The 72,089-nt window shown below is 39.8% G+C and overlaps 1 protein-coding gene, 1 non-coding gene and 1 pseudogene across 2 annotated transcripts; 2 read left to right on the top strand and 1 right to left on the bottom strand.

Moving 5' to 3' along the window:
* The first annotated feature begins 12,931 nt into the window (after positions 1-12,931).
* TXLNB (taxilin beta) lies at positions 12,932-69,361 on the top strand. Its single transcript, XM_069598551.1, has 10 exons — positions 12,932-13,093; positions 15,713-16,165; positions 27,546-27,637; positions 33,199-33,369; positions 38,584-38,778; positions 40,602-40,721; positions 45,958-46,032; positions 60,475-60,567; positions 65,075-65,170; positions 66,397-69,361. The coding sequence occupies exons 2-10, from the start codon at positions 15,727-15,729 to the stop codon at positions 67,330-67,332; spliced, it is 2,217 nt and encodes a 738-aa protein (XP_069454652.1). The 5' UTR covers positions 12,932-13,093; positions 15,713-15,726; the 3' UTR covers positions 67,333-69,361.
* TRNAS-GGA (transfer RNA serine (anticodon GGA)) lies at positions 47,344-47,415 on the bottom strand. The gene has a single exon. It is a non-coding gene; the product is annotated as a tRNA-Ser (tRNA).
* LOC138931584 (RNA-binding motif protein, X chromosome-like) lies at positions 52,007-53,417 on the top strand (annotated as a pseudogene).
* Positions 69,362-72,089: the final 2,728 nt, after the last annotated feature.

Here is a 72,089-nt window from a genome sequence, read left to right as displayed (position 1 = left end):
CAGTGCTCAAGTGGTAAAACACCGTGGATCTATCACTTTTGGAGACTTGATTCCTTTATCTCCTCTTGCCAAGCAGTGCTATCTTATCAGGAAGGACTGATTGTTTTTCAATCAGTACCTCAAGTTTTTCAAGGAGTACATTCAAGTTTTTTTCAAGGAGTACCTCAAGGTCATATATCGTCACCCTGCTTATTTAATTTATATGCAGAGTACATCATGTTAAATGTTGGGCTGGATGAAGCACAAGCTGTAATCAAGATTTCCAGGAGAAATATCAGTAACCTCAGATATGCAGATAACACCACCCTTATGGCAGGAAGCGAAGAGGAACTGAAGAGCCTCTTGATGAAAGTGAAAGAGGACAGTGAAAAAGTTGGCTTAAAACTCAACATTCAGGACTCCCCTGGTGGTCCAGTGGCTAAGACTCTGAGCTCTCAGTGCTGGAGCCCTGGGTTTGATCCCTGGTTGGGGAACTAGATCCCACATGCCACAACTAAGACCATGTGCAGCCAAATAAATAAATGAGAATAATATTTTTGAGAAACCCTCAACATGCAAAAAACTAAGATCATGGTATCCAGTCCCATCACTTCATGGCAGATAGATGGGGAAACTAAGGAAACAGTGACAGACTTTATTTTCTTGGGCTCCAAAATCACTGGAGATGGTGACTGCAGCCATGAAATTAAAAGACACTTGCTCCTTGGAAGAAAAGCTATGACAAACCTAGAGAGCATATTAAAAAGCAGAGACATTACTTTGCCAACAAAGGTCAGTCTAGTCAAAGCTATGGTTTTTCCAGTAGTCATGTATGAATGTGAGAGTTGGACTATAAAGAAAGCCGAGCGCCAAAGAATTGATGCTTTTGAACTGTGGTGTTGGAGAAGACTCTTGACAGTCCCTTGGACTGCAAGGAGATCAAACCAGTCCATTCTAAAGGAGATCAGTCCTGAATATTCACTGGAAGGACTAATGCTGAAGCTGAAGCTCCAATACTTTGGCAACCTGATGTGAAGAACTGACTCACTGGAAAAGACCCTGATGCTTGCGAAGAACTGACTCACTGGAAAAGACCCTGATGCTTGTGAAGAACTGACTCACTGGAAAAGACCCTGATGCTGGGAAAGATCGAAGGCAGGGGGGGAAGAGGATGACAGAGGATGAGATGGTTGGATGGCATCACTGACTCAATGGACATGGGTTTGAGCAAGCTCCGGGAGTTGGCGATGGACAGGGAAGCCTGGCCTGCTGCAGTCCATGGGGTCACAAAGAGTTGGACACAACTGAGCAACTGAACTGAACTGAACTGATTGTTTTTCATCAAATGTCATCTACCTGAGGATGGGTCAGGGTGGCTCTGGACAGAACCTCTGAGTTCAAGGGAGGAGAGAAGATGATCTGTGAGATCTCTTCCCCTGCTAAGATTTGGCAGATGCTGCTATAGCCGTCAAACCCAGAACAAAGAGGAATGGGAAAAGGGGATGCAGGAAAGAAGTACACCTGACAGGAAGGGCCCAGTGTAAAACCACAGATGGCTTGGCAGCCTCAAAGTTGGGACCATCAGCAACTGACATTTCATTCACTCTACTTCATTACCTTCTTGTCATTAATTTGGGTATCTTGTGACTAGAGTTCTTTCAAAAGGGATATATTTCCCAACTCTCCTGTGGGGAACATGAGCCAGAGGAAGTGGGACACCATGAAGTGACTGTAACCCTGGAGTTCAGCAATTCTCCCCTCAGGGTTACGTTAGAGTATTCAAAGGCCAGCAGGCTTTTCCTGTTGATCTGCAGCAACAAGGAGACCACTATCCAAAACAGTATCCTAAACTGTGCTGAATAAAGTGCTGGTGAAACAGGCATCAGGAGGAGGAAGCAGAGAAACACTGCCATGCTTCAGCCGTACGGTCTTCCAGCCCGCTTGCCAACAGGTTAGAACAGTAAAGCCTGTTCCAGGGGAATGTCATTGCTGCAGCCCTTGGTGGCCATGAAAACTCAACCCTATCCTCAGTGGAGACATTTTGTATGAACAAGGCAGTACACAACTTCCAAGCTCCTGGTTCACTGGGACATTCAGCAGTGCAATAGGGAGGGACTTTGCAGAGATGAACTCAATATTATTGCAATATGCAGACTTTATTCTAAACTACCTTGACATGAGCTAAATCTCCCTTGTGGAATGCATGTGGCAAAATCTTTTTAATTGAGATTAAACAGAAAATCTGAGTAAAGGAGCATACCCTAAAATGTACCTGCATTATTCATAAGAAAAAAAATTCATGATTAAATTGTTATTCTGAAAATATATATAAGTAACTAAATAAGGCCACTTAAGAAGTAGAGCTCTTCTTTCTAAGTGTAGCACCCAGTTGTTCCATTAGTCACTCAGTCATGTTTGACTCTCAAGTCACCCCATGGACTGTAGCCCACCAGGCTCCTCTCTCCATGGCATTCTCCAGGCAAGAATACTGGAATGGGTAGCCATTCCCTTCTCCAGGGGAACTTTCCAACACAGGGACTGAATCCAAGCCTCCCTCATTGCAGGCAGATTCTTTACCATCTGAACCACCATGGAAGCCCAGCAACCAGTATTTATTTATGCAGATTTCAAATGTTTTATTTTATCAATGAAAGCTAGTTCTCATTGCCCTTTACTAAAGAAAATCCTTGTTTAACTAATTCTCACTTAAAAGGAATAAAACTAAAGTCGTTCCATAGGATATGAATCATACGTTTCACTTTTGGGAGACCATCTGAACACAACTAGTACAAATTGAAAAGGTATCACCATAGGAATCAAATATTGTAAATTTCTGCATGGTTTTGTATTTAGACTAGTTGAAAATAATCTCTGCTTGGCCATAAGTCCTATTCTAGAAACACAAAGATGACATCTGCTGAGTACAAAAAGAATATACAAAGACTTGCTTCTTCAGTTCAGTTCAGTCGCTCAGTAGGGTCCAACTCTTTACAATCCCATGAACTGCAGCACATCAGGCCTCCCTGTTCATCACCAACTCCCAGAGTTCATTCAAACTCATGTCCATCAAGTCAGTGATGCCATCCAGCAATCTCATCCTCTGTCATCCCCTTCTCCTCCTGCCCCCAATCCCTCCCAGCATCAGAGTTTTTCAATGAGTCAACTCTTCGCATGAGGTGGCCAAAGTACTGGAGTTTCAGCTTTAGCATCATTCCTTCCAAAGAACAGCCAGGACTGATCTCCTTTAGAATGGACTGGTTGAATCTCCTGGCAGTCCAAGGGACTTTCAAGAGTCTTCTCCAACACCACAGTTCAAAAGCATCAATTCTTCAGCACTCAGCTTTCTTCACAGTCCAATTCTCACATCCATACATGACTACTGGAAAAACCATAGCCTTGACTAGACGGACCTTTGTTGGCAAAGTAATGCCTCTGCTTTTTAATATGCTGTCTAGGTTGGTCATGACTTTCCTTCCAAGGAGTAAGTGTCTTTTAATTTCATGGCTTCTTATCCCAACGCAAATCTAACCCAGATTAAGTGTATACACACCATGACCAAGAAACGATACAACAGATTCTCACACTTAAACTTGGTTCTAAATAGCAATAACTGCAAAATGCTATTAGTTGAGAAAACATTAATTCCCATTTCACAGACTTTACTTAAACACATCATTATTGGAATTAGTTAACATATATTAGTGCTTATTATATAGATCATATTTACTGTGTTAGTCTCATACTAACCATACAAAATAGGTAGTCTCATTTTACAGAGTAGGAAATTAAAGCTGAAGAAATTAATATATGGCCTAAGTAAAAGACAGAACTGGAATTCATATTGAGGCAGCCTAATTTTCAGGCTTATAGTTATAATTATTATTTGATTTCTGCTTCCCTTAAGCCCATGGTAGAAAAATACAGAATTCATAAACTCTTAGGTTTGAAAGAGAATTTAAGTGAGTCATTTAATCTAATCCTTCTCCCCTCCCAAACCCACCATGCAGAAACTTCTTCAGTGCCTTTAAAAGAAAGACCCGGCTCTATTGGCTATTTCCAAAACTAGAGCTTCCTTCTTTCAAGATAGTTCATTTCACTGCTGGATCATCACAATGGTTAAATAGATCTTCCTGAATGACAGTACAAAGATTTTTTTCTGACCTCTTTCTCTAAAATTCACTAGCAAACAAGAACAACAAACAGAAACAAAAACTCTAACATCAATAAAATCAGAAAAGTCAAATCCATAAACCCCAAACCACAATGAATGAAGACTAGAATACAAAATATAATGGTAAATGACCCCACAGAAAAAATGTGCTTGACAGAAATGGGATTGGGTGGCCATGGGGAAGGCAGTGAGAAACTGAAAAGCAAGCTAATTGCCCTGGCAGACTCTGAAAAGACTAAAGAATTTCAAGTTGATACTGAGCAAGTGGTGAGGGCTTCCCTTGTGGCTCAGCTGGTAAAGAATCCACCTTTAATGTGGGAGACCTGGGTTCTATCTCTTGGTTGGGAAGATCCCCTTGAGAAGGGAATGGCTTACCCACTCCAGTATTCTAGAATTCCATGGACTGTATAGCCCATGGGGTCACAAAGAGTCAGACACAACTAAGCAACTTTCACTCACTCGCTAAAGTGGTGACACTATATCAAAAGTAGTAGTAAGGCATGGGACTATAATGGGATCATTTGATGGCTAGTTTTTTTTGTTTGGTTGGGTTTTGTATTCGGTTTTTAATTAGGAGAACATTTAAACCCAAGGGTCCCCAACTTCAAATCACTAAATCAAACAACCTCTCTCCACCTTTTTGAGATACCTGAGGACTGTTCTGTGAGAAACTTAACTAAAAGATTCTGGATTCAGGGATATGAGGCCCAGAGGAGAACAAGATGAGGAACAAATTACATATGGGGAAGGAGGTTAAAGACATGAGTCATCAGATTAAAAAACCCATTAAGTACCCATCACAATAAATGAAAAAGGGCTCACATCAAATTTTACTACTGTGAAACTTCAGAATATCAGAGTTAAAGAGAAGATCCTAAGAGGTTCCAGAGAGAAAAACAAAAGTAGATCTCACAAAGACCCAAGAATAAAAGTTTAAGAACAATTGTTGAGAATGAAAACACAAGGGAATAACACCTTAAATACTCTTACAGAGATGTTAAAAAAAAAGTTTTATCCAAATTTTTTTTTACGTTTTGTAAAAAGATTTATATCTAACCAAACTATTAAATACAAGAGTAGCAAAAAGACATTTGAGACATAAAAAATTTCCCATAAATGCCTTCTCAGGAAGCCAATAGACAATGTGCTTCACTAAATGAGGAAGTAAACCAAGAAAGAGGAAGAATGGAAATCAGGAAACATGAGAGAGGTAAAGGGAATTCCCAGGATGACAGCAAAGGAAGTGCTAGGACCACAGCTGTGCAGCAGACCAAGAAAGTCACCAAACCAGAACAGAGCAAGAAGTCAAGACTCTCAGGGTATTTGTATGTGGGAGTGATATCACTCAAGAAAATATTAGAATGTATTAATATAGATTACCTGATAGATTTGATCTTGGATGACATTGCAGACAGAGGTATTTTACAGAGTTCTTGTACAGGTTGGGAAGACTGAGTGTTCTTAATACTAAACAAATAAAAATAAAAGGTTATCATTAACTCCAAGAAAAACAGAAAGCTGCAAAAGAATGGAACTATAATCATAGTGTTCTATCTGATTTAGCAATGAGTTTTATTTCAATAATTAAAAAATAGAATATGAATTAAAAATTGATTTGTAATTTTCTCAAGAAATAGGGAAAAGGACAGCAGTGTAAATAATTTAATTCTTCATATATCATTATGGGAAAATAAGAGGTAATGTCAAAAACTGATGTATGGACATCAATATAGGCATATGACAGCAATATAGCCATCTTATTCACAAATGAGAAAGTAAATCACAGAAGCAATATCTGTAATAGTTCAATATTTTTACCTGGGGAGCTTTGAGAAGCATGGCAAAGTTAGAGGAAGGGGTAATGGGGAGAGCAAAAAAATATTGTTTCTTGTGATAAGCTTTCTAGTATCATTTGACTTTCAACTATTTTCTTGCTATACTTACAGAACAATGTTATTTTCAAAAAATTAATTTATTCCTTCTATTTAATTTTTATTCTTCAAAGGTTGATTTTATAATACAGCACTGAGCTTTATTAATTTGTCTTTTTAGTTACCTACTCCAGTTCTTTGGGCCTCTATCAGGTTACAGATATATTCTTGGGAGCCCTTGGTTAGCGTGTTTGTATTCGTTTTAATTGTAATTAATATATACAGGCATACTTCATTCTACTGACTTTTGCTTTATTGTGCTTCACAGATACTGCATTTTTTACAAATTAAAAGTCTGTGGCAACCCTACATCTAGCAAGTCTACTGGTGCTATTTTTTTCTAATAGCATCTGCTTACTTCATGTTTCTGTGTCACTTTATTTAGGTAATTCTCCAAAAATTTCAAAGTTTTTCATTATTATTATGTTTCTTACGGTGATCTATGATTAGTAATCTTTGGTGCTATTATTGTAGTTTGTTGGAACACCACAAACCATACCCATATACGATGGGAAACTTAATGGATTAAGTGTTGCTGGTGTTCTGACTGCTCCACCAACCAGCTGTTTCCCTGTCTCTCTCTTTATCCTCAGGCCTCCCTATTCCCTGACACATGATAATATTAAAATTAGGCCAAATAATAACCCTACAATGGCTTCTAAGTGAAAGGAAGAGTCATATATTTTTCACTTTAAATCAAAAGCTAGAAATGTCTACACTTAGTGAGGAAGGCCTGTTGAAAGTCAAAACAGGGCAAAAGCTAAGTATTATGCAACAAAAAGTTATGAATGTAAATGTTCCTGAAGGAACTTAAAAGTGCTATTCCAATGAACATATGAGTGATAAGCAAAACAGCCTTCTGGCCAATAAGGAGAAAGTTTTAGTGGTCTGGATAGAAGATCAAACCAGCCACAATATCCCCTTAAGCCAAAGTCTAATCCAGAACAAAGCCCCAAGCCTATTCAATTCTATGAAGGCTGAGTGAGGTGAGGAAGCTGAAGAAGAAAAGCATGAATCTAGCACAGATTGGTTCATGAGGTTTAAGGAAAAAAGCCATCTCCATTGTATAAAAGTACAAGGTGAAGAAGCAAGTGCTTGATGTAGAAGTTACAGCAAGTTATCCAGAACACTTACCAAATGTAATTCATGAAGGTGGCAACGCTAAACAATTTTTCAGTGTAGACAAAAAACAGTCTTAGTTTGGAAGAAGATGCCATCTAAGATTTTCATAGCTAAGGAGTCAATGCTTGGCTTCAAAGCTTCAAAGGACAGGCCGACTCTCTTGTTAGAAAGAGAAGTTGAAACCAGTGTTCATTCAGCATTTCAAAAGTCCGAGGGTCCTTAAAAATTATGTTAAATCTACTCTGCCTATGCTCTACCAGTAAAGCAACAAATATTAGATGACAGCACATTTACTTACAACATCTGTTCAGTTCAGTCGCTCAGTCATGTCAGACTCTTTGCGACCCCATGAATCGCAGCATGCCAGGCCTCCCTGTCCATCACCAACTCCTGGAGTTCACCCAAACTCATGTGCATCGAGTCGGTAATGCCATCTAGCCAGCTCATCCTCTGTCGTCCCCTTCTCCTCCTGCCCCCGATCCCTCCCACCATCAGAGTCTTTTCCAATGAGTCAACTCTTCGCATGAGGTGGCCAAAGTACTGGAGTTTCAGCTTCAGCATCATTCACTCCAAAGAAATCCCAGGGCTGATCTCCTTCAGAATGGACTGGTTGGATCTCCTTGCAGTCCAAGGGACTCTCAAGAGTCTTCTCCAACACCACAGTTCAAAAGCATCAATTCTTCGGCACTCAGCTTTCTTCATAGTCCAACTCTCAAATCCATACATGACCACCAGAAAAACCATAGCCTTCACTAGATGGACCTTTGTTGGCAAAGTAATATCTCTGCTTTTGAATATGCTATCTAGGTTGGTCATGACTTTCCTTCCAAGGAGTAAGCGTCTTTTAATTTCATGGCTGTAATCACCATCTGTAGTGATTTTGGAGCCCCCTAAAATAAAGTCTGACACTGTTTCCACTGTTTCCCCATGTATTTCCCATGAAGTGATGGGACCAGATGCCATGATCTTCGTTTTCTGAATGTTGAGTTTTAAGCCAACTTTTTCACTCTCCTCTTTCACCTTCATCAAGAGGCTTTTTAGTTCCTCTTCATTTTCTGCCATAAGGGTGGTGTCATCTGCATATCTGAGATTATTGATATTTCTCCCGGCACTCTTGATTCCAGCTTGCGCTTCTTCCAGACCAGCATTTACTAAATATTTTAAGCCAACTGTTGAGACCTACTGCCCAGAAAAACAGATTCCTTTTAGAAGACTGTTGTTTATTAACAAAGCACCTGGTCATCCAAGTGTTCTGATGGACATGCACTGTGAGATTAGTGTTGTTATCATGCCAGCTAACACAATTTCATTCTTTAGCCTACAGATCAAGGAATAATTTCAACTTTTAAGTCTTATCACTCAAGAAATACATTTTTAAGGCCACAGTTGCTATAGATGGTGATTCCTCTGATGGATCTGGGCAAAGTAAATTGAAAACTTTCTGGAAAGGATTCACCATTCTAGATGCCTTTAAGAACATGAAGTGAAGTGAAGAAGTGAAGTGAAGTCGCTTGGTCGTGTCCGACTCTTTGCAACCCCATGGACTGTAGCCTACCAGGCTCCTCTGTCCATGGGATTTTCCAGGCAATAGTACTGGAGTGGATTGCCATTTCCTTCTCCAGGGGATCTTCCCAACCCAGGGATCAAACCTGGGTCTCCCGCATTGTAGATAGATGCTTTACCATCTGAGCCACCAGGGAAGTCCTAAGAACATGAGAAGAGGTCAAAATATTAACATTCATGGGAGTTTGGAAGAAACTGATTCCAGCCCTCATGGATAACTTTGAGGGATTCAAGACTTCCATGGAGCAAGTAGCTGCAGAGGTGAGACAGAATTAAAAATGAAGCCTCCATGTCCTGGCTATTATAAATAGTGCTGCGATGAACATTGGGGTACATGTGTCTCTTTCAATTCTGGTTTCCTCGGTGTGTATGCCCAGCAGTGGGATTGCTGGGTCATAAGGTAGTTCTATTTGCAATTTTTTAAGGAATCTCCACACTGTTCTCCATAGTGGCTGTACTAGTTTGCATTCCCACCAACAGTGTAGGAGGGTTCCCTTTTCTCCACACCCTCTCCAGCATTTATTGCTTGCAGATTTTTGGATCACAGACATTCTGACTGGTGTGAAGTGGTACCTCATTGTGGTTTTGATTTGCATTTCTCTAATAATGAGTGATGTTGAGCATCTTTTCATGTGTTTGTTGGCCATCCGTATGTCTTCTTTGGAGAAATGTCTATTTAGTTCTTTGGCCCATTTTTTGATTGGGTTGTTTATTTTTCTGGAATTGAGCTGCATTAGTTGCTTGTATATTTTTGAGATTAGTTGTTTGTCAGTTGCTTCATTTGCTATTATTTTCTCCCATTCAGAAGGCTGTCTTTTCACCAATAAGAAAGCTGTGGTACATATACACAATGGAGTACTCAGCCGTAAAAAAGAATTCATTTGAATCAGTTCTGATGAGATGGATGAAACTGGAGCCGATTATACAGAGTGAAGTAAGCCAGAAAGAAAAACACCAATACAGTATACTAACACATATATATGGAATTTAGGAAGATGGCAATGACGACCCTGTATGCAAGACAGGAAAAAAGACACAGATGTGTATAACGGACTTTTGGACTCAGAGGGAGAGGGAGAGGGTGGGATGATTTAGGAGAATGGCATTCTAACATGTATACTATCTTGTAAGAATTGAATCGCCAGTCTATGTCTGACGCAGGATACAGCATGCTTGGGGCTAGTGCATGGGGATGACCCAGAGAGATGTTATGGGGAGGGAGGTGGGAGGGGGGTTCATGTTTGGGAATGCATGTAAGAATTAAAGATTTTAAAATTAAAAAACTAAAAAAAAAACTAAAAAAAGAAAAGAAAAGAAAAAAAAGAAAAAAATAATAAAAATGAAGCCTAAAGATATGACTAAATTGCTGCAATCTCATGGCAAAACCCTTAACAGACAAAGAATTTCTTCTTATGCATGAGCAAAGAAAAGTGGTCTCTTGGGATAGAATCTACTGCTGATGAAAATTCTGTGAAAACTGTTGAAATAACAGCAAATAATTTAGAATTTTACATAAATTTAGTTCATAAAACAGCAGCAGGCTTAGAAGGAAAGACTAATTTTGAAAGGAGCTCTACTGTGGGTAAGATGCTGTCAAATAGGACTGCATGCTACAGAGAAATCACTTGTCAAAGGAAGAGCTAATCAATGTGGCAAACTTCACTGTTGTCTTATTTTAAGAAATTACCACAGTCACCCATCCTTGAGCAACCACAGTTCTGATAAGTCAGCAGCCAACCCTGAGGCAAGACTCTATCTCAGCAAAAATATTACAACTCACTGAAGCCTCATATGATGGCGAGCATTTTTTAGCAAAATAGTATTTTTTTAATTAAGGTATGCACATTTTTTAAGATAATGCTACTGCACGCTTAATAGAGTATAGAACAATGCAAACATAATTTATATACACTGGGAAGTTATAAAGTTCATGTGACTTGATTATAGCAATATTACCTTTATTTTGGTGGTCTAGAACTGAATTGCAATATCTCCAAGGTATGCCTGTATAAGCCAATTCTGGGTCATCTGGGTAGCTGTCATGTCCATATTAACACATATATCTTTCATTTTGTATCTTCAGTATCATGTGCATATCTAGTTATATCAGCTCAAAACAGCACTATTTTAATAACTGCAGGAACATGAGAAAGAGCAGTAAATGATGTATTTGTATCAAAGGAGGTCCGATTGAAATTATGGCAGGTCATATGAATGAAACTTATGTAGTAATCTGAATAGACCAAGAGTTGATGAAGTGGAGTCATTTTACAAAGTACATTGTAGAAGAATACCATGAACTCAAAAGGACCAGTATTCATGTTGCAAGTAACAGTTCGGGTTCAGCAAAATATTATCTGTCACATGAAAGTAATGTTGTTAGTATGAATTGTATTTATTGTTTTCGTATGATTTTCAAAGTAAGATTTGTTAATTCTATCATATAATAATTAAATATCAGAAGGATATACTTATTTTTATATCAGTATATATTGGTAGAAGTAATAATGCAATAACTTGTTTCAGTCACAGTGAGTTCTTTTTCTTCCTTTATTTCAACATTAAGTTATTCTGTTAAGAGAATATGTACATTACTTAAACTTGAGAAGTACTGATGAAATATTGTTTGTATTTACTAAGAGACTGCTCTGGAATGGTTTGCTACAATCCAATATGAAGTATCACTCACTATGGCCCTCACCAAGCACTCATTAACTTCAAAGGAAGTACTTTTTTCCTCTCACTCATTTTAATTCATCAATTTTATTATCAAATGATACAGTAAACAGCATCATTGTCTTCCTCTCTGGGATTTCTTTATCCTGACCCCCACTTACTAGGTACCCATCTATACCTAATCTATGCCTCCCCTGAACTCAGAGAAAGGGGTGAGAAAGTTTGGGAGTAGGATATTTTAGTCTCCTTTTGCCGCCATAAACAAGTTACCACAAACCTAGTGGCTTATAAACAACACAAATTTCTTCTTTTATAGTTCTGAAGGTCAGAAATCCAAAATGAGTTTCACTGGGCTGAAGCCAGGTGTCAGCAGAATTGCATCCCTTCTGCAGGACTGTGAAAAGAATCTGCTTCCTTGTCTTTCCCAGCCTCTCAAGACTCCTCACATTCCTTGGCTTGTGTCCCTCCATCACTCTGACCTCTGCTTAGATCACCAAGTCTACTTTTCTGACCTGACCCTCTTTCATTTTTAAGGACCCTTGTGATTACATGGGAACCATCCAGTAATTGTGGATAAACTATCTCAAGATCCTTAAGTGGATCACATCTGCAAAGTCTCCTTCACCACGTAAAGCAGCATATTCACATGTTCCTGAGATTAGGGTGTGGAAGCCTTTCTGGCGGCAAGATCCTGCCTAACACAGTGGGTATCAGTATGCCAGCCAGTCTCAAGAGGAGAAGCTCTGATGGAGGAATCCGATTTGGAAAAGTATGGGAACACATTCTCCAGAAATAGGAGAAAAGGGGCACGAACGTAGGTTAAGAAAAAGAACCGTTATATGGTCAATGAAGAGGAAGTTCTTTTTCTGAGGATTAAGGAACAGGTTCAGGATTTGAGAAGGGAGGAAAGACTTGGAAAATCTGCAAAAGAAGAAAAAGCAACTGCTTCCCTGGGGCTTATTTGAATAAAGGCAGTTACCTGAGTAAGACACGAGGTCGGAGGTCACACCAATTAGCATGTACATGAAGATGGCACTAAACCCACTGCCAAAGAGCCATCTAAATTTATATTCAAATTTTACAGTGAAACCAAGTAATGACATCAGAATTAAAGTGCTTCTCCTACCTCTTTCTGATATGCCATTGTTCCTCTTTTTCCTTGATTCCTATTAGAAACTTGACACTAATTAAGCTAGCATATGGGGGGGGGGGGTGGGGATGAATCACAGGCCACACTGGAAATAAACCAAGAAATAAGAAAACTTGATCTCTGCCCCAAAGAACAACCATAGTGAAAAACTGCACTAGCAAGGGGCATGTGTACAGAGAGTTTAAACTTTTTAAAGGACAATACTAGGAGCCTGCTAAGATCTATCAGCCGCTTCTTTTTCCTAGGACATTTGCCCAGGAGACAGCTACTGAAGCCTCGTGTATTTCTCTCTTGCTGTGTCACAGGATGTTCTTTCTCCCCCATCCCCCCGCCACCCCCGCTCTGCTCTCCCGCTGCATGCGTGTGTACGTGTGCGTTTGGTTTCTCTCTCCCCTGTAAGAGCGCAGCTGCCCGCCAGTCTCCTGCTGCTGCTGCTGCTCTGACTAGCTTTTGCTGCCTCTTGCCTCTCCTTTCTCTTTCTGCTTAGCACCTTGCATTCTGGTAAGTATGACAAACACTCCCCCAGCCCTGTGAGATGTAGGGTGCGGTTTGTGGTGTTCGAAACTTGCAACTTTGAGACTGCCAGTGAACTGCTGAAGAACTTTCCATTGTTTTATTTATAAGTAAAATGTGTTGCTCAGGAAGGGATGTGTGTGTGAGTGTGGTCATCTAATGGGACTGCCAGGACAAGTGAAAAATAAAATTCTCTCTCAGAGGAGGCAAAAGATGGGCAATAAAGTTTGTAGAAGATAAAACTTAGAAATAAGTTCTTGCTGTAAAACTAACTGATAAAGAAAGAGACAATTTACAAATAACAAGAGTTTTTTGATTTTTTTTTCGTTTTTGTCCTCTTGGGGACTTATTGAGGCTACTTTTAGGAACTGAGTTGTCCTGTGGTTTACAATGACTCAGTTATTGTGTTTTAAAGTAAATGTGGAGCATGAGTTTAAAGGAGATCATGCACTTAATATAAAAAAAATCAATGATTATGGCCTCTGATGAATGAAGAATAAATCAAATACAAGCAAAACATTTGTATTCAAACTAACCACACTAAAACTCCTATGGACAGCTGGTTTTAAACTCATTGCTTTGAAGTCTGGTTTACTTTAGAGTTTATTTCATCCTCAGAAGGCCCCCTAACACTTTAAAACTCACATACAGGTTTAAACCAATCAATGTTTACTGTTTTCAATTTGATTTAAAAGGTATTCTCTTCCTTTTAGTTCTAAAGATGAGGTGTTAAAGGCCAGGGCTTCTTTTAGAAGAGCTTAAAATAACTACTGGCTGGACAGCAGGTGCCATGGATCTTTCTCCAAGTTCAGGGGAGGCATAAGTTATATATAGATGAGTGCACCCAACAAGCAGGGGTCAGGATAAAGAATTCCAGTGACGAAGACAATGAAGCTGTTTACTGCATCATTTGATAAGAAAGATGGTAAATTAAAATAAATGAGAGAAAACAGTTCTTCCTTCAAAGTTAGTGAGTACTTGGTGAGGGCCGCAGGTGGGTGGTAATGTCTGGACACTGAATTTTCTGTTCTTGTTGCATTCGAGCATTTGACTTCACCTGTCCTGAGAAGGGGAGGAGGAAGCTGTATAGTGCATGGAGCAGTGTGTTTTTTTCACTTTCATGCCAACACAACAGCAAAACCTGTGGATTATTAGGACCCTGTCATAATTTCATGCTGCCAATTAGCAGCACCACCATTAATTATTATTCACAAGTAAAATGCACCATAACTTAAAGGCAGAAGCCAAACATATTGCAGCTCTAGAACTGGTGATAGCCAGTCACCCTAGAAAGCCTGATTCAGCCCATCCCTCACTCCCTATTTCCAAAGGGATTACTTGGGATTATTACATTATACATGGATTATTCCCCTGGTTCATTCCCTCCCTGCTTTTAAGACATTTCTACTTCTTAAAAATTATTGTTATCCTAGAGCTTCTTGACTGAGATGAGAAAGTCATACTATATTGGGGTGTTTTTTACCCCTAAAAGAAAGTCTGTTTCTATATTGGAACAAAAGACAGAAAGACAGAATGTTTGCTCAGTTGCATCTGACTCTTTGTAATCCCATGGACTGTAGCCTGCCAGGCTTCTCAGTCCATGGGATGGTAGATTCTTTACCAACTGAGCCACCAGGGAAGCCCTCATTGGAACAAAATGGTATAGAAATTCAGGGAATTGTCATTATATCACCATGTTTCCATACACGTTCACATCTTTCCTCATGTAGTCTTATTTTAAAAATGATGCTGGTTTGAACCTCAAAAAAGTGTTTTTTTCTGATTAATTAGTACATGTCGCTCATCTGGGAAAAGGAAAATACCAGAAAAGCAAGTGTTTCCTCTATCCAGTATAATAATTGATCTATATTAATGGGCTCAGGGTTTCCCTGGTAGCTCAGATGGTAAAGAATCTGCCCCCAGTGCAGCTGGGTTCAATACCTGGGTCTAAAAGATCCCCGGAGAAGGAAATGGCAACCCACTCCAGTATTTTTGCCTGGAGAATTCCATGGACAGAGGAGCCTGGTGGGCTACAGTCCATTGGACTACAAAGAGTCAGACACGACTGAGTGACTAACACACAATGGGCTCATACTAATTAATATGCACTAAAATAGAGTTTAGACTGTTACTGTTATGAGTGATTTTAGTAAGGTCAGTGGCTCTTATACTCAATGTTTTAACTTTAGGAGAAAAGTATCAATTTAAATTTAGACATTAAATGTAGATTAAACATTAAATTAATGTATTTCTAATTACTGTAAATCTATGTAGAATTATAGATGAGAATGACAACACAAATTGGCTATTCTAAGCAAAATGACAAATATGACCATGAAAAATAATACCTTGAATTAATCTGTTAATGTCAATAACAGGAGATACTATTGGAAATTAAAGACCAAAATCAAACATATGCTAAAAGTATGACTTAATTTGGAAATGCTTCTCACTGTTTCTACCCAACTAATTGCAATATCAATGCTTTGTGGAAGTACATTCATTCTGTGTTAGAAATTGTAATCAGTAGGTACCAGTGTGGGGATAGCCTTACCATATGCCTGTAACTGGGTTAACTACATCAACCCTGGCTGTGCTTACCAACAGATACCACTCCCAGTATGGAGAGCAATCAGCCTGGGCAGCTGTCGGGGGAACCACCATCAGCACCCGCGAGGGATAGTTCAGCACTGTCCAGTCAAAATGGCCTGGAGAAGCAAAATGATCAGGACCACTCAATCCCACTCCCAGCACCAGAGCAGGCGGCAGGTATACAGCTGGAACGGGGACCCCATGATATCTCTGAAGAGTTGAACCGACAACTGGAAGACATCATTAACACGTACGGGTCCGCTGCCGGCGCGGCAGGGAAGGAGGGTACCACCATGGTCAAGGAGCAGCCTGAGAACACAGACCCACCTGACAATGAGGATGGAGACGGCGAGGAGGCCCCTGAAGAGGCGGAGAGAGAACCCGCAGCCACTGGAGAGCCATCCACAGCCAAAGAGCCTGTCAGCAACAAAGAGCAAAAACTGGAGAAGAAAATTCTAAAAGGATTAGGCAAGTAGTTACATTCTAATGTATGGTTTTTCTTTGAATTATTCCTAAAATGGGGCACTTCCAACCTTTGCTAAAAGCCATACCTCAAACTTGGATTTTAGCACAATAGCTTCCTTCGGGATCGCCCTACATCTTCTCTTACTATACTTGTCCCCAGCCCCCTCCCCCTCAACAGAACTAAAATGAACTTTTCAGTATGTTACCCATCTATTCTCTGTCCCTTGTGGTTTCCCACTGCTCATAGAACAAAGACCAGACTTCTTAACATTGTCTTTCAGGCCTTAATAGCTAACCCCAACCAGCTTTCTCTCATCAAGTTACCCCCCAAAGCCTGTTTTCTGAACACGCTGCCCTGATTACACCATTACTATCATCACCACTGTCTAGTAGTTGGTCATTCTCATCTTCTCTTTCAGTTCTTTCAACAGGTCATGCTCCACTCCCCAACAGGGCCCATGTCCATTCTATTTTCTCTACCTAGAAATCCCTCCCCACTTCCCAGTTCGGCCCTCTCAGAACTTAACTCATCACTTAGCTCACAACTCAAATGGCATTTTCTTAGTCTCACCCTGAAGTCTTGTTTTCCATTTCAGTTGTACTATATATCTTTTCTTCCTGACATTTACATTTGAGAGTATACATTTATTTTTGTGGTTATTTGATTAATACATCTTGTCCCCACTAGGTCTTCTATCTCAAGAGCAGGGGCAATGTGTGTATTTGGACATCATTGGATGTCTAGCATCTAGAACAGTGGTTGACATGTGCTAGGTGCTCAATGAATATTTGCTGAATATCCATTATAAGGATGAATGAATGAGTGAATGAATGAAAAGGAAATTGTTCAAAGCAAAGCTAGTACAATCTAGATTTAAACAAAGTCTAAATACAGGGATGGTTTTGTATATAAAATGATTGTCACTGGATCACTTGAGTATTTCCATTACTACACATATAAAATATTTTTTATTTTAATAAAACTTCAAAAATATATTGATTATGCTACTGCTGAGTCACTTCAGTCATGTCTGACTCTGTGCGACCCCAGAGACGGCAGCCCACCAGGCTCCCCCGTCCCGGGGATTCTCCAGGCAAGAATGCTGGAGTGGGTTGCCATTGCCTTCTCCAATGCATGAAGTGAAAAGTGAAAGTGAAGTCGCTCAGTCGTGTCCAACTCTTCGCAACCCCATGGACTGCAGCCGACCAGGCTCCTCCGCCCATGGGATTTTCCAGGCAAGAGCACTGGAGTGGGCTGCCATTGCCTTCTCCATATTAATTATAGAATGTTGAAAATTGCAGAAAATACTTTCACTTTCATTAGTTCACTGGTTCAGCAAATATTTACTAATGCCTAGTCTTTATGAGGTACACAAAGATAAAAAAAGATCTTTGCTTAAGGACTTTGGTTAAGTCTAGAGAGAAAGTAGACACATACACTAACTGCTATACAGGGTAAGTGCTGGAACAGGCACAGGAAATTGTTAGGAGAGCATGGAGTAGGGGGGTTGGAAACGCCTAAAATGTCTATACAAGAAAGGTGAGAGAGTTAATTTTTTTAGCTATGAGTGAGGGCATGTTACTACCCATATGAATGTCCTCTGCCTGTCTTCCTTGGTGAAATTTCACTGAAATACTCACTACAATCACTACCTCCTATGTGATACATTCCCTGACAGGCCCAGGGAGAGTTAGCATCATCTTCTGTAGTTCTCCATTAAATTTTCTGCAGCAATCATCTGTTTATATACCTGTATCCCAAGCTGGAGGGAGAATCTATTGAGATAGTGGTCACATCTTGCTAATTTCTGGAAGCTGGTGTGGCGGAGTGAAAGATCATGGGCACTGGAGTCAGAACTGGGTTCAGACTTCAGTGAATAGGTTATGTGCAAACCCCAAAGTATGTCTGTGCTGGCATAGGACCTCACTATGGGGCTTAAAAGCACGGCTGGTAATGCTTTCAAGAAGGGCTAAAAGATACAAACAGCTACTTTACCTACTCAGCATAAAGATTAACTCAGATAATATCAAGTTCTAAAGTGCAAGGTTGGAATCACTCTAGTGTTTTGGAACTTTGGGAAAGAGAATAAAGTTGTTCTGTGTTATAGAGGTATTTTCTGTTCCCCATCCAAGGCATCTCAGAAATAAGCTTTTGCATTAGTCATTGTTAAACTTTCCATTGTTGAAAGTTAAGTCGCTCAGTCGTGTCTAACTCTTTGTGACCCCATGGACTGTAGCCCACCAGGCTCCTCTGTCCATGGGATACTCCAGGCAAGAATACTGGAGTGGGTTGCCATTTCCTTCTCCAGGGGATCTTCCCAACCTAGGGATCGAATCCAGGTCTCCTGCATTGCAGGCAGACGCTTTAACCTCTGAGCCACCATAATCACATTGCAAAGGTGAATGATTTCAAGTGTTTCTAACCAGGAAAGATCTTTGGCTTTATCACCCTAAAACTACTTCTACGTAGGAATTTGTATGTGTTATAATGGGGGATAGGTATGAAGAAAGCAGGGGAAAAGTTAAAGATGACCAATTTTTGACTGTCTTCCACGAGTTATTTCAAAATCTGTATTAACCTCATGTGCTGCTGTGTTCAGTAGCTCAGTCATGTCCAACTCTGCAACCCCATGGACTGTAGCCCTGCCAGACTCCTCTGTCCATGGCATTTTCCAGGCAAGAATACTGGAGCGGGTTGCCGTGTCCTACTCTAGGGGATCTTTCCGACCCAGGCATTGAACCTGGGTCTCCTGTACTAGCAGGATTCTTTACCTGATTCTTTACTGCACAGATGCACCTGGGAAGCGTATTAACCACATACTTACTTCCCTGGTGGCTCAGACGGTAAAGCATCTGCCTACAATGCGGAAGACTCAGTTTCAATCCCTGGATTGGGAAGATCTCCTGGAGAAGGAAAAGGCAACCCACTCCAGTATTCTTGCCTGGAAAATCCCATGGACTGAGAAGCCTGGCTACAGTCCATGGGGTCGCAAAGAGTCAGACACAACTGAGTGACTTCACACTTTCCTTTACCAAATAATCAAAAAAATTTAGAGAAAGAAAAAAATGTCACAACTAATTCTGTCATTTTGTATAAATTACCAAAGTTCAATTGAATGTGTTTATCAGGACCAGTGTTTGTGATCAGAGTGCCCACATGGGTGCACACTAATTACATGCGTATAAGCTGCTGATACTTTCAAGCTGTTCCTCTGAAGACTGTCGATATATTCTCTAAACATTGTACTATTTCAGCTACATTATGAGTTAAACTATATTTTTAGGCTAATTTAAATATGTAACCATTGTTTTAAACATCATTTCAATTGCCTGAAAGTGGCTTCAACAAACTGCTTGGCTCTTTATCAATTAAATGACATTATTATGTCATTTAAACTATGGTCTAGACCAATGACTTCAAACTTAACTGTCCATTGGAATCAAATACAGAATTTGTCAAAAATGCCATTCTTGAGCAAAGAGATTCAGAATTGGTAGGTCTGGATTGGGGCCAAGGCACTCTGGGTAATTTTAACAAAAACAGATTGTGGAAACGATGGTTTTATGCTTCAGAAAATGCTTCCTCTACCTTTCTGGAAAAAATATAAAGTGCCAGATGTGGTCTTCTTTCAGAAACTATTCAGAACTTTTACAGAATTTGAGTATGTCATTCAATCCATATCTAAGACATATCCTTAGTCTTTGCTTACATATTTGATCAAAGACCAATCTTTAATTAGTGTATGTTTGTCAGATAACATTTGCTTTATTGATATTTTTGAGATATTGAAATGTTCTGACTCTCTAACCCCAAATTTTCCAAAGTATATGCTTTGGGATATTTGACATTTCAGAGCAAGATAATTTTCCAACTGGCAGAATTCTCTGACCTTTAACATACACAACAGTGAAAATCTCCAATAGTGATGGGCATAGTTTACAATATTTCCTAAATTTATTGGACCAAAAACATCCATCTTTCACAGAACACTGATTAATATATGGGAAATGTCTCTACAATCCAAGCACCCAGGACTTGTTTTTCCTTTACAGGCTGCATATCCTCCCACTAGTAACACACTGTACACCAGAGCAGTTGAGGTAACACTAAAATCTCTTTAGTTGGTGGAGTCACTTTCTCCTTGGCACTGAACAAAATAAAAACAGATTCCCCACTAGACAGCACTATGACCTGTCCTGTTAGAGTCTAAGTATGTCCCTTCCTCCCCTCACCCCATCTTCCAGCTCACAGGTGTCTTATTCATCTCTTCTCTATCAACATTATGTGAGTGGCACAAGTACCACATAGTAAGAAGCACAAAACAATGATAAATGTAATATCCCTTTTGATATTCAGGTTGATAACCGATTGAGTAGGAAATCATGGATCTGAAGCATAAATCTGGGAGAAAAACAAGCTGATCCACAGGTCTATTATGAGCTCAGAATTTATCTAGTCAATGTATCGATTTCTAGATAGGAAAATTAAAGCCTAGAGAGTTTTAAAGTCTGCCCCCAAAAGTTATTCAACTAATTGATGTGATTGTGTAATTAGTCATAAGGAAAGCAAAGTGCAGACCTAAAGTCACTAATGTTCAGGACCAAAGAGAGACTAATCGGTATGTCGGTTGAGAAGCATTTAGCTGAGCTATAGTTCAGTTTAATGGGTTTCATCTTTCCAGTTACAGGGGAGTTTCAGTTCTACCTTCTGAGTAGCATCTTGACTAGGACACTGGTTTTCTAAAGTCTTTTCAGCTATTGACTTACTCTGCCTTAGAACGGTCACCTTCCCAGGTGGTCTGTTTTATAAGATTTTAGCTTGATTTCTAGTTTCACTCTGAGAAAGAAACAAACTGTAGCTTTGAAACAAATGCTAAATTTTCTGGAAGAAATGGTAGAAGACCAGAGGAATTTAGGGGAGAGAGGAATCCACAGAGACTGAAGGGTTCATGAATAGATGCATATGGATGCTCAAACTTAGGTCAGACCCTGAAAAGAGAGGAGGGTTTAGAGGAGTAAGTGAATTAAGGGAAAAATAATTGTTTGCAGTAAAATGATTAGTACTTTCTTCTGACCCAAGTTGGAAATGGATATATTTATTTCTTACTTCTTTTTCTGATATTTTTCTTTTTTATTGTAAGGTTTTGTTTTGTTTTCCCTGGAATAATCTCATTATTCAGTTCAGTTCAGTCACTCAGTTGTGTTCAAATCTTTGCAACCCCATGGACTGCAGAACGCCAGGCTTCCCTGTCCATCACCAACTCCCAGAGATTTCTCAAACTCATGTCCATTAAGTTGGTGATGCTATCCAATCATCTCATCCTCTGCCATCCCCATCTCCTCTTGCCTTCAACCTTTCCCAGCATCAGGGTCTTTTCAATGAGTCAGTTCCTCACATCAGGTGGCCAAACTACTGGAGCTTTAGCTTCAGCATCAGTCCCACCAATGAATATCTAGGACAGATTTCCTTCAGAATGGACTGGTTGGATCTCCTTGCAGTCAAAAGGACTCTCAAGAGTCTTCTCCAACACCACAGTTCAAAAGCATAGTTCTTCAGTGCTCAGCTTTCTTTATGGTCCAACTCTCACATCGACACATAACTACTGGAAAAATCACAGCTTTGACTAGATGGACCTTTGTCGGCAGAGTAAGGCCTCTGCTTTTTAATATGCTATCTAGGTTGCTCATAGCTTTTCTTCCAAGGAGCAAGCGTCTTTTAATTTCATGGCTGCAGTCACCATCTACAGTGATTTTGGAGCCCAAGAAAATAAAGTCTATCACTGTTTTCATTGTTTCCCCATTAATTTGCCATGAAGTGATGGGACTGGATGCCATGATCTTAGTTTTTTGAATGCTGAGGGGTTTTTTTAATATTTATTTTTATTTATTTGGCTTCTCAGGGTCTTAGTTGTGGCATGTGGGATCTAGTTCCCCAACCAGGGATCAAACCCAGGGCCCCAGCACTGAGAGCTCAGAGTCTTAGCCACTGGACCACCAGGGGAGTCCTGAATGTTGAGCTGTAAGCCAGCTTTTTAACTCTTTTCTTCCACTTTCATCAAAAGGGTCTTCAGTTCCTCTTCGCTTTCTGCCATAAAGGTGGTGTCATCTGCATATCTGAGGTTATTTATATTTCTCCCAGCAATCTTGATTCCAACTTGTGCTTCATCCAGCCCTACATTTTGCACACTCTGCATATAAGTTAAATAAGGAGGGAGACAATATACAGCCTTGATGTACTCCTTTCCTGATTTGGAACCAGTCTGTTGTGCCATGTCCAGTTCTAACTCTTGCTTCTTGACCTGCATACAGATTTCTCAAGAGGCAGGTCAGGTGGTCTGGTATGCCTATCTCTTTAAGAATTTTCCACAGTTTCTTGTGATCCACGATCCACACAGTCAAAGGCTTTGGCATAGTCAATAAAGCAGAAGTAGATGTTTTTCTGGAACTCTCTTGCTTTTTCAGTGATCCAACAGATGTTGGCAATTTGATTTCTGGTTCCTCTACCTTTTCTAAGTCCAGTTTGAACATCTGGAAATTTACAGTTCAAGTACTATTGAAACCTGGCTTGGAGAATTTTGAGCATTACTTTGCTACAGTGTGAGATGAGTGCAATTGTGTGATAGTTTGAACATTCTTTGGCAATGCCTTTCTTTGGGATTGGAATGAAAACTGACCTTTTCCAGTCTTGGGGCCACTGCTGAGTTTTCCAAATTTTCTGCCATGTTGAATGCAGCACTTTCATAGCATCATCTTTTAGGATTTGAAATAGCTCAACTGGAATTCCATCACCTCCACAAGCTTTGTTTGTGGTGATGCTTCCTAAGACCCAATTGACTTTGCATTCCAGGATGTCTGGCTCTAGGTGAGTGATCATACTGTCATGATTATCTGGGTCATGAAGATCTTTTTTGTACAGATCTTCTGTGTATCCTTGCCACCTCTTCTCAATATCTTCTGCTTCTGTTGAGTCCATACTGTTTCTTCCTTTACTGCGCCCATCTTTGAATGAAATGTCCCCTTGGTGTCTCTAATTTTCTTGAAGAGATCTCTAGCCTTTCCCATTATATTGTTTTCCTCTATTTGCACTGATCACTGAGGAAGACTTTCTTATCTCTTCTTGCTAATCTCATTATTAGGCTCATTTTTTTTTCTTTTTAGGAAAGCTTTCTTTATAGTTATAGCTAAGAAACTGCTAGTAGTTTAAACACATAAAACTGATTTTTCTTCCTGTGTCTGACACTGTCACCTAATGACCCCATTTCCTAAAATTGTAATGACAGCCTTTCTTATGAGATGATTGGTCTAATCTCTCCTCCACACAATCACACACAGCACTTTAGTCCAGCAAAATTTTAATGGATGTGTAAAAACTAAGCTCTCTCATGTACAAAGTTATGGATTATGTACATGTTTGTCTCCAACTTCTTGGATTTTTTTTTTGTAGAAATCATTTTTGAAGGGTAGATTGATGCATCTGAATGTTAAACTTCTATACAAAATAAGAGAATATGAGAGCAGAAAAAGACCTCAGCAAGTGTGACAATTTAAAAAAAAAAAACTGTTCTCATTGTTAGAAAAACTAAAGGGGAGAAGATACTGAACATAGAAAAAGAGATCCACTGGCCTCACTCAAGTGTTTCTATCTTTCCCAAAAGAAACACGATATGGTTTTCTGGTTGATACTCACATTGAGAGCTATGCTAAGCATACATTAAAGGTCACAGATGACAGTAAGACCTGTCTTTCCTCCAGTTGATCACAAAGTTGTTTTCTGGACAGTGTTTATTTGATTTACATGATATTAGTGTGCACAGGTTGGCTCTGTTTAGTTCCATTATTACCAAGATTCACTAAACACTTGCCATGGACCAAACACTATGCCAGGTTCTAGGCCAGACATGATAAACAGTACAGTCTCCTGCCTTTAATGGATGATCCTCTAACCCAGGACAGCAGTCATCACATGAGCGCCTTCCACAAACTGAAGACCAGGGTGAAGGGATGGCCAGACCAACACAAGCCATCCCTGCTACTATAGAAATCACTCAAAGCCAGGCCTGGTTGGGGAGGGACAGCAGAGTTTATCAGTTTAAAGGAAATGTTATGCCATAGGCCATAATCGGGTTGCTGGTCAGGCACCACTCACCCCCACCCTCTCCCCCGTCTCAGACCATGTCTCTAATCTGAACTGACTCACTGGGCAAAGATAGATGAAACCAGCTGTTAGGAATGAGGTCATTTTTTTCTTTTTTCAAAAGAAGTTTCTTTTTATTTCTCTAGGTTTCCCTGGCATCAAAATTCCACATGGGAGTGGAGTGATTTAGAACAAGTAGACAAATTCTGGATCCAAGCCTTGGCTCTGCCAGTGTTAATTACATAACTTTGGGCTTCTCTGGGCTTTCTATTCTTAATCTATAAAATTAACCAGTTGTCTGGCTGCTCTTTGAAGTTCCTTCTAAACCTAAAATTCTTTGATGCCATTAGAGTTACCAGATTTAGCAAGTGTGAAAAAACAAGCCACCCAAGGAACATTAAATTTCAGAGACACCATTATTTTTCAGTATAAGAGTGTTCCATGTCCTATATTTCACCTGGAAACCCTAATTCCATGATATATTTGCCTCTCCAAGATGAAAGCAAAAATTCCAACAAAGGAGAAACGCCTGTCTTGTGGGAGAGGTTGTCAAAATTGTTAACATTCTCAAGCAGATTTATATCAGGAAACGTAGGCTCCATTGGGTGGCTTGACTTCTCTATTCAGATTAGACAGGGCAGCTATAATAGGTAGCTGAGGATGAGGAAGCTGCTCCACCTTGACCCTACTGTTGGCAAAGATACGTTCAGTGGTACGTGTGTGTAAGCCTTAGGGTCCGGCTCCTGCCTGCAACCCTCAACCCTGTGGATACTGAAAGATCTACAGGTATCCCTGTGGATACCAAAGATCCAGTCATCTCAGGAAGGCTAACTGGGAGGTTGAGCTCAAAAGACAAAAGGAAGAACAATGGGGAAAGAAAAGAAAGAATCTAAGGCTCACTATCAAATAATCATGAACAGATGAGTTTTTAAACATAACACAAACTCCAGCTGGGAACAAAAAACGAAACTGCCGACAGAGATTAAGGCCTAGGTGGGAGAAGTGAAGATCCGGGGAGGCTAAACTTGTAACCAAAGAGACACAAAAAGGCCTGGGGAAAAGTGTCTTGGGTCCATTTTCTCTATATATTGACTTTATTCTCTGATAGGAAATACGATCAGAGTCATTCCCACACAAACTGCATGAAATGGGCTCACACACAGAAGCAAGACAATTGGTTTCCCTCCCCAAAAAGAAAGAGGCACTAAAGGAGCAAAACCAAAAACATGGTCAGACTAAACTGTCAAGTTTCTCTGCTTTGGGCTGGAATTTTTACAGCTCCAGGTATTAATGCTGGCTGTTTCATAGTAGTCAGATATAGGCTGGTTTGCTGCTGCTTCTTTTTTTTTTTAATAATTAACATGGGGAAGTGGATGATTTACTCTTCCATAAAGTCAGTGGTTTTTTATTCTTCTGAATATTTTCAGAATGTTCACAATCCCCTGGAATATTTAGAATATAAGGGGAATAATAAGCAATAAATGCTGGAGAGGGTGTGGAGAAAAGGGAACCCTCCTACACTGTTGGTGGGAATGCAAACTAGTACAGCCACTATGGAGAACAGTGTGGAGATTCCTTAAAAAATTGCAAATAGAACTACCTTATGACCCAGCAATCCCACTTCTGGGCATACACACCAAGGAAACCAGAATGGAAAGAGACACATGTACCCCAATGTTCATCGCAGCACTGTTTATAATAGCCAGGACATGGAAACAACCTAGATGTCCATCAGCAGATGAATGGATAAGAAAGCTGTGGTACATATACACAATGGAGTATTACTCAGCCGTTAAAAAGAATTCATTTGAATCAGTTCTGATGAGATGGATGAAACTGGAGCCGATTATACAGAGTGAAGTAAGCCAGAAAGAAAAACACCAATACAGTATACTAACACATATATATGGAATTTAGGAAGATGGCAATGACGACCCTGTATGCAAGACAGGGAAAGAGACACAGATGTGTATAACAGACTTTTGGACTCAGAGGGAGAGGGAGAGGGTGGGATGATTTGGGAGAATGACATTCTAACATGTATACTATCATGTGAATTGAATCGCCAGTCTATGTCTGACGCAGGATGCAACATGCTTGGGGCTGGTGCATGGGGATGACCCAGAAAGATGTTATGGGGAGGGAGGTGGGAGGGGGGTTCATGTTTGGGAATGCATGTAAGAATTAAAGATTTTAAAATTTAAAAAAATAAAAAACTAAAATTAAAAAAAAAAAAAGATAAATAAACTCCTAGGAAAAAAAAAAAAAGATAAGGTCTGGCCTTCTGGGCTCTCCAGTGCAGGTGGAGAGCAGATGGAGGTGTCATTGTTCTTTCTTTGCTTAGCAGTATTTACAAATGAGGGGCTTGTTCTCAAATTCCAACACGCATGGCCTTTTATAGGGACTTCCCTGGCGGTCCAGTAGCTAGTACTCTGCAATCTCACTGCCCAGGGCATGGGTTTGATCTTTGTTTCTCACATGCTGCATGGCACAGCCAAAAATAAAAAAAAAATAAAAATAAAAAGAATATAAGGGGAAGTAACTAAGAACAAATTCTTGGGATGGAAATTTGGGGACCACTCTTATAGTCTTATAGACTTCCCTGGTAGCTCAGACGGTAAAGCGTCTGTCTACAATGCGGGAGACCTGGGTTCGATCCCTGGGTCGGGAAGATACCCTGGAGAAGGCAATGGCACCCCACTCCAGGACTGTTGCCTGGAAAATCCCATGGACAGAGGAGCCTGGTAGGCTACAGTCCATGGGGTCGCAAAGAGTCGGACATGACTGAGCGACTTCACTTTCACTTATAGTCAACATTTATTGAGAATCTACCATGAGCCTGACACTGTACCATACATTTTTATAAACTTCTCAATTAATCACTTATTTTGTAAAGTAGGTGTCATTCCTTTTCCAAGGGAAAAAAAAAAAATTACATCTGCATCTCAGACAGGTTAAGTGACTTGTCCAAGGCTGGATAGCAGCTAACAAGTAGATGTGGGTTCAATCCCTGGGTTGGAAAGATCCCATGAAGAAGGGCATGGCAACCCACTCCACTATTCTTGCCTTAAGAACCCCATGGATAGAGGAGCCTGGCAGTCTATAGTCCATAGGGTCACAAAGAGCCAGACATGACCAAAGCAACTTAGCACAACAAGTAGACCACCTGAGATTCCAGCCCTTATCATCTGACTTCAAGTTCAACTCTTAATTTTTAAAATGTCTTTATGGTTTTTGTTTTCTTTTAAGGCAAAGAAGGCAACCTGCTAATGCAAAATCTGAACAAGTTGCAAACTCCTGAGGAAAAGTTTGATTTTTTATTCAAGAAATATGCTGAATTGGTAAGATCTTTGATTAGCCCTTTTGCCAGAAAGATTTAAGCTCTGGTTAGAGCTGAGAAAAGGAGGTTGTTAGCTTTTCAGGTACATCATTATAGACGATGGCTGGTTCCCTCAGGCAAGTCAAAATCAGAATTCACAAAGGCAGAGTTTTTAAAAAGGAAAGAAAGAAGCAGAAAAACTGAGGAATAAAAGCAAAAGGAAGAAAGAGAACAGAGTTGGAATCACTCCACCTTCAATTATGTGCATAATTTGAGAGATGGAACAGCAAATCAGAGATAATTTGTGAAAAGTTGTGAAAATTTAAAAGTTCATTTTGGCTTTGCAATGAAACAGAAGTACACTAGAAATAAAAAGTAAATTTTCAACTGGTTCTTAGGCACAGGTTTTTTGAGGGAATGGTCTTCTCAAGTAAGGCAGAGGTTGACTGAATTCCACCCCTCAGTTTGTGCAACATTCTCATTTATTCCTGATGAATGCATTCATTCACTTATTCTCCATGATCTACATTCTTCTCCTGTCCCACACAATGGCAAAGCACTTGACATGGATTTTGTTTCCAGTTATAGATCCTCCACATGCAGTTTCCCTCTCAACAAGTTAGGGCCAGTGGCAGGAAGAGAAGCCACTCCCAGACTTCAGAGAATCCGTGAAGTGGACGGTCTCTTCACCACCACTCTTACAACAGTCCACTTGGAAGAAAGAAAAGGGCTCAGCAAAGCCAGCACCACTAGTTTCAGTGTGGCCTCACAAAAACTGACTAAAGGAGTTGCATCTGAGGCCCACGCACCAGCCCTGGGGTGTACAAGACCCACTGTGGGGATGTGGCATCCTCTCAAGTGAGGCTGGGCAATATGCCACCTCGCTCTCATTTCTGCCTCTTTCCCTCATTTGTTTTCACTTACTTATTTCTTTCAGAGAAGCAGTGACAGCCCCCCACCTCCAACCAACAAAACAATTCCTCCTGGCAGTAGGTTGGACTGCCCCTGAAGGCAGATTTACCTCACATCAAAAAAGCTTAAGAGTCAGGGCCTCTCACTTGCATAGGCCCCTCTGAAGCCCTGAAGATAATTCTTTTTTTTTTTTTTTTCATCTTCTTTTTTTAAAGAAGGTCTCTAAACCTGAGACCCACAAACCACTCAGGTCACTGGCTGCATCTTATCCCTATTGATGGAGTAGAGTTTATGAGTGGCTTGTTTACCTTCTTTTTCACTCTGATTTTAGTCCTGTGATCCCTGTGTAGTCTTTGCTTTCTTCCTTGTACATTCATGTACACCGGGACACTGAATTGTCATACAGCAGACCCAAAGAAAGAGCCTTCCAGGTGGCGCTACTGGTAAAGAACCCACCTGCCAATGCAGAAGACATAAGAGACTCAGGTTCAATCCTTGGGTCAGCAAGATCCCCTGGAGCAGGGCACAGCAATCCACTCCAGTATTCTTGCCTGGAGAATCCAATGGACAGAAGAGCCTGGCAGACTACAGTCCATAGGATCACAAAGAGTCAGACACAACTGAAGCCACAGCACAGCACAGCACAGCACAGCCTCAAAGAAATTCTGAAACCCTGAATGACTAATGACTGTTTAACTCTGCCGACAGTGCTTTTAGATTAGTTTTAATCACATAAACCACATCACAATGATATAAGGAAAATGCTGAATACACAAGTAAAAATATCTCTAATCCTACAGTCTAAAACATGAACGCTGACTTATCTTCCTTTTCAGTTCTACTATACAAAGATACCTTTTGTATAGCTACCATCATTAGGTGCAAAGAATTTAGTATCTTTTTTTGGCTCATGTGACAATCATTTTCACATGTGTTCTTCATAATTATATTTTGTCAAAGCTATGAAATTTTCCATTAATTGACTTTATTCTAGTGGTTCTCTAGTTTGGGGACATTTATATTCCTTCCACTGTTTCTGTTACCAAATACTGGTGCAGTGAACATCATCATGCATGAGCTTTGTTCCTTCTCTTTTATAATCCTTGGGAAAAGTTCCAGAATTGGGATTACTAAATCAAGCAGTATAAATGTTTTTAATGGCCATATTGTTTTCCAAAAGAATGGTATAAATTTCTAAAGCAAGTATTAGTGTATCAATTTTATTGCAACTTGTTTAATATTGCCTGTTAACCACTCATGAACAATTTCAGTGCCATAAAACAATAGGTGTCAAAAATAATATTTTTCCCCCAAATCTGACCCCATCCTCACTGGTCTGTCCTTGCTCTTTTCAATAATTACTGCATTGATTTCCCTTTAACTTACCCTTCAATTTACTTATTGATACCAAGACCTTTCATATTTAGTTTCTAGCATCATGTCCCATACTTAGATGAACTGGGCATCTTCCAGACTACTACTCTTTATGTTGCTGTAGCCTCACAGCAGTACATCAGAAAAGAATCACTTATCCAGTCTGCCCAAGATCTTTCTTATGAGCCAGGGCTGTTCACCCTGGTCTCCAAGAATTCCCAAACCCACTCACCCTACTAGCCAAGCAGTCAATCCCACAGAGGTTATTTTTTCCAGAAATTCTACTCAGCTCAGTCTTACTATATTTTTGCACTTGTATCATATCCCATAATAAACTTTTAAACTCAAAAGATCATTCTAGAAAAAATAAATAGGAGAAAATTGACCTCAAAATCCTATTATATATCCTTTTAAGAAAGTAAAAATTGTGAAGAATTTCAATCTTTACTTGGAGACTAAAAGCTATTTCCCTACTCACTGATTCAGAAATTAATATAGAGAGTTTCTGGTATTTAAGTGTTAACATAGAATAAATTATTAAATTCAAAAGCTGTGAATCACATTGCTACTCAAGTTCACTCACCCTTACAGATTCTAAATCCTGTAATATCAACAACTGTATTTTATTAATAAATAAGTTCATAAATAAATAAGGATACCTCATGACTAAAGTAAGAAATGAACTGGAAGAAATATTTTTTAAAATTTCCTCAATTTATAAGTAGTTACAACATCACAAACTACTTGGCATTAATTTTACTTTTTTAACTTAATAATAAAAAAAAAAGAGAGAACAAGAGAAACTGCAGATAAAAATCCTATATGCCTGTTAGAACTGGACAGAAGGCATACATCTAAATGTATTATTAAATCACAGAGCCAGCATTTGACTGAAGTTGACTCAGTTGTAATGTTTGCTTTCATCCATTAAGAAACACCGTATGCAATCACATAAACTTGAAGTAGTTGAACAAAATTAGTCACACTCTTAGAAAAAATTGTTAGAAAGTTAAGGGGTTTTATTTAGAGCAAAGCAAGATAGACCTAGCTATCTGTCAAATGTGTATGATCCTTCAGTAAAACTAAAACATTTAAATGGTCAGTGAGCAAGCACAAATCATCTCTTACAACTTATGAAACATAAGCAAAGTATCCTTCTCCTGATGCTCAGATAAATCTACATGGGGCAGTGTTCCCCCAAAGAGGGAAAGTCTTGCCAACCATGGGACAACATGCAGTGTCTCTGGAGATATTTTGGATATCACAGTTGGGGATGTTACTGGTCTCTAGTTGGTAGGGGTCATCTGCTAAATAGCCTACAACGCACAGGACAACCCCCACAACAAAGAACTGTCACCAAATATCAGTGGTGCTAAGGCAGAGAAACCCTGACAAATTGTTTAATCTTCCAAAGGAAAAGTCTAAACTAAAATGGCAATAGCAGTAATAATAACATATAAATTTCAAGAAAGGACAACAGTTCATTTAAAGTCCACACACAAGGCCAAGAAGTTTCATCCATATCTAATAACCATGGTGCAAAATGAAGTGAGCATGATAAATATATAATAAAATATCACTGACTTTCCAATTGAACCTCAAGAAAGATACCAATTTCAGTTAATATTTATAGTAATATGGATAATATGGACCTAGTTTTTCCTGATGCTAACACTCACTAATAAGTAAAAACATACATAAGTATGAAGATGGAATATCATGAATGAATATCCCCAGCTTAATCTGGCAAAGGTTTATCATGGACATTTCAGTGTAATGGGAGGGAGGGAGGGAGGAAAGGATTAAAATAAGATGTGAACTGAAGAAAGTGTGACAATCATGTTCATCTAGCTCAAAAAGAACAAATGCTTTTTCAAGATAAGAAATTAAGGTAACTAAGACACATATCAGGGCTTACAGTGTGTGTGTGTGTACCCATCTGTATCTGGCTCTGAGAGGCATCAAGGGCATCTGCAGTCCAAAGAACCCACAAGCTTCCAGGCCTTTTCCTCCTCATTAGCCAACAAGATAACTATCACAGTGAGTACCCGCCTGGCTTACACATCATTCAGATTCTAAGGGAACTCAGTCCAGTGGAGGAAACGGCTCTGAGAAAAAGGCTCCAGCTTGCTCATGGTCACACTGTCAGATCCCAGTCCTACTCCTAGTATGCAGTCTCTGGAGGCTTAATTTATATCAACAAATATTTATGGGATTCTAGTCAGAATGCGGGAGGCTGAACCCACACTTCCCCATTCCAACTAGAACTCCATAAATACTTGTTGCCAAATTTACCAAACAAAAATACAGAATGCCCAGTTACCTTTGCGTTTCAAGTAAACCGACAGCAAATGGCAATACTTTGAATTACTTTTACTAAAAACTTGTTCCCTATTTATTTGAAATTGAAATTCAGCTGGGTGTCCTACATTTTATCTGGCAACCCCTAGCTCAGAACTTTAGCATCCCGAAACAGAAAATCCAGGGGTCCATTGGTTTCATTTTCCATGTTGCCCTCGATACTTTAGTTGTGGCTGCTGTGAGAGGAGGCCCCACCTGTGCTCAGCAGAAACAAGTGTCATGATTTATTCACCATAAGCACAGAGTGTGTGGGGGATGGGCAGAGAGCAAGGCTTGTTACAGATACTTGCCTTGTGTGCTGTTGAGTTGTGCAGTGGCTATTTCGGAAACTTTGGTGACAGATCATCAATCCTGAAACAGTCGAGGAGTACATGTTCCTCTCCCCCTTTCTCACAACCCACACACTTCACCTTCTGTTTACTAGCTGCTTTTCGCTTTCCTACTTTAAAAAAACCAATACAGTATTGTAAAGTAAAATAAAGTAAGAAACAGTGAAAAAAAAATATTTGCTAAAGCTTGTTTTGAGAAAGAACTGTGAAAATTTAAATGTAAACCAAGAAGACACACCACTGACCATTTTCCTAAGGCAAGGCATTATCATGAATTCTGAAATATGCCTTTCTATACTGACTGGCTTCATTAGACTCAAGAAAGATAAAACTGTTTCTAGACTGCTGAAAAGAAGATCAAAGTAAAAGAGATCAATAATAATAATGATAAAGGAAAAACCTATAAATGTTAATGCTTTTAAATCATATCTACAAGTATTGCCATGGTAACACTCATGAAGTTCATTTGACTCCAGAGGGGACACTGATGATAGCAGCAACTTTTCCAAACAACCAGAGGGTGGTCTTTAGGCATTTGCTCTTCTGCTCCTATCAACTCAACAGAGATTCCTGACATTTTCTTTCACATTTGCACCCCCACATCTAGCTGGATGAACATCGCACTGAGCAAAGGAAGTTAAAACTCCTACAAAAGAAACAGGCACAGATCCAAAAAGAAAAGGACCAGCTACAAAGTGAACACAGCAGAGCTATCCTCGCGAGAAGCAAACTGGAGAGTCTGTGCCGGGAGCTGCAGAGACACAACAAGACACTGAAGGTATGTGTCACCAAGGCCCCAAATAACACACTTTCTTGCATACTTTGTAGGCACAGGCTTCTGCCATTCCTGATGTGAGTTTTAGAATCAGAGAGATTTGGGTTCAAATATTAGTCCTGCCACTTGCTCACTTGTGACCTGCAATAAATTATTTTACCATCCAAGCCTGTGACCTCATCCACAAAATGGGGATTATACCAATGTCACTGTGTGGTCAGGAAAAAATTAAATGAGACCACATATGTAAGGTTCTCATGTAGTACTCAGTGAATACTAGAACTTTGGTAAACTGTGTGTTACTCCTGTTTATGTTGAGTTTGTTCTGTTTTTTAAGGTAGGACTTAGTTCCACTCTTTAATATACAAATTTATAAAATACAACATTTTTCTGTCTGAAAATGAAATCTGCGTGACATGAAACAAGTTGACACAAAGCTAACTGACAGAAAAAGGGAAGATTGAGAGCTAAAATGTCAACAGTCATCTGAAAAAAGAAGTTACTCGAAAAAAACACTGAAGCTCTCTAAGCTTAATCATTCAATCTAAAAATAATAGACTGATCACTTCAGTCAGTTTGCATGGGCTTCATTAATCACAGTGTAAGCCTCTAGCAGTGTGGTTAATTTGATTACACACAGACACTAGCTCCATTCAATGAAGCAAGATGCAGAGTTCTCCAAGATAGTACTGCATGCAGCCACAATCCCCTTTCCAGCTGAAGATCCTAAAGCTTTTGACAAACGGGAATTAGACAGCAATATTCCTGTGATATAGTTATTATTACCTGTGTTTAAAAGGAGATACTTTTAAGAAATAGAGAGATTAATATCATTGCTGAGTTTGTACAATGGAATTAGGAAGAAAAACAGAATTGGACAATGAATGGCTCCTCATATTCCAAAATTGGAGGTTTTTGAAGTAGAAAAAGAATATTATTCATTTTGATATCAGTTTTCAGAGGTGCTATCTCCCTGCCTCCAGTCTAGCTTTCTCTAATCAATCTGCCACAATGATCCTTCTAAAATGCCAATCTAGCCATCTTCCTGCGTAAACATTTCAGTGGTTCTTCATTATCCTTAGTGTGGTGTATGAGGTCCTACACGGCCCTTGATTACCTCTCTGACTTTAGCTCTTACCATCTCCACTGCTTACTCTGCTTTGGTCACTAAAAGCTTCAGTTCAGTTCAGTTCAGTTCAGTCGCTCAGTCATGTCCGACTCTTTGCGACCCCATGAATCGCAGCACGCCAGGCCTCCCTGTCCATCACCAACTCCTGGAGTTCACTCAGACTTACGTCCATCGAGTCGGTGATGCCATCCAGCCATCTCATCCTCTGTTGTCCCCTTCTCCTCCTACCCCCAATCCCTCCCAGCATCAGAGTCTTTTCCAATGAGTCAACTCTTCGCATGAGGTGGCCAAAGTACTGGAGTTTCAGCTTTAGCATCATTCCTTCCAAAGAAATCCCAGGGTTGATCTCCTTCAGAATGGACTGGTTGGATCTCCTTGCAGTCCAAGGGACTCTCAAGAGTCTTCTCCAACACCACAGTTCAAAAGCATCAATTCTTCGGCGCTCAGCCTTCTTCACAGTCCAACTCTCACATCCATACATGACCACAGTTGGTAAAGAATCCGCCTGCAATGCAGGAGACCCCGGTTCAATTCCTGGCTTGGGAAGATCCACTGGAGAAGGGATAAGCTACCCACTCCAGTATTCTGGCCTGGAGAATTCCATGGACTGTATAGTCCATGGGGTCACAAATAGTTGGATGCGACTGAGCAACTTTCACTTTATATCTGTAATTTATGTCTTTCACCAAATTTCAGGAAGTTTCAGTCATTATTTCTTCAAATATTTTTTTCTGCCCCATTCTCTCTCTCTCTCGCATTCCCCTTCTAAGATTTTAACTCCATATGGGTTAGATCTTTTGATATTGTCTCACAGGTCCTTGAGTCTCATTTCATGTTTTTCATCAATCTTTTTTCTCCTTGATCTTTAAATTAGATACTTCACACTGACCTATCTTCGTATTCATTGGCTTTGTACTCTATTATCTCTATTCTACTGTGAGCCCACCCAGTGGTTTTACACTTCATATTTTGTAAACTTTAACTCTAGAATTTCCACTTTGTTCTTTCTTATAGATTATTTTTCTCTTGACAGCGCCTTTTTATTGAGATATTTTCCTTTTTATCAACAAACATAGTATTTTGAGCCTCAAATTATACCAAAAGACCCACCTTGTAAGAAATTAGTGTCTCAGGCAATATGATTTTAGTAAAGAAATAAGCAGGGTTTGTTATCAGACTATCACTGAATTTTAATGTGGAAAAGACAATAGGAATCATCTAGTCCAAGCTATTCATATGTCTATATGTAAATTAATGAAATTTGTTGACTCATTAAATAAACATTTATGGAATACCTGTGGATTGTGTGCCAGGCACAGCACTGGTTTTAAGATGCATAGTGATTCCTGAAAAGTTGTTTTCTTAGTTATTTCAGATTTTGTCCCTCAATTTTCTTTTTGCATTATTAATTTTCACTTTGAATTTTGTGCATGGTAAAGAAAATTCTACCTCAGACATTGCCCAAATGATTGTTTTATTAGTGGAATCAAATTTTATGATTTCAATAGACTTATTTTTCTCTCATTGAAAAACAGTGTAATATAAAATGCAAGATGCCATTCTATGGGCCAGGATTGGGTGCTATGATGGTTTGACATGTGTTTAATGCCATGTTAACAGCTATACCCTCTTTTTTCTAGCCAGTGGCCAGTGGAAAATCTCAGACTTGCTGGGTAGCATGGGATGGTCCTTTCATTTACTCATTCATTCATGGATAGAATAGTTATAAATGCAAATAATATCCAAATCATGGACTATAATTCTAACTAGGAGGTTGTTGACTTCTAAGTTAATCAGGGACAATAAGGAATCACTATCATATGTATATTCAACAACTCTTTAACAGATGGCTGTAATCACTTTTAGTGAAATACATATAGTAAGTGTTAGCATTCAAAGTTCAAGGAAATAACATCTCTGATACTTAATTTCTCCAGATTAGGAAGTGTAGATTTCTTCTAAGTATACCTAAGAAATTTCCTAAGAAATATACCTCAGAAAGCAAAGAAGCACTAAAGAGCCTCTTGATGAAAGTGAAAGAGGAGAGTGAAAAAGTTGGCGTAAAACCCAACATTCAAAAAGCTAAGATCATGGCATCTGGTCCCATGACTTATGGCAAATAGATGGGAAAACAGTGGAAACAGTGACAGATTTTATTTTCTTGGGCTTCAAAATCACCGCAGATGGTGACTGCAGCCATGAAATCAAAAGACATTTGCTCCTTGGAAGAAAAGCTCTGACAAACCTAGACAGCATATTAAAAAGCAGAGACATTACTTAGTCAACAAAGGTCTGTCTAGTCAAAGCTACGGTTTTTCCAGTAGTCATGAATGGATGTGAGAGTGGGCCATAAGAAAGCTGAGCACCAAAGAATTGATGCTTTTAAACTGTGGTGTTGGAGAAGACTCTTGAGAGTCCCTTGGACTTCAAGGAGATCAAACCAGTCAATCCTAAAGAAAATCAGTCCTGAATATTCATTAGAAGGACTGATGCTGAAGCTGAAGCACAATACTTTGGCCACCTGATGTGAAGAGCTGACTCATTTGAAAAGACCCCAATGCTGGGAAAAATTGAGGGCAGGAGGAGAAGGGGATGACAAGGGATGAGATGGTTGGATGGCATCACTGACTCAATGGACGTGAGTTTGAGCAAGCTCCAGGAGTTGGAGATGGACAGAGAAGCCTGGCATGCTGCAGTCCATGGAATCTCAAAGAGTCGGACACGACTGAGTGACTGAACTGAACTGAAAAAATTTCCACTCAATAAATGTTTATACCATGAATAAATTGTGATTCTGATATCAGGAGTCAGAGTTAGAAAATATATCAATATTATAGAAGAGAGGGGATATCTAATGATAAATTAAAATATTTCCAGAGCATGTATTTCCAGCATCAGCTTTTATTTTGATCACATTATTCTACTATCATAATAAAGACTTGCACAATTACTTGTCTCAATCAGTATTTCTTTTTAAAAACCCTGTTACATAATTTGATCATGATAGGCAACTAAATGCAGTATAATTTTACTTGCCAACAATGAAGAAAGCTTTCATAATAAAATTAATCAGAACTAAAGGGATCCTAAAATGTCTGTATCACTTGTCAGCAGAGTCTCTATCTTTGGTGTATGTAGAAGATTAAACCCTTTTATTCTAAAAGAATGACAGGAATAAGCACAAAGCAAATAATTCTCAATATAGATACGGGGGAAATTTGGGTACATTGTAAGTAGTTAGCAATGAAAGGGGAATTTTGATTTAGGAGAAAAGAGAACAGAAATGATATAAAAGTTAATTTTCAATTCTTCAATGTTAACAAAGTGGAAGAGGGGAAAATTAGATGTTTCATTTTAGAGTTAAAGAAGATTTGAAACGTCACATTGCTTTCAGATTTAAAATTTACACTGAATATTTCAATTACTCTGTGTGACTCATGGGATGATTGTTCCTTCAAAAAATACCCAGCATATTTTTTAAAATTTTTTGATACTTTTGAATTGCTGTAATTCATATATGGCTATCTTAGTTTTCTTTTCAAGCTTTTGGAGGACATTTATTTTTAATAAGAAAAAAATATATATTGTAATCGTTTATAGTTACAAAACTTGGGGAACACAATTACATGATCAATATGCCATCATTTTTACACAGGAACATAAGATCTGCTGTTCCTCTTTCTGTACCAAACTAAGGGAACACGTGATCTATCCCATCAATCAATAAGACTGAGTATCCTTTTTTCTAGGCCACAACCAAGAGATAGAACCTTCAGGCTGAATGTCTGTTAGGAAACACTGCAGTTTATTTACTCAGCACGGGACCCATTGTCTTTAAAACAAGTCTATTTATCACCAGCTATCAAATTCAAGGCCCCTGCTGCACCTGCTCTGAGTGACCGTGTATTCACAGTTGAAACCTCAGCTCAAACATTTATGTTGGGGCTGAGCAATGTTACCTCTAGAGAACTGAGGAAATATATCCTACTTACCCCGCACACTATTCTCCCTTCATCAGCCAAACTCTGAGTTCTGTAAACCTAGGGGCTTATAAACCAGCATAACAAGAGCGTGCATTCTCTCTACAGGAGGAAACCCTTCAGCGGGCACGTGAGGAAGAAGAGAAAAGGAAGGAGATCACAAGTCATTTCCAGAACACCCTGACAGATATCCAGGCCCAGATTGAGCAGCAGAGTGAGCGAAACATGAAACTCTGTCAGGAGAACACAGAGCTTGCAGAGAAACTAAAAAGCATCATTGATCAGTATGAGCTCAGAGAGGAGGTGAGAACCACATCAGACAACTTACAAACACTCCATATAGGTCTGGGTCTGGTTTGTGAAGGTTGGGAGGTCAGTTAATAACAAAGTTATGACCAGCCTTCTCAACTGATTAATATTTAGGTTTGGACTTCTTTTACTAGCCAAAATAAAAACATATGATATTACAAAATACCTGGCTGAAAGTCATAGAGGATTTCTTCAAAACTAGAATCACTGCAAAGCAGAGGCAATAAACAAGGGGTAGGACATGAATGGATTTATCCTTGAAAATAAAAAATATTATTTCTCAGCCTTTTTAAACTCTCTCTACAGAACCAAGAAATACTTCATGCATGCCCTCTTAAGAATTACCATGTCATCAAAATTAAAAGTCTGCATTGTATATACCCCACAAATAATAATATATATACTATTATTATATAGTATATATATAATAATTATAGTAATAATGGTATTGTTATTTTTACTTAGTTTGTACCAAGCAATATGCTAAGTATTATACTTTACATACAGTAAGTATGTCATTTAACTGTCTCAACAATTTTATGTACTAGATAATAATGTATTATCCACATTTTATAGATGGGAAGCAGAAGCTACAAGATTAAATCACATACCTACAATCACAAAAGCCAAAAAAGTTTGTTATCAATAGTTTACATTGGGGGACTATAAAGATCTTTCATTATTCCAAGATTATATTTTAATATTTAATATGTTTTGAAGATTCCAGATGCCCCCCTCTGGATTTTGATATGTCATATCCCTTTTTCCATCTCACTTAAAATTTTAAATCTCTGCCTTAAAATGTAATATAACATAGTCAAAGGAGCTCTGCTGGCAACATGCTAAGCTTTAATCAAGGAAAAAAAAAAAACTGATAGCAGTTCGGTAAATCAAGAAACTTCTCGCAGTAGGCCATAATTCCATGCTACCATTTTATCTTGTTATAAAGATTAATCCTGCTCCAAAGTGGAGGTTCAAGAAAAAACAAAAGAGAAGGAGCTAAAAAGAGAGAAAAAAAAAAGGTGCCCATACTCTGCAGAGAGATCATGTATGGGAATGACCTGGTAGACCAGTTGTATATTCCTAGGTTGGTTCTAGGTAAGGCCCAAATTCTACATGTCCTCTTGCCAATGGGACCCCTAATAACCAAGAAATTCTCCACACTGAGGTGGAGTTGGAAGCTTCATTTGACCAAGGTAGTCAACAGGTCAAAAAGTGTGGAGGAGGAAGTAGCATATTTGCATATCAATTCATCTGCAAACCTGAGCCTTGCTTGCCCACCAGAGCAACAGAGTTGATATCAGGGGGCTACTGCCTCAGTCCCAGACAAAGGGCCACAGGCTGTTACCTCAAGGCTTCCCCACACCCTTGAGGCAAGCATGTAGAGAATTCACCATGATAAACTGAATTAATATTGTGGTTAAATGTGATTTTATATTCACAGAAAGAGCCAAAATACCAAGTGATAGTGCTATAGCCCTTGTGATACACATCACTGTCTTTGGAGCCTAGGGTAAACTAGTGCCATATCTAATAGTTGTCATATTTAGAAAAATATTGTTGGGACCTTTTGGTGTTGCATTGCTGAACTCTGGCACCTCCACCTTTTGTAGCCACTTTCATGTAGTGCAAACTGCAGGAGACTCCACCAATTTATGACTTTCGTATAAAACCATAAGTGACACCAATGCCTTTATTCCTCCTCTTTTTAACTCTTAAAACCTAGAGAACACATGTTTATATCAATATTACTTTTTTATACATACGTTTTTCAGCATAATAACTCAACTTGATATGTGCACTTTACTTTTCCTCAGCACCTCGACAAAATATTTAAACACAGAGAACTGCAGCAGAAGCTAGTGGATGCGAAACTTGAGCAGGCACAAGAAATGATGAAGGAAGCAGAGGAGCGACACAAACGCGAGAAGGAATATGTATTTATCATATGCATCTATGTGCTTGTCTGGTCTGTCTTGGGGTCAGAGAACCCCTGAGAATGTTTTTGGTAATGGTCATAGAGTACTAGACTGATGGAGGAAGAGCCTAAGCTTCCCTGGAGAATGACACTGGCCAGCCCAGGAGGAAACACTGTACCTATCACTGTAACACTGTATCATGCATCCATTCACCAAACCTTTGGCAAGCACATTTCATGAGCTATGCCCCATTCTAGGTGCTGGCATGTAGTGGTGAACAAGATGGAGAAGTCCACATCCCAGCAAGGAAACTGGAGTCTAACTTGGAAGAAAAAGGCAATAAATAAGCAAGCAAGCAAAGAAGGATAATTTCAGATAAGTGCTACTAGGGAAATAAGGAAGAACCTCAAAGGGGCAGAAGGAGGCCTCCTTTAGACTGGGTGACTTGGTGGGCCTCCTGGAGCAGAGGATGCTTGAGCTGCTCCCTTCCTGATGATCAGGGAGTCAGAGAGGAGGTCCCCAGCAGCAGTGTCTGTAGCAGAGACAAAGGTCCTAATGCTGGAACCAGCTTGACATCCTCCAGAAATAGGAGAAAGTCGGGGTAGCAAGAGTAGGTGCCCCAATGAGAGAAAATTTCAAAATGAAACTGTAGAGGTAAGCAAGGGGCAAACTGTATTGCTTTGTAAGCTTGAAATATAGTTTGAATTTTATTCTAAATATAATGGGAAAGTACTGGGTAGTTTCAGCAAAGGAAGTGACAGGGTCTGCTTTGCATCTGTAAAAGGTGACTTTGGCTGATAGGTGGAAAGTGAACTACAGAGGGGCAAGAGAGCTAGGCAGCAATCTGGGAAAGATCTGATGATGGCTTTGACTGGGGAAGTGGCAGTGGAGAAGGAGAGCTGGACATGGATAAAAGTTAAGTTTTTAACATATAACCAACAAGCCATGCTTTGAACTGGAAGATGGTGACAGTGAAGAAACAGAATCAAGGATGACTCCTGAGTTTTGGTTTAAGAAACCAAGCAGTATCTTTTACTGATATTTTATTAACCCTAAACACTCCAAAACAGATGAGAGAATTGAGGCCCATAAAAGGATATGTGACTTGCTTAAGGTCACACACTGCTAAGTAACCCGGATATGCTGGCTACATCTCCAGTACATCTGTCCCCAGATCCCAAGCTCTGTGATAGTATATCACACTCACAGGTGTGTTTCAGAGGCATGAGTTAAAGCACATGTCTGCTGCTGGGGAGAGACAACAGAGCAGTCATTCAGATTTGGCCATTTAACAACTGATCACGAGCTTTACATTTACCTAAAATCAGACTGGAATCACTTCAGTTTGTCAAAATAGTAATTTTTTTTTAATAAACTTTGGTTTTCAAACATGACAACAAAAGAGTGAATTCTGGAAAACATTACCTGGTGAGCACTGCATAATTTCAATCAGATGTCCATGTGCTCTTAAAGATTAATTTATTAAATCCATTTACAACCTAGCTCTCAAAGTAAGAAATAAAGTATTTATTATTTAGATGTAATTATCCTCAGGTAAACTATACTTCCTATAGAATATCAGTACCTTTGGATTTAATATATGAGGCACAACAGAGGAAAAACCAGGCAAAGATTCTTGTGAGAGAGACTAGGGGACAGACACAGAGTAAACCAATCGTAGCAAGAAACTAAAATGATGCCCTCTTTTCCTTCAGTGATTAAGCAGAACAGCAGATATAAGTCAAAAAAAGGTTCAGTTCAGTCGTTCAGTCATGTCCGACACTTTGCGACCCCATGAACTACAGCATGCCAGGCCTCCCGTCACCAACTCCTGGAGTTTACCCAAACTCATGTCCATTGAGTTGGTGATGCCATCCAACCATCTCATCCTCTGTCATCCCCTTCTCCTCCTGCCCTCAATCTTTCCCAGCATCAGGGTCTTTTCAAATGAGTCAATTCTTCGCATCTGGTGGCCAAAGTATTGGAGTTTCAGCTTCAACATCAGTCCTTCCAATGAACACCCAGGACTGATCTCCCTTAGGATGGACTGGTTGGATCTCCATGAAGTCCAAGGGACCCTCAAGAGTCTTCTCCAACACCATAGTTCAAAAGCATCAATTCTTCGGCACAGCTTTCTTTATGGTCCAACTCTCACATCCATACATGACCACTGGAAAAACCATAGCCTTAACTAGACAGACCTTTGTTTGAAAAGTAATATCTCTGCTTTTCAATATGCTATCTAGGTTGGTCATAACTTTCCTCCCAAGGAGTAAGCGTCTTTTAATTTCATGGCTGCAGTCACCATCTGCAGTGATTTTGGAGCCCCCCAAAATAAAGTCTAACACTGTTTCCACTTTTCCCCATCTATTTGCCATGAAGTGATGGGACTGGATGCCACAATCTTAGTTTTCTGAATGTTGCGATTTAAGCCAACTTTTTCACTCTCCTCTTTCATTTTCATCAAGAGGCTTTTTAGCTCCTCTTCACTTTCTGCCATAAGGGTAGTGTTATTTGCATATCTGAGGTTATTGATATTTCTCCCAGCAATCTTGATTCCAGCTTGTGCTTCTTCCAGCCCAGCGTTTCTCATGATGTACTCTGCATAGAAGTTAAATAAGCAGGGTGACAATATACAGCCTTGACGGACTCCTTTTCCTATTTGGAACCAGTCTGTTGTTCCATGCCCAGTTCTAACTGTTGCTTCCTGACCTGCATACAGGTTTCTCAAGAGGCAGGTCAGGTGGTCTGCTATTCCCATCTCTTTCAGAATTTTCCACGGTTTATTGTGATCCACACAGTCAAAGGCTTTGGCATAGTCAATAAAGCAGAAAGAGATGTTTTTCTGGAACTCTCTTGCTTTATCGATGATCCAGCGGATGTTGGCAATTTGATCTCTGGTTCCTCTGCCTTTTCTAAAACCAGCTTGAACAGCTGGAAGTTCATGATTCATGTATTGCTGAAGCCTGGCTTGGAGAACTTGAGCATTACTTTACTAGCGTGAGAGATGAGTGCAATTGTGCAATAGCTTGAGCATTCTTTGGCATTGCCTTTCTTTGGGATTGGAATGAAAGCTGACCTTTTCCAGTCCTGTGGCCACTGCTGAGTTTTCTAAATTTGCTGGCATGTTGAGTGCAGCATTTTCAAAGCATCATCTTTTAGGTCTGAACTAGCTCAACTAGAATTCCATCAGCTCCACTAGCTGTGTTCATAGTGATGCTTCCTAAGGCCCACTTGACTTCACATTCCAGGATGTCTGGCTCTAGGTGAGTGATCACACCATCGTGATTATCTGGATCATGAAGATCTTTTTTTGTGCAGTTCTTCTGTGTATTCTTGCCACCTCTTCTTAATATCATCTGCTTCTGTTAAAAAAGAAAGGTAGTCCCCCTCAGTTCTTCCACGCTGGTCATTCCTGGGTTCCAGCTCTGATATTTTGAAAGTGCTGAAACAACATGTTAAAGCTGGGGTGTGGGGTTCTTCATCCCAAGAACAGGCAGCCTCCTTCCTCCCTCTTCATAACTCATCGTAACAGGGCCCCTGTGGGTCAAGCAGCGGCCCACCATGTACGTTGCTGCCACACAGCTCAGATGACCAGAGTGGGTGCTGCAGGGCTTCTGCACTGCAGCTGCCTCAGTCGTCTCTTACAGTGCACTTCTAGACTAACTAATCTTCACTGCTCACTAAGAGGCATAGAGAAACACATATAACCCCCTTTTATAAATGGAGAGGTCAAGACTAACTTGGATAAGGAAAAAGATGCCTCCAAATTTTTAAAAATAACGATTTTATTATTTTTGGTTCCAATAACAAAAATGGACATTTTTTAAAATATATGGATTAACAAAAAGGAAAAAATTTCTATCAGCCTATCTTGAAATAAAATAGAAACTTCTTAACTGACAGCCACCTGACTGACTGACTGGGTTATCCATGACGTTCACCATTCTCTGTAAACATAGTGACGAGGCCCACAGCATGTTGGGTCCTGGGGCAAGTTAGCTACTCTGCAGTATCTGAACATGGTTGCCCAAGCTAAGTAAGACCAAGAGTCAGATCTTCGCTCCCAACTCTTTTCCCAGTTATCCTTGGTTTAGCATTATGTAAATCAATAGAATAATATATAAACTCATAAAATAAATGTCAAAAAGTTGTTTCTATAAAAACTATGCTTTAATGCTTCAAAAGCCTAGATGTAGGCATATAGAAAAAGAAAATGATTGTCAAGTTGGATGCAAGCAGATATAAAAGACTGGAAGAAAGTTGTAAAACTCAAGAGGATTATCCAATCAAGCTGCTTTACAAATTAAATATCTTAGGTCTTCCAGTTCTAGCACTATTGTTTTTTTTAAAAAAACTATAACTCTTATATGGCATATTATGGATATAATTTTCGTAAAAAACAAAAACCCTCTGAATTCCAATTGGGAGATCCATATCCAAAACAAAGATTGTAGCCCTACATCAAAATTGATACATGAATATACATCTTAAGTTAAAATAACATGTCTTACATGTGTGTGTGTCATTTTTATGCCAAAACAACTTTTCCAATTTAACCCATGAGTTCCAGTTCTGATCATGTTTGACATGGTTGTATTTGAAGGGCTGCCTTACAGTAGAGGCACGAGACTTCTTTTGTAAACTTCATACAGAATTTGGACCAATAGGTCAAATTTCTAACCTAGTGTTTCTCAAAACAAAATCCATGGACTACCAATATCCAAACCATCTTGGGCATTTGCTCCCTGTGCAGATTCTAATCACACCCTACACTTCCTATCATATTCTCTGAGAAGGATCTGCATTTCAACATGCCCCTGAGGAGCTTCTGATGCATACAATGATGGGGAATAGTGGTCTAATATAAAGGAACAGTTAGGTTTAATACAAAGGAACAGTTGCTCATAACAATGCCCCAGGTAGGGATAATCTGAAAATGTTCAAGCAGAGGCTGAATGATAGCTGGGCAGAATTGCTACAGAGGGGTCCAGAATTTCGTGGGAGGTTGAATTTTGTGTGATTCATGTTTGAGTTGGAGACTTTCTTTCCTTTTTTTTCCCCCCATTAGAATCACTAACTTTTAGCTGAGAATAAGACCTTTAAAACTAATTGTTTTGTTAGTTTTCTGAGATTCTTTATAAAGTTCCCCAAAAATTACTTAAGAAGATTATTTAGCAAGCCATTAAGTTACAATAAACGGTAATTTAAAAGACAATTTGACAGTCTTTCCATGCGTTCTCTCTCCTTACAGCTGCTGAACCAGGCAGCAGAGTGGAAACTTCAGGCTAAAGTGCTGAAGGAACAAGAGACAGTCCTGCAGGCTCAGGTGAAGTAGGGGTACAACAATGCATGCAGTGTGTCTTCCTTGCTGTGAACCAAAGATAGTCTACACAAGGCCTTCTACGTGGGAGGGGAAGTGGGGACAGGAGTTAGAAATGAAGAATAACTTCATATTTACTATTTTTAAGTAAAAATAAAGGCACAATGTTATATCTAAGAAAAATAAATGCTCTGCACCAACAACCTCTGGTCAAAAGGTCTGCTGACATACAAATGAGGATCAATCAAAATAGGCTGGTGGCCAGGTCCTTGACCATCTGTTCACAGGTCCTCTCTCCCTCCTCCCCCATTAACCTATCAAGGTAAGGCTTGATGGAACCTGTTCAAATGCACCATCTATAATTCCCAAATGGAGAAGGCAATGGCACCCCACTCCAGTACTCTTGCCTGGAAAATCCCATGGATGGAGGAGCCTGGTAGGCTGCAGTCCATGGGGTCACAAAGAATCGGACATGACTGAGCGACTTCCCTTTCACTTTTCACTTTCATGCGTTGGAGAAGGAAATGGCAACCCACTCCAGTGTTCTTGCCTGGAGAGTCCCAGGGACTGGGGAGCCTGGTGAGCTGCCGTCTATGGGGTCACACAGAGTCGGACACGACTGAAGTGACTTAGCAGCATAATTCCCAATACTGAAAATGTCCTTACTTGTTTGATATTATTCACAATAAAAGGAAATTAGAAAAATAGAGTCAGCAAAATAGAGTCATGCTGGCCTTGCCAGTGCTGAATGATTAAAAACGGTGGACAAGTTAGAAATCATTTTTATTTGGTTTCATGTTGTTATGAGTATATTTTGATTAGATTATAGGAATTCATATTGCAGGCTCAAAAATAAAGGTTCATGCATCAGCTGGCTCTGGAGGAAAGCCAGACTTCTCCCATCTTTCTGGGGCCCTTGGGGCTCTGCTCATCGTGCCACAGGCTGGGCCACAGAGTCCTAATTCCCTGGCTGGGAGAAATGCCCACGTGCTAAAGGGACTGTAAAATCACACAGTGAAAATTCACCAAAAGCGAGAAAATCAGAAGCCTTCCAAAACTGGGCAGCATTAATTTAAGATTTGAATGTTTCACTTATAAATGTTTATGTGCTGAGTGCTGAATACTTGTCCATTGTAAATATTAAAAAGTTATTCATTGTATGAACAAACAAGTTCAATGAATATTTGTACCTTTTTTACCTCAGTCGTGTCTGACTCTTTGTGACCCCATGGACTGTAGCCTGTAGGCTCCTCCCTCCATGGGATTCTCCAGGCAAGAGTACTGGAGTGGGTTGCCATTTTCTTTTCCAGGGGGATCTTCCCGACCCAGGGATCAAACCTGGGTCTCCTGCATTCCAGGCAGATGCTTTAACCTCTGAGCCACCAGGGAAGCCCTACCTTTTTTTAAAGGAAAATTTAAAAGAAGCAAAATAACAAATTACATCACTGCATAGACAAAAACAAAGACAACATTTTGATTTCTAACCTTCCTAAAGAACACTTTTCCAATGTGTTTACCAAACACAATGATGACTTGTTTCCCCACTAATATACCAAAACAGTTTTAAAATATTAATTACATAGAAATTTGAACAATATATTTTTTCACTATTAATAGATTCAAAGGACTCAGAATTAAAAGATTAAATTATAAAGTTACAAACTCAAGATCATCGTTTAGGCAGTCACAGAGCACATCACTTCATGGTGTGAGGTGGGTGGCAGGCAGTGGCAGTTCCAGAGCCAGAAGTAGGCAAGGGGAAGGAGGTGTGACCTGACTGTAGTGGGGCAGGGGTTGGTAGGAGGGGAGAATCCAGAGCATCAAGTCAGGGCTTCTGGCTCTATCTCTGTCCCATTCACAGCACAAAGCCTTGAGGTATACAACAGACAGTACTTGAAGCTATTCAGTGTTCACAGCATCTGTTATAAGCAATCTCTACTCTTCTATGCTAAATGAAGAATGCATTAATACCATGAGACTCTGGGCTAGAGAGTGGTTCATTCAGCTGGTATCAGAAAATAGGCCTTTAATAACCTGAAAGGTATGATTTAATGTCCCACCTACACTCCCTCAAGTTTGAAAAAGAAGAAACCAGGGTCTAGACTTGCCAGCGTTCCTTGTTTAATCCTCAAAACTGGGCGGAGTCCAGGGACCAGATGGCTCTTCTGCTGAGAAGCTGTCTGATTCTGTACAATTCACCTAAACCTCCTTGGACCTAAACTTCCTGGTCTGTAAAACAAGGATGCTGCAATGTATCTAAGATCCCAAGCTGGAGTCCTTTGACCTCTTGGAAGCCTATTACTTTTCAGTATTTCCAAAACATAACAGCATATGAGACAGCAGCTGCTATCTAAAATGTAGTTGTTTTTGACATTATAACATCTTCGCTTAGCAGCATGGATGGTAGCTATTCATATAGTTGATTCAGTTTATAAAAGGAAAATGAGTCTATGTAATATATGCAGTTTGTTTTCAAGTTATGCATCCAAAGCACTTAATTCAGTGTCTGCCCCATAATAAGCATAATTAATTCAACTAATATTTACTGAGCATCTAAGGGCTTCGCATGGCTCTATATGTTAGAGATATACTACTCAATTAAAGAACCAACAATGCCTGCTTAATTAAACTCACAATCTAGTGATAACAATAATATTAATTAAAATGCTAACGACTAATTAGTGTATGAGTTAATACTAGTGTTATCTCATGGGTTCAGTCCAATTCAGTTCAGTCGCTCAGTCGGGTCCGATTCTTTGTGACCCCATGAATCACAGCACACCCGGCCTCCCTGTCCATCACCAACTCCTGGAGTTCACACAAACTCATGTGCATCGACTCAGTAATGCCATCTAGCCATCTCATCCTCTGTCGTCCCCTTCTCCTCCTGCCCTCAATCCCTCCCAGCATCAGGGTCTTTTCTGATGAATCAGCTCTTCTCATGAGGTGGCAGAAGTATTGGAGTTTCAGCCTCAGCATCAGTCCTTCCAATGAACACCCAGGACTGATCTCCTTTAGGATAGACTGGTTGGATCTCCTTGCAGTCCAAGGGACTCTCAAGAGTCTTCTCCAGCAACACAGTTCAAAAGCATCAATTCTTCAGTGCTCAGCTTTCTTCACAGTCCAACTCTCACATCCATACATGACCACAGGAAAAACCATAGCCTTGACTAGACAGACCTTTCTTGGCAAAGTAATATCTCTGCTTTTCAATATGCTCTCTAGGTTGGTCATAACTTTCCTCCCAAGAAGTAAGCATCTTTTAATTTCATGGCTGCAATCACCATCTGCAGTGATTTTGGAGCCCAAAAAACAAAGTCTGACACTGTTTCCACTGTTTTCCATGAAGTGATGGGACCAGATGCCATGATCTTCGTTTTCTGAATGTTGAGCTTTAAGCCAACATTTTCACTCTCCTCTTTCACTTTCATCAAGAGGCCTTTTAGTTCCTCTTCACTTTCTGCCATAAGGGTGGTGTCATCTGCATATCTGAAGTTATTGATATTTCTCCCAGCAATCTCGATTCCAGCTTGTGCTTCTTCCAGCCCAGCATTTCTCATGATGCTCTGCATATAAGGTAAATAAGCAGGGTGACAATATACAGCCTTGACATACTTCTTTTCCTAATTGGAACCAGTCTGTTGCTCCATGTCCAGTTCTAACTGCTGCTTCCTGAACTGCATTTAGGTTTTTCAAGAGGCAGGTCAAATGGTCTGGTATTCCCATCTCTTTCAGAATTTTCCACGGTTTATTGTGATCCACATAGTTAAAGGCTTTGGCATAGTCAATAAAGCAGAAATGATGTTTTTCTGGAACTCTCTTGCTTTTTCCACAATCCAGTCAATGTTGGCAATTTGATCTCTGGTTCCTCTGCCTTTTCTAAAACCAGCTTGAACATTTGGAAGTTCACAGTTCACATATTGCTAAAGCCAGGCTTGGAGAATTTTGAGCATTACTTTACTAGCGTGTGAGATGAGTGTAATTGTGAGGTAATTTGAGCATTCTTTGGCATTGCCTTTCTTTGGGATTGGAATGAAAACTGACCTTTTCCAATCCTGTGGCCACTGCTGAGTTTGCCAGATTTGCTGACATATTGAGTGCAGCACTTCCATAGCATCATCTTTCAGGATTTGAAATAGCTCAACGGGAATTCCATCACCTCCACTAGCTTTGTTCGTAGTGATGCTTTCTAAGGCCCACTTGACTTCACATTCCAGGATGTCTGGCTCTAGGTGAGTGATCACACGATCGTGATTATCTGGGTCATGAAGATCGTCTTTGTGCAGTTTTTCTGTGTATTCTTGCCACCTCTTCTTAATATCTTCTGCTTCTGTTAGGTCCCTACCATTTCTGTCCTTTATTGAGCCCATTTTTGCATGAAATGTTCCCTTGGTATCTCTAATTTTCTTGAAGAGATCTTGAGTCTTTCCTATTCTGTTGCTTTCCTCTATTTCTTTGCATTGATCGCTGAGGAAGGCTTTGTTATCTCATGGGTAAGGACACACATAGTGATAGATGAGACAAAGAAGTTCTTTAATTGCCAAAAAGCTTCAGAACCACTGGAAAAGATGATCTCAGGACCCTGTTCAGCCCTAGTTCATGAAGATAGAGAATTTCCAGGGCTGTAGAAGCATGGTACTAAACTGAGTTAACCCTGCCTCCTCCATCACTTTGCTTTCCATGGTGCTTGGCTCTCTCTGCAAGGACCCTCTCTTGTCTATCTCTTTTGTCTTCAAGGCATTTTCAAAAGTTCAATAACTACTTAAACATCAAGAAGAATATGGAGGCTCTGAATCCCTACATGTAATAATGCTTAAACAAGCTTCTATTGAAAAGTATCAGCACTATATTTTTTAGAAGTTTAAACCCTGAAAAACAAAGTCTGTTGTTGTTCAGCCACTAAGTAATGTCCAATTCTTTGCCACCTCATGAACTGCAGTACCCCAAGCTTCCCTGTCATTCACAATCTCCTGGAGTTTGCTCAAACTCATGTCCATTGAGTCTGCAATGCCATACAACCGTCCCATCCTCTGTCATCCCCTTCTCCTCTTGTCCTCAATCTTTCCCAGCATCAGGGTCTTTTCCAGTGAGTTGGCTCTTCACATCAGGTGGCCAAAGTACTACAGCTCCAGCTTCAGCATCAGTCATTCCAATGAATATGCAGGATTGATTTCCTTTAGGATTGACTGGTTTGCGCTTCTTGCTGTCCAAGGAACTCAAAAGTCTGCTCCAGAACCACAGTTATAAAGCATCAATTCTTCAGCACTCTTCTATGGGCTTCCCTGGTGGCACAGTGGTAAAGAACTACCTGCTAATGTAGACGACGTAAGAGACACAGGTTTCATCCCTGGCTTGGGAAGATCCCCTGGAAGAGGAAATGGCAACCCATTCCAGTATTCTTGCCTGGAAAATTCCATGGACAGAGGAGCCTGGTGGGCTACAGTCTATGGGGTCACAAAGAATTGGACACGACTGAGCTCACACACATGCATGCATGCATGCAGCCTTCTTTATGGTCCAACTCTCATATCCATACATGACTACTGGAAAAACAATAGCTTTGACTAGATGGACCTTTGTCAGCAAAGTGATGTCTCTGCTTTTTAATATGCTGTCTAGGTTGGTCATAGCTTTTCTTCCAAGGAGCAAGCATCCTCTAATTTCATGCCTGGAGTCATCATCTGCAGCGATTTTGGAGCCAAGAAAATAAAATCTACCATTGATTCCACTTTTTCCCCTTCTATTTGCTATGAAGTGATGGGATTGGATGCCATGATCTTAGTTTTTAGAATGTTGGGTTTTAAGTCAGCTTAAACAAAGTGTATCACAGATGATTTTGCAAACCACTCAAATACTTCCTTTGGTCTGACAACTGAAAGAGTGGGTTAGCTCGTTGCACAGTAGTGCGAGCGCCTTACAGCTTCCGTTCTCAGGGTCGGCTGCCCTCCCGCGTGCCGAGCTGCTAGGAAGCTGTTGTTGGCGAGCTCGTAGGAGCTTGAGACCGTCGTCACCTCTCCAATTTTAACCAGGGGGGAAAAATGGTTGAGGCAGATCGCCCAGGAAAGCTCTTTATTGGTGGCCTCAATACAGAAACCAATGAGAAAGCCCTTGAAGCAGTATTTGGCAAATATGGACGAATAGTGGAAGTTCTCTAAAAGATCGTGAAACCAACAAATCTAGAGGATTTGCTTCTGTCACCTTTGAAAGCCCAGCAGATGCTAAGGATGCAGCCAGAGACATGAATGGAAAGTCCTTAGATGGAAAAGCCATCAAGGTAGAACAAGCCACTAAACCGTCATTTGAAAGTGGTAGACGTGGACCACCTCCGCCTCCAAGAAGCAGAGGCCCTCCCAGAGGCCTTCGAGGAGGAAGAGGAGGAAATGGAGGAACCAGGGGACCTCCATCCCATGGAGGGCACATGGATGATGGTGGCTATTCCATGAATTTTAACATGAGTTCTTCCAAGGGACCACTTCCAGTAAAAAGAGGACCACCACCACGAAGTGGGGGTCCTCCTCCTAAAAGATCTGCCCCTTCAGGACCAGTTCGAAGCAGCAGTGGAATGGGAGGAAGAGCTCCTGTATCACATGGAAGAGATAGTTAAGGAGGTCCACCTCGAAGGGAGCCCTTGCCCTCTCGTAGAGATATTTATTTGTCCCCAAGAGATGATGGATATTCTACTAAAGACAGCTATTCAAGCAGAGATTACCCAAGTTCTCGTGATACAAGAGATTATGCACCACCACCAAGAGATTATACTGACCGTGATTATGGTCATTCTAGTTCACGTGATGACTATCCACCAAGAGGCTATAGTGATAGAGATGGCTATGGTTGTGATCGTGACTATTCAGATCATCCAAGTGGAGGTTCCTATAGAGATTCATATGAGAGTTATGGTAACTCACGTGGTGCTCCACGAGGGCCCCTGCTATCTTATGGTGGAAGCAGTTGCTAAGATGATTATAGCAGCTCACATGACGGACATGGTGGAAGTCGAGACAGTTACTCAAGCAGCCAAAGTGATCTCTACTCAAGTGGTCATGATCGGGTTGGCAGACAAAAAAGAGGGCTTCCCCCTTCTATGGAAAGGGGGTACCCTCCTCCACGAGATTCCTACGGCAGTTCAAGCTGCGGAGCACCAAGAGGTGGTGGCCACGGAGGAAGCCCATCTGATAGAGGGGGAGGCAGAAGCAGATATTAAAAACAAACAACTTTGGACCAAAATCCCTGTTCAAAGAAACAAACAAGAGTGGAACCTGTTCTATCATAACTACCCAAGGACTACTAAAAGGAAAGATTGTGTTACTTTTTTTAAATTTCCTGTTAGGTTCCCCTTCCATAATTTTTATGTTCTTGTGAGGAAAGAAAGTAAAACATGTTTAATCTTTGCTTTTATGACATTGCTTTCAACAAGCAAATGGAATGTTAAGTGTGTTAAGACTTGACATGTGTACTAGTGGTGTAATCTTACAAGTAAAAGTGTCCCTAAAGGCCACTTCCTATAGGATTTTCCCCAGTAAATGATGAGGCAAGCAGTTTATCTTACACAAAATATCTAGTCATCTAAAATGGAGAGATGAATCCTCCTGCCTATAGATACAAGCTAGCTATTAGAGGGTGGTCGGGGTATGCTACTCTTAGGATTTCAGAGTGTCTTCAAGCTGAAATCTCAAATGTTCTCAGTATGAAAAACCTGAGATCAGATGCATATATGTAAGGAAAGTGCTATTCGCCCAGTAAACCCAGAAAAAAAGCAAATGGATAATGCTGGCCATATTTTGCCTTTCTGACATTTCCTTGGGAATCTACAAGAACCTCTCCTTTCCCCCTCCCCAGTAAGATCATTTAAGTGTGTGTTAAACAACTACAGAATACTAAATAAAAAGTTTGGCCAAAACCAACCATGAAGCTGCAAAAAAAAAAAAGAGTGGGTTAGTAGAAGGGAGACATCTTAGTCCCCATCTCTATGGTCTGAGCAAAGACAATGTAAAGGACAGATTGTGTTTTCCTAGCTGGAAGTCACTTTTCAGTCCTAAAACAATAGCTTGCCAGTCTGGGGCATGATTCTCACTTAGGGAAGAGACGTCTGGCTTTCAATTATACAAACCAAGGCAATAGAGTAAATGTCAGAGATGATCAATGGAATACAACTGTGGCTACAAACAGAGTGTTCATTCGATCAATAAGGCTGAAGATGGTGGTAGATGTGGAAAGTCAGCAATATCAACACAACACAGAATTGCAGATACAAAATACTACCCAAGGGGAAAGATCAGTGAGTCAACTCTTAAAGACAGGTAATCACAGTCTTTAATCTCAGAAGACCTCACTGTATCTATTTAAGATGAGAGGCAATTTCTCTGCAACTGTAATAATAATTGGATTACTTCCCAAGCCAAATCACCTAAGTTGGCTAAGACAATTCCTAGACAACTTTATGTTTCATATATGCTATGAATGTTTGTAATTAAAATTTCAGTCAGTTCAGTTCAGTCGCTCAGTCACGTCTGACTCTTTGTGACCCCATGGACTACAGCACTCCAGGCTTCCCTGTCCATCACCAACTCCTGGAGCCTACTCAAACTCATATCCATCACGTTGGTGATGCCATCCAACCATCTCATCCTCTGTTGTCCCCTTCTCCTCCCGCCTTCAATCTTTCCGAGCATCAGGGTCTTTCCTAATGAGTCATTGGCATTAAATGGCCAAAGTATTGGAGGTTCATCTTCAGCATCTGTCCTTCCAATGAATATTCCGGACTGATTTCCTTCAGGATTGACTGGTTTGATCTCCTTGCTGTCCAAGGGACTCTCAAGAGTCTTCTCCAACACCACAGTTCAAAAGCATTAATTCTTCAGCACTCAGCTTTCCTTATACTCCAATGCTCACATCCATACATGACTACTGGAAAAACCATAGCCTTGACTAGACAGACCTTTGTTGGTAAAGTAATGTCTGTTTTTTAATATGCTGTCTAGGTTTGTCATAGCTTTTCTTCCAAGGAGCAAATGTCTTTTAATTTCATGGCTGTACTTACCATCTGCAGTGATTTTGGAGCCCAAAAAAATAAAGCCTCTCACTGCTTCCATTGTTTCCCCATCTATGTGCCATGAAGTGATAGGACTGGATGCCATAATCTTAGTTTTCTGAATGTTGAGTTTTAAGCCAATTTTTTCACTCTCCTCTTTCACTTTCATTAAGAGGCTCTTTAGTTCTTCACTTTCTGCCATAAGGATGGTGTCATCTGCATATCTGAGGTTACTGATATTTCTCCCAGCAATCTTAATTCCAGCTTGTGCTTCATTCAGCCCGGCATTTCACATGAGTAATCTGCATAGAAGTTAAATAAGCAAATGACAATATACAGGACTCTGTATAGAAGTTAAATAAGCAGGGTGACAATATACAGCCTTGAAGTACTCCTTTTCCTATTTGGAACCAGTCTGTTGTTCCATGTCCAGTTCTAACTGTTGCTTCTTCACCTGCATACCAACTGCTCAAGAGGCAAGTCAGGTGGTCTGACTTGCCATCTCCTTAAGAATTTTCCACAGTTTATTGTGAACCACACAGTCAAAGGCTTTGGCATAGTCAATAAAGCAGAAGTAGATGTTTTTCTGGAATTATTTTGCTTTTTTGATGATCCAGCAGATGTTGGCAATTTGATCTCTGGTTTGTCTGCCTTTTCTAAAACCAGCTTGAACATCTGGAAGTTCACAGTTCACATACTGTTGAAGCCTGGCTTGGAGAATTTTGAGCATTACTTGGCTAGTGTGTGAGATGAATGCAATTGTGACAGTAGTTTGAGCATTCTCTGGCATTGCCTTTCTTTGGGATTGGAAAGAAAACTGACCTTTTCCAGTCCTGTGGCCACGGCTGAGTTTTCCAAATTTGCTGGCATATTGAGTACAGCACTTTCATAGCATCATCTTTTAGGATTTCAAATAGCTCAACGGAATTCCATCAGCTCCACTAGCTTTGTTTGCAGTGATGCTTTCTAAAGCCCACTTGACTTCTCATTCCAGGATGTCTGGCTCTAAGTGAGTGATCACACCATCATGGCTTTCCGAGTCATTAACATCTCTTTTGTATAGTTCTTCTGTGTATCCTTGCCACCTCTTTTAATATCTTCTGCTTCTGTTAGGTCCTTACCATTTCTATCCTTTATTGTGCCCATCTTTACATGAAATGTCTCTAATTTTCTTGAACAGATCTCTAGCCTTTCCCACTCTATTGTTTTCCTCTATTTCTTTGCACTGATCACTGAGGAAGGCTTTCTTATCTCTCCTTACTATTCTTTCAAACTCTGCATTCAGCTGGTTTTATCTTTCCTTTTCTCCTTTGCCTTTAGTTTCTCCTCTCTCCTCAGCTCTTTGTATGACCTTCTCAGACAGCCATTTTGTCTTTTTGCATTTCTTTTTCTTGCGGTCGGTCTTGATCACTACCTCCTGTACAATGTCATGAACCTCCATCCATAGTACTTCAGGCACTCTGTCTATCCAGTTTAACCCCTTGAATCTACTTCTCACTTCCACTGTATAACCGTAAGGGATTTGATTTAGGTCATACCTGAATGGTCTAGTGGTTTTCCCTACTTTCTTCAATTTAAGTCTGAATTTGGCAATAAGTAGTTCATGATCTGAGCCACAGTCAGCTCCCAGTCTTGTTTTTGCTGACTGTATAGAACTTCTCCATCTTTGACTGCAAAATATAATCAATCTGATTTCAGTATGGACCATCTGGTGATGTCCATGTGTAGAGTCTTCTCTTGTGTTGTTAGAATCAAAATTTGTGCTCAGTTAAAAGAATGCATGTGTCACCCAGCCCATTTAAAAGTAAAATATTGGAGCAGGAGTTGTTGTTACTAACCCTAGAGTAGTTTGTTTCTATTTCTGCCTCTCGTAAGAATCCTGAGGATGACCTCTGGATGTTCTTTCCATGCTTCTCTGATATACCAAAGTGAAAGAGTGAATATGACACATCAGACACGCATCATGTCAACATAAAAGTCAGAAGGAAAATACGACCAAACAAATATCCATAAAGGAAACAGGAAGTGTACATTTTTAGTTAGTATATAAGTAAAGAGTGTCAGAGTTGGTTACCTGAGAAAAGTATAGTTCACATAGATTTTGCCACCTATGACAAAAAGGTCAAACAGTAAGAAAAGCAGAATATTAAAAAAAAATCACTAGAAGGAAAGGAGGAAATGGAGAGCTATCGTTTAATGGGTTATAGAGTTTCAGTTTTGCATGATGAAAATTTCTGGAAATCCATTTGCACAACAATGTGAATTTACTTAACAATATTGAACTGTACACTTAAAATGGTTAAGACAGTGAATGTTATGTGTATTTTACCCAATTTAAAAGATAAGAAAGTTGAGGGTCACTAGAAAAAGGCCAAAGTGGTGATGAAGTGAGACACTAATCCTCAAACTCTGGTGTATCTGTCTTCTCCATGACACAAGAAAACATCGAGGAGGAAAACAAAATCCATCCAGTTTATACATCAAAAGAACTCTCAGCCTAGAGAAGAAGACAGCTGGCCAGGGAGGGTGTGGTTGCTCCCGCTGATCTTGTCAAGGTTGCATGCATGCATGGATGCTTGGTCGCTTCAGTCATGTCCAACTCTTTGTGACTCCATGGGCTGTACCCCACCAGGCTCCTCTGTCCATGCAATTTTCCAGGCAAGAATACTGGAGTAGGTTGCCATTGCCTTCTCCAGGGGATTTTCCTGACCCAGGGATCTCACCTAGGTCTCCTGCGTCTCCTGCATTGCAGGCGGATTCTTTACTGCTGAGCCACCAGGGAAATCCCCTGTTAAGGTTTCGCAGGTGAAATGGATCACACACACGGCCCCGCCTTCCCCTCTTGTCTACAGCCTGCAGCTAGCTATAGGACTGCAAGATAGAGTTTGGGAGGATCAGCTCAGGAGACCATATCTATACAACCACTGTAATTCTAATGGAATTACTGAAAAGTTGGGAAAAGAAAGAGGAGAGTAAAGAAAAGAATTTAACAGGAGACTTGGTCCAAGATGCAAATGAATGGATTTTGTGATAGGTGAAGATCAGCTGGGATGTTTGTTCCCCCAGGCAGGCAGTCCCACAGGGGCTTATCCTCAAACTGAGGAACCTGACCTATTCATGCACCCTGAAATCAATTCAGTGAATCCTAGCCACTTGTCTGTGGAAAAAATGAAACAACTTTATTAAATTAAACAGAATATGTCAAGAGTGCATTGCACATAATGAGTTAGTTTTGACCCTTAAACAACACACATTTGAACTGTGAAGATCTAATCATGCATGGATTTTTTTTCCAATAGCAAATACTATAATACTGCAGTATCTGACATTGGTTGCATCTGTGGGTAGGGAACTGTAGAGATGAGGAACTGGGAATACAGAGGGCTGACTATATATTACACACAGATTTTGCACTTCATGGAGGGTCAATGCCCCTAACCCCCTGCTTTGTTCAAGAGTTAACTGTGTTGTCCTTTGAACTCTAAAAGCTTTCCTGGCCATGAATTCCCTGATGACACTGTACCCAGTCTTTTTCAGTCTGTATGGCAAGGAATCATGAGAAAACTTTTAGGCCACTAGAGTTACCCCAAATTTATCAACTATTCACATTGTTAATGACTGATTTCAAAATGCTGATGAGCTGTTTCAACTTTTCTTTGGAAAATCTGTTTCTTATGAAAGGATTTATGTTATTTTACTGTTCTTGTGTACTGCAGCAAAGTGAAAGTTGCTCAGCTCTTTGCGACCCCATGGACTATATAGTCCATGGAATTCTCCAGGCCAGAATACTAGAGTGGGTAGCCTTTCCCTTCTCCAGAGGATCTTCCCAACCCAGGGATCAAACCCAGGTCTCCCACATTGCAGGCAAATTCTTTACCAGCTGAGCCACAAGGGAAGCCCATGCACTGCAGTAAAACCTCTGCTATTCTGAATGTGAGAATGAACCATTCTAGATGAGCTAATTTTCTTGGTTCTAGGAGTTGTTTGCTTCCCACACAATCCCTCTGAAGTCCCATTCCCAAGACTGGGAACTCTCCAACCTACTGGCTGTGACTATCATTCTTATGTGCTTTTGAAAAGACAGTCCTACAGGTCCTACCAGTCAGTTGCTGCCCAACTGAGGACTTCAGGCTATTCCAGACATTCAAGAGTACCAAAGTCTCATTTGAATATGGAAGAGTTCCATGTCAGTAAACTAGAATCATCCATATTAAATCTCCACTCACTCAAAACATGCCATCCTAAAATTATTTTCAAAAGTAAGATTTTATTATCACTGTCAATAACAATCAAGTATTTATACAATCTTGCCCTACTCCTACCCCAAATACAAGCCCTGAAATGTGGAAGTACAGAGGCTCTTCTCAATACCTGCATCCATAAGATTTTTTCGGTGCAAATTAGAAAAACGCACTTCTTCCTCATTATTTCCATTAAAATTGGTATCATCGTCATCATTGGTCAGCTGCTAAGTCGTGTCTGACTCTGTGATCCCATGGACTGCAGCATGCCAGACTCCCCTGTCCTTCACTATCTCCAGGAGTTTGCTCAAATTCATGTCCATTGACTCAGTGATGCTATCTAACCACGTCATTCTCTGCCGCCTTCTTCTCCGTTTGCCTTCAATCTTCCCCAGCATCAGGGTCTTTTCCAGTGAGCTGGTTCTTTGGATTGGGTGGCCAAACTATTGGAGCTTCAGCTTCAGTCCTTCCAATGAACTGGTATAATTTCTATTAAAAATTGGTATAATATACTCATTTCCTTGAAAAGGAACATTTAACTGCTATTAGCTAGAACACTGTATTCAAAAACACACAAAACCACAATGTCAAAAAGGGAAATGACATGTGCTTATAATGGCACAACCACATAACGGCAGTATCCCTAGTCCATACCTGGTCCATATTTGTCTTCATTCTCCCTTCCCTCAAGACCAAGCCCAGGGCTCACCTTCTCTACAAAAATGTGGCTTATATGATCACCTGCCACATTCATCTCATTCTCTGATCAGTACTTAACTAATCTGGTTCTTTGTGTTCACTGTTCTGTAATCAAGTTGTCTTTGGGATTCCCTCAAAAACAGCAGATACAGGTTAAATGCTTTTGTACATAACAGTCCTTGCAATGTTCAGTCAGAGCTCAATAAATGTTTGTTGGTAAAAGTTATGATACAATGAAATGGTGATGATATATTTTATTGTGTCATTTGTCTTTAAATAAGTACTTCAGTCATACTCACTGACCTAGGCTGATCGCAAAGTAAATAGAATTGAACATATCACTAACATTGTATTGAGAATTCTCCTAAACCATTTTCCTTTTCAAATAACAAACAATGACAGGTGGTTTTGTTTTGGAAGCATTCCTAAAACAGGAAAGTAGGCCTAAAACAGATCTACTCTTTCCCCTGTTTACAGCTTACTCTCTACTCTGGAAGGTTTGAAGAGTTTCAGAGCACACTGACAAAAAGCAATGAGGTGTTTGCCACTTTCAAACAAGAAATGGATAAAGTGAGTATTGCTTATCTCCCATGAAATACTGACATTTTCTATTTTGACAGGCAATTTTCCTTTGGGTTCATTTTTCTCTCGCTAAGATATTTCAGTGCATTTCATGAAGTAATGAAACATTTATACATGCAAATGAGATCTGAGCTGTATTTTATTGGTTAAATATCTGGCAGATTAATTTTAGGAAGAATCCAAAAACACCAGGATACATTTTCACCCTGAGGAAGAATATTTTCTTTTGCTAGTCCATGGAGAGGTTTAAAAAGAAAAGAGCTAGCAATATAATATTATGTTGTTTATGCTGAAATAAAAATATCAAGTCTTCTAATGATAAAAAAAAAACTTTCATACAAATATGCAAGAGCAGAATGTTAGAGTAGAAAATACCATTTCATAGAATATTCTCAGAAGAGAATATATGTAATATGATATAACTAAGACAGTCTTTAATGAGAAGTCTGAATTCAAATTCTGGGCATGCTCTTACTCATCAAGTAGCAGTAAACAATTCACTTAACTTCTTCTTTATTAAAATGCTATTTCTCTTGCCTGTGTCACAAGATTGTGAAGTTCAAATAAGTTAATGTATTTTTAAGGATTTTAAACTTTTTAAAAGTCTTTTACAAATTGTATTGTTTGTTGCTGTTTTAGTTGCTAAGTCATGTCAGACTCTTTTGCAGCCCCATGAACTGCAGCCCACTAGGCTTCTCTGTCCACAGATTTTCCAGGCAAGAATACTGTTGTGGGTAGTCATTTCCTCCTCCAGGGAATCTTCTTGACCTAGGGATCAAATCCCAGTCTCCTGCATTGGCAGGCAGATTCTTTACCACTGAGCCACCAGAGAAGTCCACTGTTACAAATATAAGTTGCTAATTTTATTATTGGACGTAATGTTCAAATTATTTAATTCATTGTTTTCCCAAAACAAAATCAGCATCAGAACTGTTTTTCTGAACAGGCACTAGCATTAACCTCTTTTAAGTATAGAAAATATTCTTTAAAAAAAATTTTCACAAACATATATGATAAATTTCACCATTCACAACCAAACTTAATAGGTCAACATTTCTTAAAAGTTACAACTTTCTCACTCCAGAAAGGATTCATCCATTTTAAAAATATTTTTTTAATTACAGTTTTAATTTGGAATAAATATTAGAGTATAAAAATATTATTTATTTCAAAATTAAATAGTTTTAAGATTTAGTTAAATTTTAGAGCAAGAATTTTTATCTGAAGTTCATTTATAGACTTTCAGTAGAATTAGCAAAAAAAAAAAAATTGATATGCATACTGCATTTCTTTAGGTGTAGTCCCATCAGTTCAGGTCCTTCATTCAGTCAGGTCTGACTCTTTGCCACCGCATAGACTGTAGCATGCCAGACTTCTGTGTCCATCATCAACTCCCAGAGCTTGCTCAAACTCATGTCCATCGAGTCAGTGATGCCATCAAACCATCTCATCCTCTGTTGTATTCCTGCCTTCAATCTTTCCCATCATCAGAGTCTTTGCTAATGAGTCAGTTCTCTGCATCAGGTGACCACAAGTATTGGAGCTTCAGCTTCAGCATTAGTCCTTTCAATGAATATTCAAGACTGATTTCCTTCAGGATTGACTGGTTTGATCTCCTTGCAGTCCAAGGGATACTCAAGAGTCTTCTCCAACACCATAGTTCAAAAGCATCAATTCCTTAGTGCTAGCTTTCTTTATGGTCCAACTCTCACATCCATATATGACCACTGGAAAAACCATAGCTTTGACTAGATGGACCTTTGTTGGCAAAGTAATGTCTCTGCTTTTTGATATGCTGTCTAGGTTGGTCATAGCTTTTCTTCCAAGGAGCAAGTGTCTTAATTTCATGGCTGTACTCACCATCTGTAGTGATTTTGGAGCCCAAGAAAATAAAGTCTCTCACTGTTTCCATTGTTTACTCATCTATTTTTCACGAAGTGATAGGACCAGATGCCACGATCTTTGTTTTTTGAATGTTGAGTTTTAAGCCAGCTTTTTCACTCTCCTCCTTCACTTTCATCAAAAGGCTCTTCAGTTTCTCTTCACTTTTTACCATAAGGGGGTGTCATCTGCATATCTGAGGTTATTGATATGTCTCCCAGCAATCGTGATTCCAGCTTGTGCTTCATCCAGCCCAGCCGTTTCACATGATGTACTCTGCACAGAAGTCAAATAAGCAAGGTGACAATATACGGCCTTGATGTACTCCTTCCTCGATCTGGAACGAGTCTGTTGTTCCATGTTCAGTTCTAACTTTTACTTCTTGATCTGCATACAGATTTCTCAGGAAGCAGGTCAGGTAGTCTGGTATGCCCATCTCTTTCAGAATTTTCCAGTTTATTTGTGATCCACACAGTCAAAGGCTTTAGCATAGTCAATGAAGCAAAAATAATGTTCTTCCGGAATTCCCTTGCTTTCTCTATGATCCAACAGATGTTGGCAATTTGATCTCTGGTTCCTCTGCGTTTTCTAAATCCATCTGAACATCTGGAAGTACTCGGTTCATGTACTGTTGAAGTCTGGCTTAGAGAATTTTGAGCATCACTTTGCTAGTGTGAGATGAGTGCAATTGTGAGGTAGTGGCATTGTCTTTCTTTGGGATTGGAATGAAAACTGACCTTTTCCAGTCCTGTGGCCACTACTGAGTTTTCCAGATTTGCAGGCATAGAGTGCAGCATTTTAACATCTTTTAGAATTTGAAATAGCTCAACTGGAATTCCATCACCTCCACTAGCTTTGTTTATAGTGATGCTTCCTAAGGCCCACTTGACTTCACATTCCAGGATGTCTAGCTCTAGGTGAGTGATCACACCGTCATGGCTATCTGAGTCATTAAGATCTCTTTCGTATAGTTCTTCTGTGTATTCTTGCCACCTCTTCTTAATATCTTCTGCTTCTGTTAGGGCCATACCATTTCTGTCCTTTATTGTGCTCATCTTTATATGAAATGCTCTCTTGGTGTCTCTAATTTTCTCGAAGAGGTCTCTAGTCTTTCCCATTCTATTGTTTTCCTCTACTTCTTTGCAATGATTACTGAGGAAGGCTTTCTCATCTCGCCTTGCTTTCAAACTCTGCACTCAGATGGGTATATCTTTCCTTTTCTCCTTTGCCTTTAGCTTCTCTTCTTTTCTCAGCTATTTGTAAGCCCTTGTCAGGCAACCATTTTGTCTTTTTGCATTTCTTCTTGGGGATGGTTTTGATCACCGCCTCCTGTACAATGTTACCAACCTCCATCCATAGTTCTTCGGGCACTCTTATCTATCAGATCTAATCCCTTGGAATCCATTTTTCACTTCCACTTTCCACACTGCTGCTGCTGCTGCTAAGTTGTTTCAGTCGTGTCTGACTCTGCACGATCCCATAGATGGCAGCCCAGCAGGCTCCCCTGTCCCTGGGATTCTCCAGGCAAGAATACTGGAGTGGTTGCCATTTCCTTCTCCTCCACTTTCCATAGATTTTATTAAATTCTTAAAGGGGCTGATGATCTTAAAAAGTTAATAAACTATTAACTCAGTTAAGAAATGATGAAACAAACAAAAAAAGCACTGGAGGCTCATGTAGCTTCTCTACAGAGCCCAGAAGCCAACAGCCTGGGCCTCCAAGCAGACCCAACCTTAGGCTTTTTGACATGAAGCAACCAGTGCCCATGTGTAGTTAATCCAGGGTAATTGTCCCTGAATACAAGCCCTGTCCTTCACATCATCCAAGCAGAGAAGAGATTCTATAACCAGGAATGCAGAGTAGTTTCAGATTTGCAAAAGTTAGGCTGCATTTTATTCATTTCTGTATACCCTACACCCAGCCTCTGCCTAGCCACCAGAAGGCACTCTGCATATGTTGCATTAAATGGAAATGACTCCAGCCCTACTCCTCTGAAAACTCACCTGAATCATTACTCCATCTCCCTGAACCTTAGTTTCCCCATCTATAAAGTAGAGTTGAAAACAGAACCTTCCTTGGGGGACTGTCTCAAGGATGAAATGAGTAACGCATGTAATCACATTCTGTGAATCCTACTGCACTCTACAAATAAGAAGGCTGAGAAAACTGAAAGTTCCTTTTTTGTGGCTACTTCTCAGATGTGCCCAGATATTATCAACATTTTAATAGCAAAAAAGCTGGGCCAACTTTCTCATTAACAGTCTTGCATTCAATACAGTAAATAATCTAAATTTAAAGCTTATTCTTGGAACTCAATAAAGTTATTTTTACTTTTAAACAAAAGAAGACACAATGACAAAAAAAGAAGGACCTAAGTAGTTTTCTTTCTCCTGAACTGGCTCTGGTGCAAATAAGTTTGCTCACCACTGACCTAGATGATTCCGAAATGTATCATGACTCTTTCCACTCAGTCTTCATTCCTTGACATTGGATTTTTGCTTGTTTCAGCACCTAGTAATGAAGGGACTTTTTCTTGATGTCACATATGGAACTGATAGTTTCTCTGATATATTAACTGTTCAGAATTAACATTAAAACACTATAATTTCTGTAGACCACTAAGAAAATGAAGAAGCTGGAAAAGGACACAGCCACATGGAAAGCTCGGTTTGAGAACTGTAACAAAGCTCTGTTGGACATGATTGAAGAGGTGAGGAAGCTTTTCCCTTTGCTCATATTCCCTTGTCAATACATTTATACTCAGGAAATAATTATGCCCCAATAGCACAAATGATGACCTCTGAAGAGCTTAATTTTTTTCTAGGGTGTGGTATATGATACTCTAATAAAAAATAATCAGAGCAAAAGTAATTTAGAGTTGGGTCCAGACTCATAAAGAGCATTGTGACCCTAAGTCACATGCCTACTTGTTGATTCCAAAGCTGTGCCCAAGACAGCACCACACCTGCTGGACTGTGAATTCCTCAAAGGCAGGATGAGTGTTTTACCTGTCTTTGAATTTCCCCAGTGCCAGACACATAACAGATGCAGAATAAATTTATTAATTGATTCAAGCATACTGAGAGAAAACACCAGCCCAAGCACCCACGGTATGTGCTAATTTACAGACAGATGTGCATGTACATTGTTTAATTCCTCCAACAGGCATTTAAATACTGATATTATGTCAGGCTCTGGAGGTTTTGAGATCATAAAAAGCAAAGATACATGACCCATAACGTGAGCAGCAGGGCTTACAGGTGAAAAAAAAAAGTCTTAAAAGGTACAGAGTAGCACAAAGCACAAGGGTGGGGGGTGGAGAAGCAAGATGATTCCATGCACAACACACCAACCTTTTCTAGAGAAAAGGAGAACTTAATAGTTTGACCAGCATCATGAAAGAGTGTGGTTACTTTCTCTGGATATAATTACTATTTTAACGATTCATCCCAAACTGCAACCAATTCCAAAGAGATGTGCTTATTATTCATAAACAGAAATCAAACAGTTGCTGGATTAGCATATAGCAGTTTCTCTATAGGACAGATAAGGCATTGCTGACCAAATCCCAGTCCATCTCAGTCATTCTGCCACAAGCCTCTGCTTATTCCTTCTAAGTCTTAGAAGCAGAAAATGCATCTATTTTAAGATTTTTAGAAGCCTTAGACCAAAGCAGAAAGAAGCTTTGCTTTCTTTCCTTTAAAAAAAAAAAAGTGGATTAAAATTCTACTGAAGTCTCCAACATAATGCAAAAATAGAAGTGATGTCCCTGACCAAGTATCTGTTCAGCCACCACCCTGTGGTCAGAGCCTAACAGACAAATTCCTGGATTAACGATTTTGATTGTCTCCAGAGAGCGTTTTACTTTACTCCAGTAAAATCTGGCAGTTTTACTTTTCACACCGTTTTGTTTGTGTGTGTGTGTTTAAATCACAGAAAGCGTTGAGAGCTAAAGAATATGAGTGCTTCGTGATGAAAATTGGAAGGTTAGAGAACCTCTGTCGAGCTTTACAAGAAGAGAGAAATGAACTCTATAAAAAAATCAGAGAAGCAAAAAAGCCTGAAAAGGATGACCAAGGTCAGCACACCTCTGATGACGAGCCAAACACCTCTGTGAATGAAGAGGCTGACTCAGAGGAAGCCAACAGCGTTCACAAGGCTGTGCAAAATCTTGCGGCGGCCTTCATGATAATGCATTGTCCAGAGTCAACCCTTGACGTGGCCAAAGAAATCCACCCAGAAGTCGACAGTCTTCCAGGGGACTGCGACACAGCCCTCAGGGGGCTGGAACAAGCTCCTCTAAGTCCCGCATGCCATTCAGAAATCCCCCTCCCTCCCCCAAATCCTCAGGCTGAGGACAAGGGAGTCAGTGAGACAGAACCTACCCTCAGAACAGAGACAGGAGCTGAGGCCCAAGGCGATGGTCTCCCTGGTGCAGCACCGTCTGATCAGCAAAACCGGAAGCCAGAGGCAGCAGCTTCCAGTCAGACCCGGAAGGCCCCAGCCAAGCCCTCCCTACCGGTGGTGAAGGCCAATGAGCAGCCCTGGAAGCCAGAGGCAGCTTCAGGTCAGGCCCAGGAGCCCGCAGCCAAGGCCTTGCTATCGGTGATGGAAGTGAACGGGCAGCCCCGGAAGCCTGAGGCAGCAACTTCCGGTCAAGCCCTGGAGCCCCCAGCAGAGACCTTCTTATGTGTGATGGACGCCAAATGTTCCACCCCACCACCTGCAGTGGGAGCACACCTGCCAGCTAGGGAGTCTGGATGTGAGCCCATGGGACAGCCCCCACCAGCAGCAGAGGGGCTGCCAGGAGGGGCCTCAGGTGGACCCCCACTGCCCAAAGTGGCTGACACCAATCTGGAAGGAGTAGACTAAGCCTCCTCTGCCTTTGGAGGCTGTTCTTCCTGACTTTCCATCATCATGGTAACGGGATTACCTCCTGAAGGAGACATTAAGGGCTAGGGAGGTCTAATGGAAGAGGCTTAATTAGAATCAATACAGTTTTAAATATTATGTAAAGTATCTTCAGCCTTTGCTATTTGTTCTCAATTTATAATTGATTTGGAGCTTTTCTGTTTAACATTGGTTGATAGTATAATTTTCCCAGATGACAACAAAATATACAGCATAGCAAATCTATATTAATTTGCCATTAAGATGGTACTTAATTCAATTTCTTAATCAACAGTAAGATTTGGTGTTTAAAGACTTCCACTACATAAATACTGAAAATGTAATGCTTTATTCCCATAGAGTTTAATAAGTTCCACAGTAAGTTAAATGGATGATCGGTTTCCAGTTAGACATTATATACATATAATAATATATGCATATGTATGTATGCTTATCATGTATATGTGTGAATATATACATATATGTGTCTATGCACATATATGCATGCATATTTTATATATATGTATGCAAACAAATATTGCATACACATTTCTCTTACCTCTTTTTGGCTTTCTCTCATGCAAAATATTTAGATGCGAATCAAAAAAAATTATCTCTTACTTGCACTTGGGACTACAGTAGATTAATGTTCTGTGAATCAGAAATATGTTCAGAACACAAATATTAGGCCATATAATGTTGGGCAAAAATAAGTAACCCAATGGTAGGTCAATAAATTCAGCCAACGGATTAAGTGACAGAACAGAATTGAGTTAGACTGCAAGGCTATAGAGAGTGCATGGACACAAAGATAGCCAAAAGAGGCCCTAAAAAGGGGGGAACAATCACAGCAGTGGACTGCTCACCTCTTCCAGCTGCTTCTCCTACACAACTCAGCCCATTGCTTTGCAACCCGCTCATGTGGTGAGGCAGCTTCCTACAAGGAAAGAGTTGGAAGTGGGAAAGGGAACTAGGGGGTGGAGGCATTGAGGGCCCTCAGACTTCAGAGGCTGTGCTCTGATCCCCTGTCCCCTCCCCCCCACAGCTAGAGGTCTCAAAAGACCATATTCAACTGACCCTGCCAACTCATCAGTTGCCTTTCTGAGAGAGTGTCTACCACTCTCTCCAGAGGGTTCCCCACTACCTCCTACTGTAACTTTCGTGGTCTAAATTCTCAAAGCTTCTGCTCCTTCTTTCCAATCCTCTCCTTTGCAGCAGAAAATTACACTCAGCCCTCATCTCAATTATGGCTTAGTAAAAGCTACTATTCTTCTGAAACAGAAACCTACACAGGGTCTCAATATGAGTGATGAGGTGTACAAGCTAACATATTTTCTGCTTTAATGAATACTGTACCGCCAGAAGTACAAAGCAAAGGAAAAATGGATTCCTACTCAAAATGATTTGAAACATACGTGAAGATTCAGGAGATGCAAAAGCTAGAAACACCTGGGGTTGTCTACACGAGTATTACATTATCACTGCATAATAAGAACCTCTAATACTGACAGCATGAATTGTTGTATCTGTAGTAAAGAGAGGCTGCAACAAAGAAAGAGGAAAAAAAAGAGAGGTAGGAAAAAGGAAGAGAGAAAGGGAGGAAGACGAAAAAACATCTAACCCAGTCCTACCTTGAAAGCAGAAAAATGGACAGAAGCAAGATTCTCTACTACTCATCCAAGAAATCATTCTTCAGTGTTGCACATGGCTGTCTGCTAAGGCTCACAGAGTACTTGTAGGTGGCAACCGTATGCTGTAAGCATTGTAAACTGCATAAAATTTGTTTGATGCAGACAGTGAGAGTCATAACAAAATGCTAGTTGGGAAAAAAATCAGGAAAAAAGCATATTGCTATTTGAGAACCCATGTATTTTTAAAGGCTTAAGATGTTATAACCACAGGGTATCCAGCCAAATTCAACATTAACTGAAAATCTTAGAGATTTAAATGTTCATTTAACTCAGAGCCAAATATGCACTAGAACAATCTAGGAGGGTCTCCTTCCTCTTTATTTTCAGCAACTGAACTTCCAAGAATGGGTAAGATTAGATAGTCATAGTAAAGTCTCAGTCTGAATGTTTAGCAAGAGGAACAGGCAGGAGAGGAGCTAAAATCTAGTAAATCAAATATTCTAATACCCAAAGTTCATTTTTGTAATCCAAAAGCTTTCATGGCAACACATTACTCATGACAGTGTATATCTTGGGCAAAATTTCAGATACAATAACTTGCCTAAAATTTGCAAGGCTTAATATAGGCTTTGAAATAATTATTTTAATATTCAAAGAATGTTTTATTATAGTCCTTTGGCCTTACTAATTATAACAATAACTCATAAGACCCAAAAGAATAAAGAATTTCTCTTCTTTATCAAGGTCATGTAACTGATTCTAGAGATGGTAAGTCTGCTTTCCAGAAACACTGGAATTATTGGTGGTTTCTAAATTAAATAACTATAATTTATGTATTTATTAAAAAGGTACCTCTCTTCCCACATGCTCCTGTAGTGGTTTTCTTTTAAAATTTTTTATTTATATTTATTTTTACCTTTGTTACTCCTGTGTTTCAGTATTACCTAACACAATTGTGGTTATATTCTCTTGGTTGAATTTTTAGTCTATGAATAGGATGTACATGAACACTTTGGAAATCTTGGTTTGTGTGTGAGAGAGAGGAAAGAGGGAGGGAAGAAGGGAGATGGAGAGAACATGACGACCCACATCTAATGAGAGCAAAGAACCCAGTGGATGGCCATCACTGCTTCAGACCTACAGTCAGTGCCAATCTCCCCTGAAACTAGGTTTCCACAGGTTTCTCTGTAAGGTGCCCTCTCTGAAATACCCTGAGGGAGGGAGTGTACAAAGGTGTCAGCTTATTTTCCTTTCTCTACCCAGTTCCTCTAACTGCCTTAAGCATTTTCTCTAGTAAGACCAGAAGAGGCCCATTGTTCTGCCTTTTGCTTATTCCCTCTCCCCAACCCATCTTGATCCAGGAGGGGCTTCTTGAACTCGGCATTTCCTAGCACACTTGGAGAAGAGGATTGCTTAACTAGAAAGCAAAGAAAGATTAAACCTTGCCCTTTTTGTATTGTATAGATACACACTTTTAAAATATCTCCTTTTTCTGAAATGATAAAAGTATTATGTGTTCATTGCAAAACTGAGGTTGCTTTTCAATAAGGCTAAGATATACCATTAGGAGAGAGATCATTTCAGGAAAACTTCCTTAGCCCCTTCTCTAACCAGTAGTTACATCCAGTATTTAGAAAAAAATAAAAGTAATTAAAATGTAAAGAATTCTCTAAAAGAAGATATGAAATAAAAATGATAACTCTGGTCTCTAAAATTTGTTCCCATCATAAGTAAGTAAGCAAGTAGAGTATATAGGTTAAATTTGCAGAAGGCTTAAATAATTGCCATTTCTGAACCTTAAAATTTAAAGTTATCATTAGCTTATCCATGAGAGCACGCCATGAGAATAGAAACATTCACAAATGATAGCATTAAAGGTTTTCCTTAGCACTGTTCAGTTGTATCCTCAGTACCTAACGTTGAGTCTCCTTGGTGGTATCCCCTGATAGAAGTTCCACAGATAGAAGTTCCATCTGCATCCACTGATGCAGATGTGTGTGAATACAGACATGTATAAAATTGACCTAGATTTAATTCTGTTACTATGGATGAGTCTTTGCACCTGTATTTTCAAAGGATACTTAGCATCATTTTTCCTGGACGAAGTATAAAAAGGAATCATTTCCTGCATGAATAAGGATATTTGATAGAAACATTTAACTAGCAAAAGAAACCTACAAATTCATTGATCCATGGCATAAAAACTATTCATAGAAGCTGTTTCACTCTATCGGGAGATGAGAAATGAGATAAATCATTTCAGCAGGACAATCAAGGTTGGTGAAATCCAAGTGCAAGTCCTTCCTCCTGGATATTAGCGCCTCAGACTTTCCACGAACACCAACGTGCATCTCATTTATTTATTTGCAATATATAACAATATTTTTTGAATGAATGAAAGAAGTGTTTATTATATTTTGAAATTTTATCTGATTCTTTTTTAACCCCAAATTAATTTTTTAATTAAGTCCATTTAAAAAAATGTTAAACTGTTATACAATTTTTAGAGGTTTCTTTCCATTTGCAGTTATGTTAAAATATTGGCTATGTTTTAAATTTTAACTTTGAATTTTTTAAAGGTGATGTATCATAATGTTAAATTGCCTCATATCATAATTAAAACATACCTTAACGTAAGGTATGTTATCTCATTATCTCAGAACTGATAGCCAGTGGATAACATCTTACAACAAATGACACAAAACCACCCTAAGAAGCAAAGCAAGAAGCCATGTGTTAAGAGAGGGACAGGAAGAAGGAGAGAGAAAAGCTATTATATAAAAGAAAAAATAAAAATATAAAACTTTATGAAGAGCAGTGAAGGAAGTGGCACATCAGTTGGTGGTCCCCTTTGTAAAAGCAGAACATCAATGAAGGGCAAGTACCGTAATGACATTCACACATCTCCACATGGTAACTGCAACTTGGGGAATTTTTACAAGCGTGTTTCTCAGCATCAGGTTTTATTGTCTTCTCATTTGCCTTTCTTTTAAAATAATAAACATGTTCTTTTTAGTATTAAAGAGTATAGAACATTTAGAAAACAAAAATTTCCCGTGAGTTCATCACACTAACAACCACTGTCACTATTCACTATATAATGGCGTA

This window comes from Ovis canadensis, chromosome 8, assembly GCF_042477335.2.
Source record: "Ovis canadensis isolate MfBH-ARS-UI-01 breed Bighorn chromosome 8, ARS-UI_OviCan_v2, whole genome shotgun sequence".
Classification (NCBI taxonomy): Eukaryota; Metazoa; Chordata; class Mammalia; order Artiodactyla; family Bovidae; genus Ovis; species Ovis canadensis.
Note: the sequence above shows the minus strand (reverse complement) of the source record. Positions and strands in the feature narration are given on the sequence as shown.

Bases quoted from the DNA above. Each gene is read 5' to 3' on its own strand.
- TXLNB (XM_069598551.1), top strand. From the start codon at position 15,727: ATGGAGAGCAATCAGCCTGGGCAGCTGTCGGGGGAACCACCATCAGCA. The intron at 16,166-27,545 runs GCAAGTAGTTAC...TTTTCTTTTAAG, and splicing joins GAAAATTCTAAAAGGATTAG to GCAAAGAAGGCAACCTGCTA. The intron at 46,033-60,474 runs GTGAAGTAGGGG...CCCTGTTTACAG, and splicing joins AGACAGTCCTGCAGGCTCAG to CTTACTCTCTACTCTGGAAG.